General features: G+C 38.0%; 1 non-coding gene and 2 pseudogenes across 1 annotated transcript; 1 reads left to right on the top strand and 2 right to left on the bottom strand.

Annotated features, from left to right (window-relative positions):
* LOC148193816 (uncharacterized) overlaps nucleotides 1-1766 on the bottom strand; it is a 23130-nt pseudogene extending 21364 nt beyond the window's left edge.
* A 26006-nt stretch (nucleotides 1767-27772) lies between these two features.
* On the bottom strand, nucleotides 27773-58829 carry LOC124845073 (uncharacterized; annotated as a pseudogene).
* Nucleotides 58111-58218, top strand: LOC148193815 (small nucleolar RNA R71). The gene has a single exon (XR_015782478.1). It is a non-coding gene; the product is annotated as a small nucleolar RNA R71 (small nucleolar RNA).
* Nucleotides 58830-72089: the final 13260 nt, after the last annotated feature.

Here is a 72089-nt window from a genome sequence, read left to right as displayed (position 1 = left end):
ACCATTGTATTGATTGGTAGAAGATTGAGTTACATTTTGTTTGCTTGAGGACAAGCAAAGTTCTAAGTTTGGAGTTGTGATAACAGTTGAAAAACTGTTATTTTTGTGCTTAAAATTGATACTAAAAGCAACCTTTAACACTTAGAAACTAGCTTGGAATCATGTTTTTGTTCATATTTTTAGAAATAAGAGAGCTGGACAGGTTTATGCTTGATTTCAGTGTTTTTGTGCAGGTTTTAAGGTGAATTTGGTGAAAGAAGTGAAGGAGGACAGAGATGGAATCAGAAAAGACATCAAAAAGTGCAAAAGGAGAAGCCGCAACTGCCGCTCAGCGGTAGTTTATCGCTGAGCGGCACTCAGGCAGTCACGTTGGATCCACTGACGGGTGATTTGGCCGCTGAGGGGAAGAAAACAACTCACGCACTTACCGCTAAGCGGCACTATTTTGGGCTTGGGCCTAATTTTCTGTAATTTTAGAATAATATATAAGCTTTAGGACGTCCTAGGGTTTGTATCTTTAGCAGAGACGAAGAAAACACTCTCTTTTCCACCCCTTGAAGGAAGATCTTGGATGCTCAGGCTACCTTCTCCTCTTTCTAGGGTTGTATCTTTCATTCTTTCATTATTGTTCATCTAGTTTCACCATGAATATGGTGAACTAAACCTTGTATTGTTGTTGGGGAATCAATGTAGTCTTGTGAAACTCTCATATATGGAATTTGTTTTAATGTCTTATATTAAGATATATGCTTTCTTTCATCTTTAGCTAGGGTTTTTCCTCTTTGCTTATTGCTTGCTTTGTTTAACTCATTCATTGCCATGATTATTGATTTTGTCGATACGGGAACGTACGGGGAAGTCTAGATCCGGGGAATTTCTCCAAATAGCATATTGGTTGCCTTTAAGCTCCTGCACTTTAAGAACTAATTACTAGGAATGCTAGGAATTGTATGAACACGTAATTAAGGATAGGCCTTCTTGCAAGGTGATTTAGAGAGTGGCATTAGCATTGATGATAAGAATGATGAATTCCTAAAAGTATATGAGAGTGGATAAGATGAAATTGATAACCCCAACAACATACTCATCCATCTAATTCATTGAAGTGTTTGTATTCTGTTTTTCTCCATTGATCAAATTCATGCATACATATTTAATTACTGTCTCTTGCATTTAAACCTACAATCAATTTGTTCTTAAGTCTTAAATAATCAACAAATAATATAGCTAAACTAGGCCGTGAGTCCTTTGGGAGAACGATACTTGGTCTTACCGAGTTTTATTACTTGAAACGATTCGGTCACACTTGCCGATTGTTAAACAAGTTTGTGGCGCCGTTTTTCGGTGTTCATAAATTTGTCATCAAGCAACATACTACTTTCAAATGACGCCTTAATCTTGTTGTGTTGTACGATAATGACGTTATGAATATTATCCCAACAAGAACACAAATCACCCATACTATTGCCCAGAACTTTCTTCAGGCTCCAATGAGCAGATTCAGCCCTGAAATAAAAAAAAACCTTCAACAAGTACAAATAAATATTTATCTACAAAACAAATAAATAAAATAACATTACAACATACCTATTTGTGGTTGTGTTCCCTAAATGCATTACTTTGTTCGTCCAGAACTTTACAAAGTATGTGCTGTACGGAATAATCCAAGTCTGATTCACATATTCAAAGAACAAAGGCCATGAACTGCTTGCGTATTGAAAACCATTCACATACTCAGCAAACAAGCTTTCATCAGCACAATCCATCACATTTTCCTATGCATCCATCAACACTTCCCAAACCTCAGTAGAATGAACTAACATTTTGCATTTAGCTTTAACATTTTTAAGGATGTGGAACCGACATAGCATCTGATATGACTCAGGGAATACATTTGCTATGGCATTCATCAAAGCCAAGTCTCGGTCAGTGACAATGACTTTAGGACCACCGTCAGATGTTAAAAATAAACCTTTCAGCTTTTCCAAAGCCCATGTGAAATTACTCTGCCTTTCAGTAGACAAGAAAGCAAATGCTGCTGAGAAGGTTAACCCTGTAGACGTTATACCCACAATCTCAAGCAACGGAAGTCTATATCTATTTGTTTTATATTTGGAATCCATCATAAATACAACATTAAATGAGTTTAACAATTTGACCGCATCAGGATGTGTCCAAAACAAGTTAGAAACAACCTCTGAGTCATCAGCACACCTACGCCAGTGAATGTACTTATCCCGATCCAACAACATCATAAGTTGTTGTAGTTCAGTTCTGGACCCTCTTAATGATCGTTTATACGCATGCCTTGCGTTGTAGATTTGTTTAATCATTGTGACATTTCGATCATTATTTTGTTTCAGTGTTAATAAAATATTTGCAGGTGTAACTTTACTCTTTGTCATATCAACCAGTAATGAATTCTCACTCGTATTTAACCTGCCAGCATAAGAGTGACCAACTAAAGTTTTAGCCAACTCATGGTTGTGATGTCTACATATCACCTTCAACACCTATCCGGCCCCATCTGAACATGGTTTACCCTTTAATCTAAACGGACATTCACATTTACGAGTGCCGTATACACTAACCACTGCATCAACTTTGTATTTCCTATATTTTCCCCCTTTTTCACATCCAAGTATGATGAAGTTGCTCCAACGAGAATGATAGATTGGATGCAGCGGGAAGTAGAATCCAGAGATGGCAGCGGAGATGCAGAGTGAAAAGGCAGTAGCGTAAGTGATGGTTGAGGAGCTATTTGGGAGGTGGAGAACTAGCTCAGGCGGCCTTCCACTGGAAGGAAGCTAGATGGAGAAGGGAAGCTCATTGGGATGACTTTTGGGCAGAGTTTTAGGTGCTGGAAAATGCATCAGCAGATTAAAATTCAATATTCTCAAAAGTATCTTTACAAGGGTGGCTACCATGAATTTATATGTGATCCATGGAGCTGCAACGAGTAAGAAGGGGAATGACCCATGTGTAAAATGTGAAAGATTTATGAAAAATGTGCTTAAAACTAAAGCAGCACGTGAGCTAATGGTGTTGAGGGGCGGAGGTGCTGCTGTGGTGTGCTTAGCAAAGAGTGGTGGTGCAGCTAGCAATTTTGACCATCAACTGGACAATTTTACCCCTTCTCTTGGTGTCTCCAAATTCCACTTAAATTGAAGGAAAAGAACGTGTCCTGTTGTGTCCATATCTTCAAGCTCTTGAATTCTTCTAGCCATACTTCTAGTGATGGGTCCATGCCCTAAGTCATCATCTCCTTCCCCTTGAAGAGGATTTGTCCTCAAATCTAAATCATCATCTGTATCAACTCCTGTAAAAGGACGAAGATCAGTAACATTAAAAGTAGAATGGACACCATATTCTGATGGAAGGTCTAATTGATAAGCATTATTGTTGACCTTCTTAAGGACTTTAAAAGGACCATCTCCTCGAGGACTTAATTTGGACTTCCTTTGAATAGGAAATCTTTCCTTTCGAAGGTGAAGCTGATAACAGTTGAAAAACTGTTATTTTCATGATTAAATTGACACTAAAAGCAACCTTTACACTTAGAAACTAGCTTGAAATCATGCTTTTCCTCATGTTTTTAGAAATAAAAGAGCTGGACAGGTTTATGCTTGATTTCAGTGTTTTTGTGCAGGTTTTAAGGTGAATTTGGTGAAAGAAGTGAAGAAGGAGAGAGATGAAATCAGAAAAGACAATAAAAAGTGCAAAAGGAGAAGCCGAAGTCACCGCTCAGCGGCAGTTTACTGCTGAGCGGCACTCAGGAGCTTGCGGGAGGTCCGCTGAGGGGCAAAATGGCCGCTGAAGGGAGCAAACAAGTCACACACTCACCGCTGAGCGGTATTTTACCGCTGAGCGGCACTTTAATGGGCTTGGACTTGACTTTTTGTAATTTACGAATGATATATAAGCTTTAGGGTTTCCTAGGGTTAGGTATCTTTGGCTGGAACGAAGCAAACACTCTCTCTTCCACCCCTTTGAAGGAGGATCTTGGATGCTGAGGCTTCCTCTTCACCTTTTTAGGGTTTATTCTTTCATTCTTTCATTGTAATTCATCTAGGTTCACCATGAATATGGTGAACTAAACTCTGTATGTTTGTTGGGGAATCAATGTAATCTTGTAAAACTCTCATATATGGAATCTGTTTTTACATCTTTTAATTAAGACTTATGCTTTCTTTTCATCATTAGTTAGGGTTTTTCCTCTTTGCTTAATGCTTGCATTGTTTAACTCATTCGATACATGATTATTGGTTTTGTCGATACGGGCACGTACGGGGAAGTCTAGATCCGGGGAATTTCTCCCAATTTTATATTGGTTGTCATTAAGCTCCTGCACTTATGAACTGATCATTAGGAATGCTAGGAATTGTATGAACTCGTGATTAGGGAGAAGCCTTCTGGAAAGGTACATTAGAGAGTGGCATTAACAATGATGATTTGACTGTTGAATTCCTAAAAATATATGAGAGTGGATAAGATGAAATTGACCCCCAACAACATATTCATATCTATATTTCATTGAAAGTGTTTATCTTTTGCTTTTTGCCATTGATCAAAATTCATGCATACATGTTTATTTTCTGTCTTGCATTTTAAACCCCAAATATTTCGTTTGTAAGTCTTAGTTAATCAAGAAACCACATAACTAAACTAGGTCGTGAGTCCTTTGGGAAGAACGATACTTGGTCTAACCAAGTTTATTACCTTAACGATTCGGTCATACTTGCCGATTGAAAACAAGTTTGTGACATCATAATTTGGTGTTCATAAATTTGTCCATCAGAAGCCAAACTAAGTCACCTTCATTGAAAATGACTTCCTTTTTACCCTTATTATGATACTTAGCATATCTCTCACTTTGTAGTTGTATTTGATTACTAATCCTCTCATGAAAAGTTTTAATGAATTTGGATTTAGATATTCCCTCTTGATGAACAAACTCATGTGAAGAAGGTAAGGAAATCAAATCCAGAAGTGTGAGAGGATTAAAACCGTATACAGCCTCAAAAGGAGATATTTTGGTAGTTCGATGAACTACCCTATTATAGGCAAACTCCACATGTGGAAGATACTCATCCCAAGATTTGTGGTTACCCTTGAGGACTACTCTTAATAGAGTGGATAGAGATCTATTTACTACTTCAGTTTGACCATATGTTTGAGGATGGCAAGTAGTAGAGAAAGACAGCTTAGTCCCTAATCGAGACCATAAGGTTCTCCAAAAGTGACTAAGAAATTTTGAATCTCTATCAGAAATGATGACCCTAGGTAGTCCATGAAGTCTAACCACATCTCAAAAGAATAACATAGCCACATTACTTGCATCATCTATCTTGTGGCATGGTATAAAATGAGCCATTTTGCTAAAACGATCCACAACCACAAAAATAGAATCAAAACCCCTTGATGTTTTGGGTAGTCCTAAGACAAAATCCATGCTAATATCTTCCCAAGGAGTTGAAGCAATGGGTAAGGGAGTGTAAAGACCATGAGGCATTGCTCTAGATTTGGATGTTAAACAAGTAATGCACTTGAAACAATGCCTTTGGACTTCTCTCCTCATGTGGGGCCAAAAGAATTTCTCTTTTAGCATGCTTAAGGTTTTATCAACCCCAAAATGCCCCATCAACCCTCCCTCATGCATTTCTTTGACAAGGAGTTTTCTTTGTGAGCCTTGGGATATACAAATTTTGCCCTCTTTGAAAAGATACCCATCTCTCACATAGAATCCTCCTTGTGGCTTTTGCAAACATTCCTCATATAAGGTGGCAAAGTCACTATCTTGAGTATACAATTCTTTTATGTTATCAAACCCAAGAATTTGAGCTCCTAAAGTGGCTAGTAAGATATTTCTTCTTGACAAAGCATCTGCCACTATATTAGCCTTTCCTTTCTTGTATTTGATAACATAAGTGAACTGTTCAATGAATTCCAACCACCTAGCATGTCTCTTTTGCAACTTGTGTTGGCTCTTCAGATATTTTAGTGATTCATGATCACTATGAATAATAAACTCCTTGGAAACAAGATAATGTTCCCAAGTTTGAAGAGCCCTCACAAGAGCATAGAGCTCTTTGTCATAGGTGGGGTAATTACAAGAAGCACCATGAAGTTTTTCACTAAAATAAGCAATTGGGTGTCCTTCTTGTAATAACACAACACCTATTCCGTGTCCAGAAGCATCACATTCTAACTCAAAAGTTTTGGCAAAATTTGGAAGAGCTAGAATGGGAGCTTGAGTGAGCTTCTCTTTAAGTAGCTCAAAAGCCTTTTGTTGTTTGTCTCCCCAAATGAATGTAACATCCTTTTTCACCAACTCATTGAGAGGTGAAGCTAGACTAGAGAAGTTAGGCACAAATCTTCTATAAAAGCTTGCCAATCCATGAAAACTCCTAACTTCTCCTACATTCTTTGGAGTTGGCCATTCTTGGATGGCCTTTATTTTCTCAGGATCAACATGGACCCCACTTTTATTGACTACAAAACCGAGAAAGATGACACTATCAACACAAAAGGTGCATTTGTCAAGATTTGCAAACAATTTATTGGTTCTAAGAATTATTAGAACAGCTCTCAAATGTTTTTCATGATTCTGCAAATCTTGACTGTATACCAATATGTCATCAAAATAAACAACTACAAACTTCCCAATGCAATCCCTTAAAACATGATTCATAAGTCTCATGAATGTACTTGGGGCATTTGTAAGACCAAAAGGCATTACTAGCCACTCATATAACCCAAACTTAGTCTTAAAAGCAGTTTTCCACTAGTCACCTTCTTTGATTCGAATTTGGTGATATCCGCTCTTAAGATCTATTTTTGAGAAAATTTGAGCACCATGTAATTCATCTAACATATCATCAAGTCTAGGGATGGGATGTCTATACGTTATTGTGATGTTGTTGATAGCCCTACAATCACAACACATGTGCCACTTCCCATCCTTTTTGGGCACCAACAACACAGGTACAGCACAGGGGCTGAGGCTCTTTTGAACTAAACCCTTATCTAGTAATTCTTGGACTTGTGACTCAATCTCTTTGGTTTCTTGGGGATTAGTCCTATAGGCAGGCCTATTAGGAAGAGTTGCCCCTGGCATGAAGTCAATTTGATGTTCTATTCCTCTTAATGGTGGAAGCCCATTTGGAATTTCTTTGGGAAATAGATCATCAAATTCCTTCAAAAGTTTTTGTATTGAAAGAGAAAGAGTAGTAGTCTGAGTTTCACTAGATGTGCAGGTGAGTGTTCCTTGGTAAAGAAGAAGGTATGAAGGTTGCTCAACTTGAAGTGTATTGTTTAAAGTCTTTTTATTTAAAATAACTTCATGTTGAGTGACCTTGTGGGAAGGAACACGGGACTCTATCACCTCTCTTTCTTCCCTAATGACTACTCCGCTCTTTTGTTTTGGAATTTTTTTCTTTTTTTGTTTCTTTTCCTGATCCCTAGCGGACTTCATTTGTGCTTGATCTTGTGCCACTTGAGTAGGTGTCAAAGGTTGAAGCACAAATTTCTTGTCTTGTTTGTGCACAGTTATGGTATTGGTAAGACCATGATGTATAGTGTTATGATCAAATTGCCATGGTCTTCCCAATAGCACATGGCAAGCTTCCATAGGAACTACATCACAAACAACTTCATCTTTGAAGTTCCCTATGGATAGAGCCACTTTAACTTGATTCTTGACTGTAATGTCCCCATCTTCATTTAGCCAATGAAGTCTATAAGGTTTGGGATGGGGTATTACAGCAAGATTCAGCTTTTCAACTAGTCTGGTACTACAACAATTACAGCAAGAACCACTATCAATAATGAGAGAACAATAGTTTTCTTGAATTTTACACCTTGTATGAAAGATGTTCTCTCTTTGTGATAGTTGTTCCAGACTTGGTTGACTGCTAAGCACCCTTCTCACCATGAGAAGTTGACAATCATCCGCAAACACTTCCTCTTCTTTTTCCGTTTCACTCTCACTATCACTGGTGGGGGATTCACTTTCACTGCTATAGATGTCCTTTCCCTTTAAAAGAATGGTTCTTTTAGTAGGACATTCAGCAACTATATGACCCCTACGTAAACACTTGAAACACTTTATATCACTTGTGCGAGTGTGTGAAGATGACTCTTTGTTTGGTTTTTCAACTATTTTGGCTAGAGGTTTGAGGGGTTCTTTTGCTTTAGTAAATTTCGGCTCAAAGGGAGACTGAAATCTTTTGGCAGAAATTTTCTGCTGATTTTGTTGTTCTACCTTTATAAACATTTGAACAAGTTCATTCAAATCTCTATAAGGTAGAAGTTCAACTTTATCCCTTATGTCCAAATTTAACCCACTCAAAAATCTAGCTAAAGTAGTTTCCTCTGCCTCTGTGATCCCTGCTCTCATTATATATAGCTCAATTTGTTGTCTATAGCCTTCAACAGACATAGACTTTTGTTGCAACCTTTGGAGCTTATCCATAAGTTCCCTTTTATAGTAAGAGGGAATGTGCCTTTTCTTGAGAGCAGCTGTGAGTTCATTCCAATATTTAATGGGAGGAAGTTGTTGTCTCAGTCTCTCTTTGACTAGAGCAGTCCACCAATACATTGCATACCCTTGAAAAGTAAGGGTAGCTAGAGAGACTTTCCTTTCCTCCGACACTTGTTGACAGGCAAATATTTGCTCTACTTTCATTTCCCAGTCAAGGTAAGCCTCAATGTTATCTTTCCCATGAAAATGAGGCAATATCACATTAACTTCCTTAGGAGGAGGAGGAGGATTTTCATAGTCACGCCTATGCCTTCTTGATGAAGAAGGATAGTAATCTCCTACTCTTAAGTTTTCTTGCTCACTTTGGGATTCTCCACTCATGCTTCTCTCCCTATATTGAACTTGTTCATCTCTTAGCATTTTCAACTCATTAGTAACCATGGCATTGTGCAATTCTCTTTGAATCTTTTCTTGCCCTATTTTCCTTTCAATTTCTTTGAGTTGATTGACAAGAGTTTGAAAACAAAATTGATCTTTAGGTTCCTCATTAATTCTAGGGGAATGTCTTCCAGACATTTTATGAACTTAAAAATTTTCTTGAAGTAAAGACTAAGAGAGTTCACTTGAGGGCAATATTCCAGGTAAGAGAGGTGGACCTTGTAGGTCACTTAAGTACCAAGTCTTGCCTTGCCAAATATGTCTTTAGTTACTTTCTAAAAGTCTTTAAATCAAAATCACTTCTAAATTCACTAAATATATGGAGACACAAACAAGCACAAAGAAAGAAAACCTTAGACTCTAAGGACGGACTCTAAGACTTCCTATGCGAAACTTGCAAAATTAAAACGAAATTAAAGGTGAGGTCTCCTAGGTGAGGCTTAGACGTTTTAGATCTAAGACACACTTACCGTCTACCAATTTTAAAATGATGAGACTTTAAGTCAAGTTAGCAAATGAGGGAAGAACACTTATGAGCTCTTCCACTTCACTTGCTTGAAATGGCCAACTTACAAGAATGGAAAAGAAAATAAAAAAAAACAATACAATGGAAACAACAAAAAAATTTGGAAGAACACAAGGTAGTTTAATGTGGCAGCTTTGGTTGCTCTCAAACAAGAAATGAATCAGAAGTGATTCATGCAAATCTTTCAACTGCAGAGTGAAAATATGCTACTGTTTGCAGCCACCAGAATTTATGCAGACCAGTGAAAAACGTGGTCCTGCTGCACCAAAAATCAACTCCAAAGTTGATCTTTCCTTGCTTCAATCCACTGCCTGAGATGCTACCAGTGTTGTAGGACCACCTGAGATACTTATGCACCCAACAAAGAGATCAAAAGAACCACCATCAATCAGTTTCGAGTGTAGAAAAGAAACAACTCTGCTGCTGCCAAAAATTTGCAGAACTAGAATGCACAACTGTGATTTGATCAAACAGCTTATGTGCAGAATTTTCAAACAATTCAAATCAAGCAATTAAAGGTTAGCAATAACGGGTGGCACTCAAAATGATCTTAGGAAAGGCTCTAGAGTGCATTTAAAAAGCAAATAAACGAATACAAGTTGCATATACAGCTAAATCGAGCTCAGTTTCCAAATAGGCAAAATTGTTCGATGAAATGCCTAAGAGAAATTCTGATACTGGTACATAATTGGTAATTCAGAATTGACACTTGTTTTGATCAGCTTTTTAAGAGTGCTTGTTCTCCTTTTCTTTCTTTACATTTGAGATTTCTTTTAAGGCAAATTGATCAAGCTTTTGCTACCAATTCTCACTCAATTATAGATGTACCAAACCAGCAAACATTTATGCAGAAAAGAGCAACTTGTTTTCAGAAAAATGTTGAAAATTTGGTGGTTTGGCTAACAATTTTGCACAAACAAGCTTGAACACTTAATTTTATGACTTGAGCAACTTTGTTTTATCAAATGGAACTTGTATAAGCTGCCAGCCGAGGATAAACACTTGTAACTCAAAAATTCACTGTATGAGTTGCTCTTTAACACCAAAATTGGTCCAATTCAACAACCAAATTTTCACAGAAGATTCAAATTGAGCTGAAAACAACTTTTATGACTCTAGGACAGTGATTGAAAGTTGAACAATACGCTAGGAATGACTGAAAAGATGTCCAACGGGGATTTCTAAATTGGACAGATTCAAAAACAAAAAAATTCAGAAGCAACAATCAAAGAGAGGAGCAGTTCGGTCAAGCTGCTTGAATGAGTTATGGACTCTGCAGAATGGTGCAACCAGATTGATTGTCTTGGACAATTCATTGTTCATATGGTATGCACACATCACATTACAGCAACTCAAACATCGCCAATTTTAATTTCACACGGTGCATTTCAGAAAACAAATTTTAAATCAAATTCAAAACAGATTTGAATTCTGCGTTAATTGGAACTGCATTGTGATGGAATTGAAGATGCACTAAGCTCATTCATCATTGCTCTTGTGATGTGCATCTATTGAAAAACCATTCCAGATATGCAGATTCACCCAGGCACCAAACTTACTCAGAATTTTGACAAAATTACAGCAAATGCACATGACTGGACATGACTGAATAAGATTGCAAAATTAAAATACTCAAGACAAAGATTGAACCGATTAAAATGATGAAATAAATCAAGTAAAAGCTGGAACAAAGAAACGATGTAAAAGAAACGATTATATATTGGAATGCATTTGAGGTTAAAGTAGCTTACTCATTTAGTTTCATTCAGTTTATTATACTGTGCATGCGTTTCTTTTTAGCTTTTCCGTTATGAATAACATTTCATTTCTTTAGTTTAAGTGTTCCAATTGAATAACATGCTAAGTGTTTCTTTATTATCTGTTGAATTTTAATTAGTTCACACGTCTTGTTTTAGGACCGTTCATTTTACTGTTTTCGTTCACTATGCTATCTATTATGTTCAACTTCTCTATCTTCCTGCGTTTCCAATTTAGTCAATTGCTTTAGAGACCATTTGGTCACAATGTAGAATCGTTTGGTCTTCATGCTTTGTTCATTTATTTCAATGTTTCCAATTATGTTTGGCTGTATTTAATTTCCAATTTTAATTTAGTTCATTTCTAATCACAAAAACACTTTCAAGACCCCCCCCCCATGTGTTTGTACTAAGACTAGAACCACATTTGGTCCTTGAGAGACGACTTAGGAGTCACTTCCTAGCACTATACTGCATTCTTTTATGCACATCAAATTTGATGGGCCGCGACAGCCCGCATCAATTACCGATAACAGTATTTTCAACCGTTAACAATGCCTCAGCTGGAGGTAATATTAAATGTAAGACTCTAGAGGAAGCTTTTGAATTGATTGACAACATGGCTACTAATGATAACGAGATTCATAGTGAAAGAGGAGCTCCACCTTAATAGAAGGGAGTTCTACAATTACAATCTCAAGATGCCTTGCTTGCACAAAATAAAATTATAACTCAACAGTTGGAGAATTTGACGAAGACACTCGCTCAGTTGCCAAAGGAGCTGAAGAACGTTTCACAGGTTCAACAACAACTCTGTGAATTATGTGGTGGTGATCATAGGAATGGTCAATGTGATTTTCCAGTGAAGGCTCAAGAAGATGTCAATTATATGGGCAATCAATTCCAATACCGCCAAGGAAACTTCAACCAAGGGTGGAAACCTCACCCAAGCATGGGTCAAGGTCAAAATGGACAAGCTGGACAAGCAGGACAATTTAATAGACCACAACAACAACCATCACTATGGAAACAAGTATCTACGCTAAATGAGAGATCAACAAAGCTAGAAGACACTCTTCAACAATTTATGCAGGTAACTATCTCCAATAACAAGAGCACTAAAGCTGCTATAAGAAATTTGGAGATGCAGGTCGGTCAACTGGCCAATAAGATGGAAGACAAAGCGGAAAAGCAATTTGGGGATAACACTAAGGTTAGCCCTAAGGAAAAGTGTAAAGTTTTTGCGAGCATAGATGATGAGAGGGTGGAAGAGAGCAAAGAAAGAATTGAGTTAGAAAAGAGAGAAGAAAGAGAAGAGAGAATATGTGAGGTAGAGACGAAAGAGAAAGAAAGGAAGAGGGGAGAGAAAAATTTTGAGAAAATTGAAAAAGTTCTTCCTTATCCTAAGGGGCGTGAAAAAATAGATAAAGAGAGACTGATGGACAAATTTGTAAGCACCAAAATATGATGTCACAAACTTGTTTCACAATCGGCAAGTATGACCGAATCGTTCAAGTAATAAAACTTGGTAAGACCAAGTATCGTTCTTCCCAAAGGACTCACGGCCTAGTTTAGTTATATGATTTCTTGATTAGCTAAGACTTAAGAAAACAATAATTGAAATTTTAATATGCAAAACGAAAATAAACATGTATGCATGAATTGATCAATGGCAAAGACATAAGATAAACACTTTCAATGGATTAAATGAATGAATATGTTGTTGGGGGTCAATTTCATCTCATCCACTCTCATATATTTTAGGAATTCCTCTTTCAAATCATCATTGTTAATGCCACTCTCTAATGTACCATTCTAGATGGCTTCTCCCTAATCAAATAGTTCATACAATTCCTAGCATTCCTAATGATTAGTTCATGAGTGCAGGAGCTTAAGGCAACCAATATAATGTTGTCAGTAAAATATTGGGAGAAATTCCCCGGATCTAGATTTCCCCGTACGTGTCCGTATCAACAAAACCAATAATCATGCATTAGAATGAGTTAAACAATGCAAGCATTGAGCAAAGAGGAAAAACCCTAACTAATGATGAAAAGAAAGCATATGTCTTAATTCAAAGATGTATTCAACAAATCCATATATGAGAGCTTCAAGAGATTACATTGATTCCCCAACAAACATACAAGGTTTAGTTCACCATATTCATGGTGAACCTAGATGAATAACAATGAAAGTATGAAAGAATAAACCCAATAAAGGTGAAGAGGTAGCCTGAGCATCCAAGATCCTCCTTCAAAGGGGTGAAAGAGAGAGTGTTTTCCTCGTTTCTGCCAAAGATACCTAACTATAGGACGTGCAAGCCCTTATATACTAATCTAGAGTTACAAAAGATTACAAAAGCCCAAGTCCAAAAAGTGCCGCTCAGCGCCATTTACCGCTCAGCGGTGGTTACGCGTCTTCTTTCTTCCCCTCAGCGGCCATTTGCCCCTCAGCGGTTCCAACGCCACCTCTTAAGTGCCGCTCAGCGGTAGTTTGCCGCTGAGCGGTGCCTTCGACTTCTCCTTTTTGCACTCTTTCTTGTCTTTTCTAATGTCCTCTCTCTCATTCTTCACTTCTTTCACCAAATTCACCTCAAAACCTGCACAAAAACACTCAAATCAAGCATAAACCTGTCCAGCTCTCTTATTTCTGAAAATATAAACAAAATGCATGATTTCAAGCTAGTTTCTAAGTCTAAAGGTTGCTTTTAGTATCACTTTTAAGCATGAAAATAACAGTTTTTCAACTGTTATCACAACCCCAAACTTAGAACTTTGCTTGTCCTCAAGCAAACAAAATGTAACTCCATCTCCAACCAATTCATATGATGGTTCACTCATTCAAAATCCTATTTTCAAGATAAGTAATAACTTCACTCAAACTTATGACCAAGAGTTAATTCAAGATGTGCACATGCTTTAGTGTTCACAAAGTCATTTAAGTTCCAACAAATGCTATTTTTCATGAATGATCAATCAATTAAGCATGGATGTTCATGTGCTTATGGAATCTTTCCTCACTAGGTAAAGTGTTTCACTCAACACACAAGTGTATAAGAGGTAAAGTGTTTCACTCATTCACTCCACTATCACAATGTCACATGAATCAACTTTGCCTTTCATTTAACCATAATCAAATACATTCACAAGCATGCATCATCACAAGGACTTTTCAATGGCTTATAATGTGGCTGGGCTAACAAGAAAATTGGTTTTTCTGGATCACAAAATCCTTGAGTTAAGAGAATCATAACAACACAATCTTCTTATTCATTCCCAACTTTCTTTTGCCTTTGCTTTTGCATTTGCATTGAGCTTTGCTTCTTTTTCTTTTCTTTTCTTTGCATATTCTTACTTTTTAGCTCTTAGCTCAATGCTTTTTCCTTTTTCATGTTTCCCCAATAACCCCAAACTTGAACATTTAACAATACCACACAAGATCTTCTACTTAACTCAAGGTAAAGATTTTCAATCAAGGGTGTTCAGTGTATATTTAAGGCTAAGGGTTCAAAGGATAGAACACAACGTGTTCTCTTTTAGAAGGCTAACTTTATGAATTTGGCCAATAAAAAGGGTTTCAAAAACACGGCCTTTGATCATATGATGCAAAACAAGCAATTGATTCAATCATAGAAAACCTGGGCAAAGTCATTCATGCTTTCAAAGTAATAGCATTCAACAATAATAACTCTGGAGCTCAAAACCTCACATATAAGCTCATTCACATTTGACATGCATATCCTGCTTAATTTCACAATCACAATCATGATATTATGCATTTGTTCACAAAGCTTGTGAATCACCTGTATAAGCATTTTAATGTGCACATCATCTCAACATCAATCAATCAATAAGCATCATCAAGCATTACTTATCACACAATCACAGTTAATAGCAAACCATCATAACAAACCAGGTGTTCAATAGAGTACATCAAACCCTAATCTAAAAACAAAAACAAATAAGTTCAGAAAACTTAAACCACAAAAGCATAATCATATGATAGCATTCATCAGTAAATGCTATCTCAGCTCCTCATCAGTCCGAGCTCTCTGTATCTTCCTCTTCCTCTTCATCATCATCTTCATCAAATGCATCCTCCTCCTCTGCTTCATCTTCCTCCATATCTCTGGCTGAAGCTTCAGCTGCTCCAGCTCCTCCATATACTGGTTCTTCTGGCCAAGCTACCACATTATGGAATTCATCCATAGTCCACCTGTGTGCTGGAGGGGTATCATACATCCCCACTATCATCTCAGCCGTGGCCACCTGCCCTCTGTGGATGGACTGCAACTGAGCACCTATAAGAGACATATACATGTCCCTCATCTGGAATGGTTCTGCCTCATGAGTATCAGCAGAAGTCCTGCCCTGTGCTGGCCTTCTCTCTCTACGAGCCTGGCGTGGTGGAACTGGCTGGGCTGCCTCCTCACCTCCACAGTACTGTCTGTAATAGGCCTCATCTATAGCTTTTCTTGGCCTCTCAAATGGTGGAACAGAAGTGTCCACCCCAGCTAGCTTGCAAAGGTGAGTGATCAAAGAAGGATGTCCCAGTGGTGCTTTGTTGTTTGAGGTGTTAGCACACACACTAATCTCATCAGCTATCACCTGCCCAATATTAACATTCAAGTTTCTGATAACACAGTAGATGAAGAGTGCCCTGCTGAGAGTAATATCTGACACATGTGAACATGGCTGAATGTTGGCATGAGAAAATGCCATCCAATACTTTGCAAGAGGAGTCAAATCTGTCCTCCTAATGTTAACCACTGAGCCAGATCTATTCCTTTGGAAGTGTCCTCCAGGTATACACAATACTCTCTCCACATCCTCATAATCAGCACCTTCCTCCATGCTAAGAGCAAACTGGCATTGCTCACCAGCCCACACAGTATCCAGAAAGTTATTTATGGAGTCAGGATCATACCTGATAGCATGGCCTCTAACATAGCCCAAATAATTCTCAGCTGGATAATCACCAATCTTCTTTGCATTGGTGTAAAATTCTTTCACCACAGCTATGTTGGCAGGTGATGGATAAGTGGCTAGCTTTCCCCAATCATTCCCTAACACTTGCTCTCCAAATTGAGGAGCAAAGTTAGGTATCATTCCAACCTTTCTCTCCATTAGAAGTCTCCTGTCCTGAACCACCCTAAAGTGCTTCTCATGTTTCCTAGAGAGGAACCTGCCATTATGGGGCTGCTCTGGTTCCTTTTCCTTTCTCTTGGTTGCCATGGTTTTCAATCTCTTTCCTGAAGAGGATGCCATTCCTGCATTCAAACATAAATCCAAAACCACAGAACATGATGTTAATCATTAGTAAACACAAAACAAAACTCCTTTTGAGGCTAAACCATCGCTGAGGGCCAGAATTTCCCCTCAGCGCCACCAGCGCCACATTCCAACACGCAAAAATCAGAAAAAAAACCAAATCTGGCAGAGTGCCGCTCAGCGGTAATTTACCCCTCAGCGGTAACTCTGCAGATTTTTGAAAAATCAGTTTTAAAGCTTCCCTAACTCCACCCAAAAGCAATTTTCAGTTTTCCAGTTCATAATCATGCAGTTTAATCGGTTCAAACATCAAATATATCATCAAATCATGCATAGAAATCAAAACCCCTAAATATTCATGCTTTGACAATCACATTCAAATTCAAGAACCCTAGAATGAACAAAATGCATTTTACTTACTTGGGTGGAGATACTAGATGCAATGAGAATGCCTTCAAACTAGAATGCTCTCTTCCAACCCCAAACTTTGATGGCACACTAGTGAAAAAGTGAATAGAAGAGAGATTTTCTTAATAGGGAAGAGTGAAAAGATGTGGAAAACCTAGGAGAAGGTGTGTGGAAGTGTTTGTGCAGAGAGAAGTCTGGAAATAAACCCTAAAACGCAGCTTGGGGTATAAAAATACCCTAATGGGCTCGGGTCCCGCTAAGGGGAACTTAAGCCCTTCTGCGATAGTACCGCTCAGCGGTAATTGCCGCTCAGCGGCACTTTCGTGAAGTGCTCCCCTCCTTCTTTTCTTGACCTACGTGCCTTCCCTACATGTCTCTCATAGGTTCCTGCAATTCAATGTTAAAAATGCTTATGCAAATCCTAACTAAAAATAAACAAACAAAAACAATCAATCAACTGGGTTGCCTCCCAGGTAGCGCTTGTTTAACGTCACGAGCCTGACCCAAAATCCACCAACACCCATCAGTAGGTGTTTCAAACTTACCAGCACCCATCAGTAGGTGTTACTAACTTAGTATCCTTCAGTAGATACTTAACCACCTAGCATCCTTCAGTAGATGCTAAATCCAAAAATAATTACAGAATAATATTCACAAATTATAAATTACAAAACCAAATCAAAAGTTTGTAAATCCACTGGGTTGCCTCCCAGCAAGCGCTTCTTTAACGTCACTAGCTTGACCCTGTTAAAGCTCACATTCCATCTTCTTTATAATTGATGTAGTCCTTCCACCAACCTTTCAACTGCTTCCTTTGGACTGTTTTGGACTCTCTAGAATATGGAGACTCTATCTCTATCATCTCCTTCTCTTTAAAGCCTTTAATGACCCACAACTTGTTCTTGAGTCTTACAGGTGTGCCAAGTTGGAGTCTTAATTTTTTCCAGTCTCTAGGAACTTCTTCTCCTATTCCAATCTCTTCTACCTTGGGTGCCTGAAAATACAAACAATGGTTATCAGAAACCTTAAGATTTTTATTTTTACCTCTAGTTATGGGTGCATCTCGAAATGCAGCTTTATAACTGGCTTCTTCCTCCTTTGCTTGTATCTCATCTTTGAACACATCCACCACCACTCTCTCCTCTCTGTCTTGGAGAACCACTATACCTTCATTCACATCAATGATAGCCCTAGCCGTTTTCATAAACGGCCTTCCAAGTATGAAAGGTATTTTCTCAGTTTCCATCTTCATCACCACAAAGTCTGCCAAGAACTGAAGTTTGCCAACACAAACTACAATGTCTTCTGCAATCCCACATGGCTCCTTTGAAGATCCATCAGCCATTACAAGATTAACCTTTACAGGTTTTATTTCAACATGGCCAATTTGCTCCAATAGAGAATAAGGCATCAAGTTAACACTTGAGCCTAAATCAAGGAGAGCTTTCTTTACCTTTTTCTTCCCTATAATGCAAGGAATAGAAAAACTGCCTGGATCTGCTGCTTTTGGTGGGAATGATTCTTTCTTAACAGTTATACACTTTTCTTCCTCATCCTCTATACGTCTTCTTTTTATAGAGGTTCCTTCATCTGATTTGGTGTAAACTGCTATTTTCTGTAGAATTTGTTCCCAAGGAGCTTCATTATCAACCATTTTGAATAAATCTGTGAAATTCATTGGTTTCTCCTGATTTGTTAGAAAAGGAAAAGTGTCCTTTCTTTCTTCTTCTCTTCTCTCTTCTGTTTCATCTTCTTCCAACTCAATGATCTCTTCATTTACACTCTTGACCACTTTGCACTCTTCTCTGGGGTTAACCTCAGTATTAGCCCCAAAGTTTCTGTTGGGTCTTTCTTCCAATTGCTTGGTGATCTGACCCATCTGAATCTCCAGATTCTTTATAGCAGCTTCAGTGCTCTTTTGAGAAGATTCAGTTTTCTGGATGAATTGCTGAAGAGTTTCTTCCAACTTTGTTGATCTGTCATTAAGCATAGATAATTGTTGCCACAAAGTTGGTTGCTGCTGCTGCTTATTAAACTGATTAGCCTGCCCAGCTTGTCCTTGGCCAATGCTTGGATGTGGTTTCCAACCCTGATTATAATTCCCTTGACGGTATGGAAACTGATTAGCCATGAAGTTAACATCCTCCAAGGCCTCCACTAGAAAAGCACACTGGCCATTTATGTGATCACCTCCACATAGTTCGCACAACTGGGTTTGTACCTGTGCAGCAGATTTTAACTCTTTAGGTAGTGAAGCAAGAGTTTTGGTCAGAGTTTCCAGCTGTTGAGTTAGAATCTTATTCTGTGCTAGCAGAGCATCATGGGTTTGTAATTGAAGAACCCCTTTCTGTTGCATAGGGGCGTCTCTTTCATTGTGAAGCTCATTATCACTTGTAGCCATATTTTCAATAATTTCAGTTGCTTCCTCTGGAGTCTTCCATTTGATATTGCCTCCAGCTGAGGCATCTAGCATCATCTTGGTTTGTGAACCAAGCCCTCCAAGGAAAGTTAGGACTACTTCTTGATCTTCAAAGCCATGCGTGGGAGTTTTACGTAGCAAACTTTTATACCTGTCCCATGCATGTCCCAGTGATTCCTCCATGCCCTACTTGAATGAAGATATCTCTTGCTTTCCTTTAGTCACTTTAGATTGTGGGAAGTATTTGCTTAGAAACTTTGTAACCACTGCTTCCCACTCCGTGAAACTTTCTTCTGGAAAAGAATTCAACCAAAGCTTAGCATTGCCCCCCAATGAGAAAGGAAACAAGCTAAGTTTGATAGCTTCGTCTGGCACCCCATTGATCTTGACCGTGTTGCAGATCTCATTAAATGTTGTAAGGTGCTTATATGGGCTTTCATGTGATAACCCATTAAATTGATTACTCTTTACCAGTTGAATTAATGCTGGTTTGACCTCCATGTTGGCTGCATTGACTCTAGGCCGAGCTATGCTATTGAAGTGCTGAGGTCCAGCAAGATTAGTGTAATCTGCAAGAGTTCTTCTAGCATTATTATTGTTCTCCATACTCCCTGTGCTGTGAACAGAACCTTGTGGTGATGATTGTAGGAGAGTTTCAGGAGAAGGGAAAAGTTCTCTGGACGTTCTGATTCTTCTCCTCCTTCTACTCTCGTCTAGCCCTTCAAGTAGTGGTTCTGTTGTTTTCTTACTTCTAGTTCGAATTGCCTTCTGCATGCACAAGAAAACAAAACCCTAGAAAAGATTTGTTAGCACAAAAAGATATAGAAGAAAATAAAAATTGAAAAAATATAAGAAGATAAAAGATTTAGAAGATAGAATCAAATAAGATAGAATAAAACCTAATCTAAAAAATAAAATCTAATCTAAAAGATAAAATAAAATAAAATCTAACCTAACCTAAAAGATAGAATAAGAATAAAATAAAATCTAACCTAAAAAGATAAAAAAAATAAAATCTAATAAAATAAAATAAAATCTAATCTAAAAAGATAAAATAAAATCAAATAAAAACCGAAAAATAAAAAACAGAAAACAGAGAAAAAAAAAAAAAAAAAAACAGAAAACAGAAAAATAAAATAAAAATTCGAAAATAAAATAAAATCTAATCTAAAAAGATAAAAATAAAATCTAACCTAAAAGATAAAAATCAAATCTAAAAAAAAAAAAAAAAAAAAAAAAAATCTAAAATAAAATAAAAACAGAAAAAATAAAAACAGAAATTCAAAATTAAAGTCAAAGGTAATCAATAATCACACAAATTAACCAGTTAAACCATGAATCCCCGGCAACGGCGCCAAAAACTTGATGGACAAATTTGTAAGCACCAAAATATGATGTCACAAACTTGTTTCACAATCGGCAAGTATGACCGAATCGTTCAAGTAATAAAACTTGGTAAGACCAAGTATCGTTCTTCCCAAAGGACTCATGGCCTAGTTTAGTTATATGATTTCTTGATTAGCTAAGACTTAAGAAAACAATAATTGAAATTTTAATATGCAAAACGAAAATAAACATGTATGCATGAATTGATCAATGGCAAAGACATAAGATAAACACTTTCAATGGATTAAATGAATGAATATGTTGTTGGGGGTCAATTTCATCTCATCCACTCTCATATATTTTAGGAATTCCTCTTTCAAATCATCATTGTTAATGCCACTCTCTAATGTACCATTCTAGATGGCTTCTCCCTAATCAAATAGTTCATACAATTCCTAGCATTCCTAATGATTAGTTCATGAGTGCAGGAGCTTAAGGCAACCAATATAATGTTGTCAGTAAAATATTGGGAGAAATTCCCCGGATCTAGATTTCCCCGTACGTGTCCGTATCAACAAAACCAATAATCATGCATTAGAATGAGTTAAACAATGCAAGCATTGAGCAAAGAGGAAAAACCCTAACTAATGATGAAAAGAAAGCATATGTCTTAATTCAAAGATGTATTCAACAAATCCATATATGAGAGCTTCAAGAGATTACATTGATTCCCCAACAAACATACAAGGTTTAGTTCACCATATTCATGGTGAACCTAGATGAATAACAATGAAAGTATGAAAGAATAAACCCAATAAAGGTGAAGAGGTAGCCTGAGCATCCAAGATCCTCCTTCAAAGGGGTGAAAGAGAGAGTGTTTTCCTCGTTTCTGCCAAAGATACCTAACTATAGGACGTGCAAGCCCTTATATACTAATCTAGAGTTACAAAAGATTACAAAAGCCCAAGTCCAAAAAGTGCCGCTCAGCGCCATTTACCGCTCAGCGGTGGTTACGCGTCTTCTTTCTTCCCCTCAGCGGCCATTTGCCCCTCAGCGGTTCCAACGCCACCTCTTAAGTGCCGCTCAGCGGTAGTTTGCCGCTGAGCGGTGCCTTCGACTTCTCCTTTTTGCACTCTTTCTTGTCTTTTCTAATGTCCTCTCTCTCATTCTTCACTTCTTTCACCAAATTCACCTCAAAACCTGCACAAAAACACTCAAATCAAGCATAAACCTGTCCAGCTCTCTTATTTCTGAAAATATAAACAAAATGCATGATTTCAAGCTAGTTTCTAAGTCTAAAGGTTGCTTTTAGTATCACTTTTAAGCATGAAAATAACAGTTTTTCAACTGTTATCAGAGACCATATGAGCATTTTAAAGAGATCTTCAGGCAATTGGAGATTACTATACCTTTGACCGAAGCACTGTAGCAAATTCTTGCTTATGCTAAGCACATGAAGCAATTCCTCACAAAAAAGAGATATTTAGATGAGGAGACTATGGATGAAGAGGGAGATTGCGCTGTTATTTTGGAGAAACCACTTCCTCCAAAAGTGAAAGATCCAAAAAGTTTTACTATTCCTTGCGTCATTGGGAAGGTGAATATAAGGAAAGCCTTAATTGATTTAGGGTCAAGCATTAATTTGATGCCCTTATATATGCTTGAAAGGATTGGTGATCTTGAAGTCAAGCCAACAAAGGTGACTTTGCTTATGACAGATGAATCTTCCAAGAAACCCTATGGTGTAGCAGAAGATGTTGTGGTTTGTATAGAGAAGCTTAAATTCCTGGTGGATTTTGTGGTGATGGAGATGGAGGAAGATGAGAAGATCCCAATTATTCTTGGAAGACAATTTATGAAAACGACAAAGGTAATCATTAATGTGGATGATGGGATGATAGTGCTTTAAGACCGAGAGAAAAAGGTGATCTTTAATGTCTTCAAAGCTGATTAGCAGATTCAAGAGAAGAAGATAAATCATAAAGCTGCATGTAAGGATGCACCAGTGATTAGCCTTAAAGCTGCCAAGCCGGTCATCAAAGGTAAAAATTGTTTCTTGTCACAGGTTAGGAAAGAAGAAAAAGATGACAAAGGAAGGATGGTTCGTGATGACTTGGTGGATGCACAATTCAAACTTGGCACACCTGTAAGATTCAAGAACAAGTGGTGGGTTGTGAAAGATTTTAAAGAGAACGAAGTGATAGAGATTGAAGCTCCATATTCAAGACGAGTCAAGAAGGTGGACCGGAAGCAATTGATGAGTTGGTGTGATGAAAGCAAGAAGAACACCAACATTAAAGATGGAACTTGAGATTTATTGGGTCAAGCTAATGACGTTAAAAGAGCGCTTACTGGGAGGCACCCCAGTGATTTAAAAACATTAATTTCTTTGAGTTAGTGTTTATTTTGGTGATGTAATTTAAAAATTTGGAACATTGTTTTATTTTGTTATGAGACTGCTATGGCATAACATCTATTGATGGATGCTAGGTGACAGAGTATCTACTGAAGGATACTATGCTTATACACGCCTACTGATGGGTGTTGGTGAGAAAGATATGCGTCTATTGAAGGATGCTGGAGGATTCATGGGTCAGGCTTGTGATGTTAAACAAGCGCTACCTTGGAGGCAACCCAGTTTTCTAAACTTATCTTTGGTTTGTGAACTTTAGTTTGCTTCTGTTTTTAGAATAGGTGTTGATGTACTCAGTTTGAGACTTATATCTGATGCGATGGTTTGATATTGATTTGCGTATGATGAGTATTGCTTGATGATGCTTTGATATTGATTGATGTTGAGATATTGCACAAAATGCTGATATACAGGTGGTTGTTCACAAACTATGTGAATAGATACATGATGTTATGATTGTGATTATGATGCTAAACAAGATGTGTATTTGGTGTATGTGGAACATTGAATTAGCTTATAAGTGAGGTTTTGAACTCTAGAGTATTTGTTGTGAATGATTGTTATTCTTTTGAAAGTATGAATGATTTTGCCTGGGTTTCTATGATTGAACTACTTTCTTTCTTGTGTCATATGATCAAGGCCATTTTTGATTACCCCTTTTCTTAGCCAATGTATGATTTTAGCCCAAATGAAAGAGAGCATGAAGTATTTTACCCTTTTTGAACCTTAAGCCTTAAACAAATTATAAAATCCTTTGTGAAAATCTTTACCTTGAGTTAAGTTGAGAATAATGGTGTGGTATTGATAAAGGTTCAAGTTTGGGTTGATTAAGAGAATTGAAAAAGAAAGTAATGAAGAACATTGAGCTAAGTATTGAGCTTGTATGAAAAAGAGAAAAGAAAATAGAATGCAAAGAAAGAAAAGCTCAATGCAAAACGGGAAAAGTTGGGAATGAGTGAGATTGATTTGTCTAAAGAGGGATTGTATTTGAATGATAAATTTATGAATGACTCTGTTAACTCAAGGATTTTGTGATCTTGAAAAAAAAAATTTCTTCTTAGCCCAGCCACGTTACAAGCCATAGAAAGCCCCTGTGATGATACTTGTATGTGAGTATGTTTGATTGTGGTAAATGAAAGGAAATTTTGTTCTATGTGACATTGAGATAAGTAGAGTGAAGGAGTGACCTCTTTTTACACCTGTGTGATGGAGTGAAACACTTTGTATGGTGAGGAATAGTTCCATGAATACATGATTACATCTATGCTTAGTTAATTGATCATTCATGAGACTAGCATCAGTTGGATAATATGTGATTATGTGAACACCATGATGAGTGATTTTAATCAAGGCATGTGTACATCTTGACTGAGTTCTGTCTGATGAGCTGATTTGAGTAATTACATGTCTTGGAAGAAAGAGTTTTTCAATGTGTTGAACCATTGTATTGATTGGTGGAAGACTGAGTTATATCTTGTTTGCTTGAGGACAAGCAAAGTTCTAAGTTTGGGGTTGTGATAACGGTTGAAATACCGTTATTTTTATACTTAATTTTGATATTAAAAACACCCTTTATGACTTAGAAACTAGCTTGAAATCATGCTTTTGTTTAAGTTGTGAGAATAAGAGAGTTGAAGGTGGTATTATTGGTTTTATACTTTGTTTTCCTTGTTTTGACAGGAATTAAGGTGAATTGGATGAACAAGTTGAAGTAGCAATGAGTTGGAGTCAGGAAAGGCAGGAAAAGTAACACATAGAAGAATCGCAGATAGCGTTGAGCGTCATTTTGGGGCGCTGAGTGTTAACACTTCGGGAAGTGTACCGAATCGTATCAAGTAATAATAAATGGTAAGACCAAGTATCGTTTCCCAAAAGATTCACGACAATAAACAACTATGTAATCGCTTAACCAATTAAGACTTAAGAAATTTTTTTGAGGTTTTTGAATGCAAATGAAATAAAAATAAACATGAATGCAAATTTGATCAATTGAGGCTAAACACAAGGGTGAATGGATGATATTGAAAATATGAGATAATATGTTGTTGGGGTTTAGGTTTCACCTAATCACTCTCATGCATATAAGAATTCATCTTCTTCATTAATGTTAATGTCACTTTCTAATTTACCTTAAACCCGATGTCTTGGTGAAGAAAACCTACTCCTAATTACTATATCACAATGTCTTGTATCCCTAGAAATTAATCATGCATTACATTCGCACAGAAGCTTAAAGGCAACCAACCCTCCTATCCCTATGTCTAGGTAATATTGCTTTTGGGAGAATTTCCCTAGTTCTAGATTTCCCCATATGTGTCCATATCGATAAAATCAATAATCATGCAATTGAATGAGTTAAACAAAGCATGCATAAAGCGTAGAGGAAAAACCCTAACAATTAATGAAGTAAAGCATTTATAATATAAATCAATTCAATACATGAGAGTTTAAGAGGTTACATCTTTCCCAACAACAAATAAGATTTAGTTCCCCATTATCATGGAGAAACTATATGAACAATGGAATGAAAGAATGAAAGAGATAGAAAAACCCTAGAAAGAGAAGAGGAGAGCTATCACATCCCCAAACCTACCCCAAAGGGGTGAAAAATGTGTTTTTGTGCTCAAGCCATCAAAAGATACATTTCATAGGACGTCCAACTCCTTAAATAGACTAGAAAAATAACAGAAAACAAGTCCAAGTCCACTTCACTGGCGCTCAACGCCCCTGGAAGGGCGCCCAACGGTAGCTGCGACACTAAACTAACGCTCAACGGTGGCGCTTAGGCGTGAGACAAAAGAAATTGGTGCTCAGCGCCCTTTTTCTCCGCTCAGTGCCCTTTTTCTGCACTCTTGTTGACTTTTCTGCACTCTAGTTGACTTTTCTACATTCTGGCTAACTTTTCTGCATTCCAACTATTTGGTACTTCAACTCTTCTTTCAAATCATTCCAATAGCCTGCAAAATCAAGGGAATTTAGTAATAAAATCATCAAGTATAACCTCAACTCTCTTATTCACAAAACTAAAGCAAAAACATGAGTTCAAGCTAGTTTGAAATCATAAAGGGTGTTTTTAATATCAAAATTAAGTATAAAAATAACGGTATTTCAACCGTTATCATTGAGCACCAATTTAGAGGTGTAACCACTATTTCACGCCTGAGCGCCACTGTTGAGCGTTAGTCTGGTGCTGCAACCACTGTTTCACGCCTGAGCATCACCGCTGAGCGTCAGTCTGGTGGTGCAACCATTCTTTCACACTTGAGCGCCACCACTAAGTGTCATTTGAGTGTCGCAACCACCGTTTGGCGCCCTTTTGGGGCGCGGAGCGCCGACGACGTGGGCTTGGACTTGTTTTATGTTATTTTTATGAAATATTTAAGGTTTTGGACGACCTAGGGTTCATATCTTTTGACAGAAAGAGGCGCAGAAACACTCATTTCATCATTCGGAGGCGGATTTTGGATGCGAAAGCTCCAATCTTTAACTTTAAGGGTTTTATCTTTCATTCTTTTCCACATTTTCATCTAGTTTCACCATGTCTATGGTGAACTAAACCTCCATTTTTGTTGGGGAAACAATGTAATCCTTTGAAACTCTCACGTATTGAATTGATTTATATTATAAATGCTTTACTTGATTAATTGTTAGGTTTTTTCCTCTCTGCTCTATGCATTCTTTGTTTAACTCATTCAATTGCATAATTATTGATTTTGTCGATATTGACGCATATGGGAAAATCTAGAACTGGGGAAATTCTCCCAAAAGCAATATTACCTAGACATAGGGATAGGAGGGATGGTTGCCTTTAAGCTTCTGTGCGAATGTAATGCATAATTAATTGTTGGGGATACAAGACATTGTGATATAGTAATTAAGAGTAGGCTTTCTTCACCGAGACATCAGGTTTAAGGTAAATTAGAAAGTGGCATTAACATTAATGAAGAAGATGAATTCAAAAGCTTAAGACAACCATAGCTCATACCCCCATTCTTGAGCAATACTGCTTCTGGGAATAATTCTCCAGATCATGAATATTAAGATACCTTCCGTTACTCATGCAAATCATACATCATGCTAAAGAATGAGTTAAACAAAACAAGCATTACGCGAAGAAGAATTACCCTAACAATTAATGAAAGAAGCATATATAATAAAGAATCAATTCAATACATGAGAGTTTACAAAGGTTACGTCATTCCCCAACAACAAATAGACTTTGGTTCACCATTGACATGGTGAAACTAGATGAATAATGGAAAAAAAATGAAAGATATAACCCTAGAAATTTAAGATAGGAGCTGCCACATCCAAATCTGCCTCCGCGGGATCAAAGAGTGTGTTTCTGTGCCTATTCCGTCCAAAGATGTGAACCCTAGGACGTCCAAGTCCTTAAGTAGAACATAAAAATAACAGAAAACATGTCCAAGCCGACGAGACTGGCGCTCAGCGCCCCACTTAGGGCGCCCAAGCGGTGTGCGGGTCAGAACTGGCGCTCAGGGTCAGGTTAGAGGGCAAGCAGGCGTGGTACGACTTGAGGAAGTTGCCCTCAGCGCCCCTGAAAAGGGCGCCCAGGCATGACCCAGGGGTATCCTACGCTGAGGGCTCCAGAAAAGGGCAACCAAACGTGAGACAATGTACTCTGGCGCTGAGGGCTCCTAAAGTGGCAACTTGGAAGGAAATTGATGCTTCATACTATACCCAGTACTGCATGTTTGATGAAGCTGAAATACTTATGCCAGCACCTCAACCTCCAAGGGTTCACAGGAGAGTGCCATAGCCGAATCAGTAGGGCCAGGCTCAAGATGCTGCACCATTCCAGATGAGAGACATGTACATATCTCTAATGGAGTCTAGGATGAAGGTGTTGTATAAAGGCGAGCATACTATAATGATGAACCTTGAGCTTAAAGTTGAATGGGAAAAACCCTTTTTGAAATCCTTACCTTAAGTTAAGTAGAGTATGCTTTTATCGTAATGCAGAATGGTTCAAGTTTGGGGTAGTGAGAAACCGAAAAGAACGTTTTGAAATTCATTAAAGAGCATTGGGCAAAAGAAAGAGAAAGAAAAAGAAAAGAGAAGAAAAGAAAGAAGAGAAAAGGTTAAGCTCAATGCAAGTAAAGTTTGGAATAAGTTCAAGATTGGTTTCTCACATAAAAGAAGAAAGAGAGTTGATTGTTAATGTGAATAAATGAATTTTTCACTCTCTTAACTCAAGAATTTTGTTGTCTTGAAAAACCAATTTTTTTCTTAGCTTGGCCTCAATACAAGCCTTAAAAGGTCCTTGTGATGATAACTTGCTTGTAAGTGTGTTTGATATGTGGTTAAATGAAATGCAAAGTTGATTCATGTGACATTATGATGGTAGAGTGTAAGAGTGTCACCTTACTATACACCTTTGAGTGTGAGTGAAACACTTTTGAGTGCTTGAGTGAAACACTATCTTTGGTGAGGAATAGTTCCATGCATATAGGGTAACATTCTTTCTTGGTTGTTGATTAATCATGAGGTTTGCAATCATGATGCGGGCTATCGCAACCCATCAAATTTGATGTGCATTAAAGAAATGCAGTATAGCTAGGAATTGACTCCTAGGTCGTCTCTCAAGGACCAATTTTGCGGTTCGAAAATCGAGTCTACCACAAAAAAAGGGGGGGGGGGTTTGAAAAGGTTTTGCAAAAATTAAAGAACTCAATAAAGACACAGATGCAAACAAACTAATTTAAGCTAGCATGGTAATTAAACTAGCACTATTAAAAGCCTTAGACAACATTCAAACATCAAACACTGTTACAAAATGATTAACAAATACAGTTAAAAATAATTAAATGCAACACTAACTCAAACACATAAACTCAACCTATTAATTAAATTAATTAAAAACCAAAGAAACCAACAAGCCTAATTTAATCCTAGCAAATTACTTGTCATAATGGAAATTAACAAATGAATTTAAAAGTCCAATTGGCCAAAGAAAAAGCACATGACCGTGAGTCACCATGCACCCAAGTCAAACTTCAATTTCACCTTAAATAAGCCACAAAATGTGTTGACTTCTTCTCCCATGTGCACCAATTTTCAAGAAATTAAGCATGTGCCTTCCATACTCTCCATGACCGTCCCCTCTCTCCTTCCATGCAGCAAAGAAATGATTTTATACACCAAAGCACACAATTTACGTGAACCACCAAGTGGAAATGCCAAAGAATGCTTCAAAGACCAATGTGCAAATGGAAGATACCATGGGTACTCCTACCAATGTGCCAAGTAAGCTAAATCAAATGAAAATAAACTCCAAAAACCTCCATGTCTCATTGTAATTCACGGCTGGAACAAGCAAAGGCCAAATCTCAAAGTGGAAACATTCCTTGGGTCAAAACAAGCATCTTTTGTGTTGGTCCAAAAGTGGTAAAAATTAAATGAAGCAATTTCCTCTCTCCTACAAACTCCAAACGGTTTTTCTTCAAGAATTATGCATCCAAAAGCTTTCTTCCACTCTTCAATACAGAGAACAACTTCAAGAAACCAAAGTTAAAGTTGCAAATGAACACAAGAACAATAAACCCAAACTTCTACTAATCAACCCATCTTCAACACTACCATTTCTTCAAGTTTCTTTGCAAAAACGAAAATAATACTTAGACCATCAATTCCAGTTCTGTCCAGCCTCCATAACATCACCCAGATCTGATCCCAACCTAGTCTCAAGCATCAAAACTGAACAATGCGAGAAAAGAGTTAAACCCACAACACCCACACATCATCTTAAGCTCTCTTCAACCTAAAACTACATAGAACTTCATTTTTTATCATCCAACCATATAGAATGAGATAAAAACCAAGAGGAACAGCAGCAAAGGGAGAGGAAAACGAAATATAAAGTTACTCAAACCCAACATCCACCATGGAAATGAAAAGGTCCAAAACTCAAACTCCAAGCATCAAGAACAAGCAAATGGAAGTGGAAATGAATAGTTTTTCACCACCAATAAGCTAAGACAACCAAGGGTAAATTAAGAGAAGAAGAAAATATGCATCTTGCTCATTGAAATGGCCAAAAACGAGACACCCAAGTCAAGCTCTCCATAAAAGTGTTCATACAAGAAACCATAAGAGAGAAAAGCTTAAAACATGAAAAAATGAAGTGTGTAAGAGTCTTCTTTATGTGGCTGGCTAAGGCTCTCTAAAATGTCGAGATTTCTCTTCCAAATGGGGTCCATAATCAATTAAAAACCCTAACCAAAAAGGCACATGTCTTACAAATGGGTCTTTTTACAAAATTGCCCCTAAAAGGGTCCAAAACACCTAATTCTAATTAAGGGCTTCTAGAAAACGAAATTACAACTTTAATTAGAATCTAAATGACTAAATGTTGAGCCTTTGAGTGTGTCACTCCATATCCCAATGCTCCAGATGATGTTTCCACAACTTCCCTGCAACCAGAAATGCACTTAATCAGCTCAGAAAACCCAAATTAGCACAATTATGAATTTCCGACCAAATTAAGCAGAATTCGGAAAACGGGGAAATAACAGACAATTAAACACAATTCCCTGGTTTATTTAAGTGCAATAACCTAAATATAGTTCAAGAAATAACAACTCATCAAAATAGACCACACTTAGTCTTTTGCACTCCTGGGCAAAACCAAGACGAAAACCAGGGAACTACTCAAACATTAGGGAGGTGACACAAACTCGACAGACAGACAACAATGACTCCAAAATAGAAACACAGTTGCATAATTCTCACAAAATATGGACAGTAAAAGGTATAGGCAGAATCCCACACAGAGTCAATGAAAGCAAATACTCAGAGTCATCCAAACAGTTCAGTACAAGGAAAACAGTCAATAAGTTCAAGAGATGAATCAAAAGCAACAGAGCCTCACATATGCACACAATCAGTGTTTCTCTCAAGTGTTTAAGGTAAATCAATGTCACTCAATGCACTCAAGGAAGCAAACACAAATAGACTTGGCAAGCCTCTAATATCAACACTCAAGCACATACGCATGTTCAAATCAAAAGGTCTTTTCATAGTTGTAATGGGGCCAAGGACAAGGGAGGATATATCTGGATAAGAAGCTACAAACCATAAGGAACAGAGGAGCAATGTGGAACAAGTGTAAACACATTCAAACACACCCACAACCTCTAATTCCATCCTCTTTTTGACTCCATTATTCACAATTTTATTTTTCACTATTTTTCTACTCTCTTTTTTTCTTCATCCTATCTCTTTTCTTTACTCTATTCAGCACACAATTTCAAGAGACAAGATACACCACATATTTACAAAAACATGATAAGAAGAGGATTCACTAGCCAATTCATCTGAAACTCCCAGGAGACCACATTTATTCCCAAAACAATTCCAAAGCTCCAAAATTCCCTAAGGCTAAGGTAATAATGGTTTTTCACTTAGGGCTGGTGTATGAGCTTCAAAACAAAGAAATGGGGAAAAGCATAGGCTCAAAAGGGTTATAAATGGATCAAAATAGGGTAGGCTCATATGGCTCTAGAGGCTCAACAACAAAATGCCTTTATCACTTTCAAACATGCGTATCAATCAAGAATCATCAAAAAGAGTCAAGCCAAGTCATATGTGCAAGCAATCAAGAGACATATCACACACAAGAAAGATCATCAAATGGCTCAAATCTCACACAGGTAATATGGTCACCATCAATTCAACTCTCAAACATCATGATCATCTTCCAAGCAAAGAAAAGCAAGGAATCCAACAAATCTGAGTATCAATGAAGTGAAGGAAAACTGACAACCTAATCACAATCCAGAATACACGAAAAGCATGCAAAACTGTACACAAGACACAACAAACTACATAAAAACCGAAACATGAACAAAGAAACAACCTCCCCTAATAGACCACACTTAAACGACACAATGTCCTCAGTGTGTCACAATCAGCAGATCAAACAATCAGAACAGTCATCAGATATCGACAAAGTGCAATAAAAGTGAGGAGGGAAGGAGAAAAAGAAAGTCCCTGAGTCAGATGGGAGGGTAGGTGGGGTGGACCAAAGACGTCTCCTCCACCACTACATCCAACAAAGAAGGATTGCTGAGGAAAGGCTTCAATCTATGCCCGTTCACCTTGAAGCTTTTAGCTAGAGATGGACCTTGGATCTCTACTGCACCATAAGGATAAACATTAGTCACAACAAAAGGTCCAGTCCACTTTGATCTCAACTTACCACCCATGAGGCCGAGTCTAGAGTTATACAACAAAACCTGTTGGCCAACCTCGAAGTCCTTCCTAACAATGGAGCTATCATGGAACTTCTTTGTCCTTTCCTAGTAGAACTTCGAGTTCTCATAGGCCTCCAATCGGATCTCATCCAATTCATTCAATTGCAACTTTCTTTCCTCTCCAGCTTGGTCCATGGAGAAGTTGCAAGTCTTCACAGCCCAATATGCCCGATGCTCAATCTCAACTGGTAAATGACATGCCTTTCCAAAGACAACCCGATAAGGAGACATCCCAATGGGTGCGTTGTAGGCAGTCCTGTGGGCCCAAAGAGCATCGTCCAACCTATTACTCCAATCTTTCCTGTTGGGCTGGACAATCTTCTCCAAAATCCTCTTAATCTCCCTGTTGGAGATCTCAACCTGCCATTTGTTTAGGGGTGGTAAGGTGTAGAAACTCTGTCCGTCACCCCATATTTCTTGAGCAAAACTTGCATGGATCTGTTGCAAAAATGGGTTCCCTGATCACTAACAATAGCTCTAGGCACTCCAAACCTGCAAAAGAGGTGGCACCTAACAAAATCTACAACAACCCGAGCATCATTAGTCCTGGTGGCTCTAGCTTCCACCCATTTTGAAACATAATCCACAACAAGGAGAATATAAGAGAAACCAAAAGAAACAGGAAAAGGACCCATGAAATCTATACCCCAGACATCAAACACCTCACATAATAGCATAGGCTGTTGAGGCATCTCTTGTCTCTGTGAAATTGATCCTCCTGCTCTCTGACAAGGCTCACAGGTGCTGCAAATCCTCTCCGCATCTTTAAAGATGGAAGGCCAATAGAAACCATAGTCAAGCACCCTACGAGCTGTTCTCTGTATCCCCAGATGACTGATAACAGTTGAAAAACTGTTATTTTCATGCTTAAAATTGATACTAAAAGCAACCTTTAACACTTAGAAACTAGCTTGAAATCATGCTTTTGGTTATATTTTTAGAAATAAGAGAGCTAGACAGGTTTATGCTTGATTTCAGTGTTTTGTGCAGGTTTTAAGGTGAATTTAGTAAAAGAAGTGAAGAAGGATAGAAATGGAATCAGAAAAGAGATCAAAAAGTGCAAAAGGAGAAGTCGAAGTTACCGCTCAGCGGCAGTTTACCGCTAAGTGGCACTCAGGAACCCATGTTGGCTCCGCTGAGGGGTGAAAAGGCCGCTGAGGGGAGAAAAACAACTCACGCACTTACCGCTTAGCGGTAGTTTACCGCTGAGCGGCACTATTTTGGGCTTGGGCCTAATTTTCTGTATTTTTAGAATAGTATATAAGCTTTAGGACATCCTAGGGTTTGTATCTTTGGCAGAGACGAAGCAAACACTCTCTTGGATGCTCAGGCTACCTCCTCCTCTTTCTAGGGTTCTATCTTTCATTCTTTCATTATTGTTCATCTAGGTTCACCATGAATATGGTGAACTAAACCTTGTATTGTTGTTGGGGAATCAATGTAGTCTTGTGAAACTCTCATATATGGAATTTGTTTTAACATCTTATTTTAAGACTTATGCTTTCTTTCATCTTTAGCTAGGGTTTTTCCTCTTTGCTTAAAGCTTGCTTTGTTTAACTCATTCGTTGCCATGATTATTGATTTTGTCGATATGGGAACATACGGGGAAATCTAGATCCGGGGAATTTCTCCCAATAGCATATTGGTTGCCTTTAAGCTCCTGCACTTCAGAACTAATTACTAGGAATGCTAGGAATTGTATGAACTCGTAATTAAGGATAGGCCTTCTTGCAAGGTGATTTAGAGAGTGGCATTAGCAATTGATGAAAAGAATGATTAATTCCTAAAAGTATATGAGAGTGGATAAGATGAAATTGATAACCCCAACAACATACTCATCCATCTAATTCATTAAAGTGTTTGTATTCCTCTTTTCCATTGATCAACTACATGCATACATGTTTAATTATTGTCTTTTGCATTTAAACCCTACAATCAATTGTTAATAAGTCTTAAATAATCAACAAATCATATAGCTAACTAGGCCGTGAGTCCTTTGGGAAAACGATACATGGTCTTACCTAGTTTTATTACTTGATACGATTCGGTCACACTCGCCGATTGTTAAACAAGTTTGTGACGCCGTTTTTCGGTGTTCATAAATTTGTCATCAAGCTTTTGGCGCCGTTGCCGGGGACTCTTGGTTTAACTAGTTCATTTGTGTGATTATTGATTATCTTTGACTTGAATTTTGAATTTTGAATTTTGAATTTCTGTTTTTATTTTTTCTTTTTTTATTTTTATTTTATTTTATTTTATTTTATTTTATTTTCTGTTTTTATTTTATTTTATTTTATTTTCTATTTTTATTTATTTTCTGTTTTTATTTTATCTTTTTATCTCTTATCTTATATCTTCTTTTATATCTTTTGTGCTAACCAATTTTTCTAGGGTTTTGTTTTCTTGTGTATGCAGGAAGCAATCTGAACTAGGAGCAAGAAAACTGCAGAACCTCTTCTTGAAGGTTTAGACGAGAGTAGACGGAGGAGAAGAATCCGTACATCTAGAGAACTTTTTCCTCCTCCGGAAACTCTGTTACAACCATCACCACAAGGTTCTGAACATAGCACTGAAAATATGGAGAATAATAATGCCAGAACAAATCTTGCAGATTACACAAATATAGCTGGACCTCAACACTTTAACAGCATAGCAAGACCAAGGGTCAATGCAGTCAACATGGAGGTTAAGCCAACATTAATTCAACTGGTGAAGAGTAATCAATTTAATGGGTTGTCTCACGAAAGCCCATATGAGCACCTCACAACTTTTAATGAGATTTGCAACAGGGTGAAAATAGATGGGGTGCCAGATGAAGCAATCAAACTTAGCTTGTTTCCATTCTCACTAGGAGGCAATGCTAAGCTTTGGTTAAATTCTTTTCCAGAAGAAAGCTTTACAGAGTGGGAAGCAGTGGTGACCAAGTTCCTAAACAAATACTTTCCACAATCAAAAGTAAATAAAGGAAAGCAAGAGATTTCATCATTCAGGCAAGGCATGAAGGAATCACTGGGGCATGCATGGGACAGGTATAAAAGCTTATTAAGAAAGACACCCACGCAAGGCTTTGATGATGTGCAAGTAGTCCTAATCTTCCTTGGAGGTCTTGGTTCACAAACCAAGATGATGCTTGACGCCTCAACAGGAGGAAATATCAAATGGAAAACTCCAGAGGAAGCTACAGAAATCATTGACAATATGGCTACTAGTGACAATGAACTCAACAGTGAAAGAGGAGCTCCTATACAACAAAAAGGAGTTCTACAGTTACAAACTGATGGACAAATTTATGAACACCAAATTATGATGTCATAAACTTGTTTTCAATCGGCAAGTATGACCGAATCGTTCAAGTAATAAACTTGGTTAGACCAAGTATCGTTCTTCCCAAAGGACTCACGGCCTAGTTTAGTTATGTGGTTTCTTGATTAACTAAGACTTACAAACGAAATATTTGGGGTTTAATATGCAAGACAGAAAATAAACATGTATGCATGAATTTTGATCAATGGCAAAAAGCAAAAGATAAACACTTTCAATGATATTAATGTATGAATATGTTGTTGGGGGTCAATTTCATCTTATCCACTCTCATATATTTTAGGAATTCAACATTCAAATCATCATTGTTAATGCCACTCTCTAAAGTACCTTTCTAGAAGGCTTCTCCCTAATCACGAGTTCATACAATTCCTAGCATTCCTAATGATCAGTTCATAAGTGCAGGAGCTTAATGACAACCAATATCATATTGGGAGAAATTCCCCGGATCTAGACTTCCCCGTACGTGCCCGTATCGACAAAACCAATAATCATGCATCGAATGAGTTAAACAATGCAAGCATTAAGCAAAGAGGAAAAACCCTAACTAATGATGAAAAGAAAGCATAAGTCTTAATTAAAAGATGTAAAAACAGATTCCATATATGAGAGCTTCAAAAGATTACATTGATTCCCCAACAAACATACAGAGTTTAGTTCACCATATTCATGGTGAACCTAGATGAACAATAATGAAAGAATGAAAGAGATAGAAAAACCCGTGAAAGAGAAGAGGAGAGCTGTCACCATCTCCCAATCTACCCCAAGGGGTGGAAGAGAGAGTGTTTGCTTCGTTTCTGCCAAAGATGCCTAACCCTAGGAAACCCTAAAGCTTATATATCATTCGTAAATTACAAAAAATCAAATCCAAGCCCATTAAAATGCCGCTCAGCGGTAAAATACCGCTCAGCAGTGAGTGCGTGACTTGTTTTCTCCCCTCAGCGGCCATTTTGCCCCTCAGCGGACCTCCCGCAAGCTCCTGAGTGCCGCTCAGCGGTAAACTGCCGCTGAGCGGTGACTTCGGCTTCTCCTTTTTGCACTTTTTGTTGTCTTTTCTGATTTCAACTCTCTCCTTCTTCACTTCTTTCACCAAATTCACCTTAAAACCTGCACAAAAACACTGAAATCAAGCATAAACCTGTCCAACTCTCTTATTTCCAAAAATATAAAGAAAAGCATGATTTCAAGCTAGTTTCTAAGTGTAAAGGTTGCTTTTAGTGTCAATTTTAATCATAAAAATAACAGTTTTTCAACTGTTATCACAACCCCAAACTTAAAACTTTGCTTGTCCTCAAGCAAATAAGATGTAACTCAATCTTCAACCAATTCATATGATGGTTCACTCATTCAAAAATCCTCTTTTTCAAGATAAGTAACAACTTCACTCAAACTTATGACCAAGAGTTTAATCAAGATGTGCACATGCTTTAGTATTCACAAAGTCATTTAAATTCCAACAAATGCTATTCTCATGAATGATCAATCAATTAAGCATGGGTGTTCATGTGTTCATGTAATATTTCCTCACTAAGTCAAGTGTTTCACTCACACTCAAGTGTATAAGAGATGATCACTCATTCACTCTACTATCACAATGTTACATGAATCAAATTTGCCTTTCATTTTACCACAATCAAAAACATTCACAAGCATGCATCATCACAAGGACTTTTCTATGGCTTATAATGTGGCTGGGCTAACAAGAAAATTGGTTTTTCTGGATCACAAAATCCTTGAGTTAAGAGAATCATACAACACAATCATCTTATTCATTCCCAACTTTCTTTTGCCTTTGCATTGAGCTTTGCTTCTTTTTCTTTTCTTTTCTTTTTCTTTGCATATTCTTACTTTTTAGCTCTTAGCTCAATGCTTTTCATGTTTTCCCAACAACCCCAAACTTGAACATTTAACAATACCACACAAGATCTTCTACTTAACTCAAGGTAAAGATTTTCAATCAAGGGTTTTCAGTGTCTATTCAAGGCTAAGGGTTCAAAGGATAGAACACACAGTGTTCTCTTTTAGTGGCTAATTTTATGAATTTGGCCAATAAAAAGGTTTTCAATAAATGGCCTTGATCATGTGATGCAAAACAAGCAATTGATTCAATCATAGAAAACCTGGGCAAAATCATTCATGCTTTCAAAATAATAGCATTCAACAATAACAACTCTGGAGCTCAAAATCTCACATATAAGCTCATTCACATTTGACATACACATCCTGCTTAATTTCACAATCACAATCATGATATCATGCATTTGTTCACAAAACTTGTGAATCACTTGTATAAGCATTTTAATGTGCACATCATCTCAACATCAATCAATCATAAGCATCATTCAGCATTACTTATCACACAATCACAGTTAATAGCAAACCATCACAAGAAACCAGGTTTTAAATAGAGTACATCAAACCCTAATCTAAAAACAGATAATACTTACAAAATACTGGGTTGCCTCCCAGTGAGCGCTTGTGGAAAATTGTTGCACCTCTCCCCCTAGATAAGGTTTGAGACGTTGACCATTCACCACCCAACTTCTCTGTGGATCAGCAGCAACTGGATTAAATATTTCAATTGCTCCATGAGGATGCACTTCTTTTATCACATATGGTCCTGACCATTTTGACTTCAGCTTCCCAGGAAATATCTTCAATCTTGAATTGAACAATAGTACCTGTTGTCCTGGATTGAAAACTCTATTCACCAACTTTCTGTCATGATAAAATTTAATTTTGTCTTTGTAAGCCTTTGATGAATCATATGCATGTAATCGCATTTCTTCAAGCTCCAAAATCTGTCGTCTGCGTGTGCATTGAGTTTCATAAGGATCAAAATTCAAGAATTTCAAAGCCCATAATGCTTTATGCTCCAATTCTACTGGCAAATGGCATGCTTTCCCATAAACTAATTGAAATGGTGATAATCCCATAGACATCTTCATTGCTGTCCTATAAGCCCAAAGAGCATCATCCAATTTAAGAGACCAATCCTTTCTTGATGAAGTCACTGTTTTTTCCAGGATCCTTTTTATCTCCCTGTTAGATACCTCAGCTTGTCCATTGGTTTGTGGATGATAAGGTGCAGCTACCTTATGTTTTACTCCATAGTGTTTGAGTACTTTCTCTAGCTAATAATTGCAAAAATGAGATCCTCCATCACTGATCAACACTCTTGGAGTGCCAAAACGTGAGAATATCTGCCTCTTCAGGAATTTAATTACCGTGCTAGCATCATTTTTAGGACAAGCTAATGCTTCCACCCATTTACTCACATAATCCACTGCTACCAGAATATATTCATTGTTGAAAGATGGAGGGAAGGGTCCAACAAAGTCAATACCCCAACAATCAAAAACCTCAACCTCTAAAATACCTTGTAAAGGCATCTCATGACGTTTAGTGATTGTCCCTGCTCTTTGACATTTGTCACAATTTCTAGCATGATTATGAGCATCTTTAAACAAAGTTGGCCAATAAAATCCTGATTGAAGGACTTTTGCTGCTGTTCTTTCTCCATTAAAATGTCCTCCATAAGGTGAATCATGACAATGCCAGAGAATTCCTTCTGCTTCTTCATTTGTAACACATCTCCTCAGAAGGTTATCTGCTCCAATTTTGAACAAATAAGGATCATCCCAAACAAACTGCTTGGCATCATGCAAAAATTTCTTTCTTTGTTGCCAAGTTAAGTCTTCCGGCATGACCCTTGCAGCTTTGAAATTAGCCATATCAGCAAACCAAGGTCTCTGCTGAATATACATGAGTGATTCATCTGAAAAAGATTCCCAGATTTCAGACTCCTTGCTAGTGACTTCATTGTTGACTAACCGTGACAAATGATCAGCAATTAAGTTTTCACTTCCTTTCTTATCACGAATGTCTACATCAAATTCTTGCAATAGTAATACCCATCTAATCAGACGTGGCTTAGAATCTGGTTTTGTCAACAAATATTTGATAGCTGCATGATCTGTATAGACAGTTACCTTGGACCCAATAAGATAAGGTCTAAATTTCTCTAGAGCATACACAATAGCAAGAAACTCTTTCTCGGTTGTAGCATAATTCAATTGAGCATCATTCAGGACCTTGCTAGCATAATAAATTGGATGAAACTTTTGTTCTTTCCGCTGGCCAAGGACAACTCCTATTGCATAATCACTTGCATCACACATTAATTCAAAGTTTTGATTCCAATCTGGCGCTACAATTACTGGAGCTGACACTAACTTTTTCTTCAATGTGTCAAAAGCTTTCAAACAATCTTCATTCATCACAAAAGGTGCATCCTTCATCAAAAGATTACTCAGTGGTTTAGCAATTTTTGAGAAATCCTTGATGAATCTTCTATAAAACCCAGCATGACCAAGAAAACTTCTAATCCCCTTTACATTTGTTGGTGGAGGTAGTTTCTCAATGACTTCTACTTTAGCTTTGTCTACCTCAATTCCTTTAGCAGAGATTTTATGCCCCAATACAATTCCTTCAGTTACCATGAAATGACATTTTTCCCAATTCAAAACAAGATTTGTCTGAACACATCTTTTGAGGACAGTGTTCAAATTAGCCAAACATCTTTGAAAAGAATTTCCAAAAACTGAGAAATCATCCATGAATACTTCAATGCATTTTTCTAAAAGATCCGCAAAGATTGCCTGCATACACCTCTGAAACGTAGCTGGAGCATTACATAATCCAAAAGGCATCTTTCTATACGCAAAGATACCAAAAGGACAAGTAAAAGCCGTCTTCTCCTGGTCTTTTGGATCCACCACAATTTTATTATATCCAGAATATCCGTCTAGAAAAGAATAGAAAGCCTGCCCTGATAACCTTTCTAGCATCTGGTCCATGAAAGGAAGAGGAAAATGATCTTTCCTAGTAGCTTTATTCAGCTTCCTGTAATCAATGCACATACGCCAACCAGTAACTGTCCGAGTAGGAATAAGTTCATTCTTATCATTATAAATTACTGTCATCCCACCTTTCTTTGGAACCACCTGTACTGGACTCACCCATTCACTGTCAGAGATTGGATAGATGATACCAGCTTCTAACAGTTTCAACACTTCTTTTCTGACAACCTCCTTCATAACAGGATTTAACCTTCTCTGTGGTTGAGCACTTGGTTTATAATCTTCTTCCATAAAAATTTTGTGCATGTAGTAAGTTGGGCTAATACCTTTGAGATCTGATATTGACCACCCAATTGCTTCTTTGTTGGCTTTCAGAATTTCTATCAATTGCTCTTCTTCTTGTAGAGATAAAGAGTTATTGATGATGACTGGCTTCGTTTCATCTTCTTCTAGAAACACATATTTCAGATGTGATGGCAATCTTTTTAATTCTGGTGTCTGTGTTTTGACTGTTTCTTCCTTATCAATTATTTCAAATATTGGATCTTCCTCTGGACTCTTTTTCAATGTTTCCAAGTCCATCAGACATTCATCAATCAATTTCTCTTCTTCTTCATCTAAATCTTCACATGCATCAATGAGAGTTTTTTCCAATGGAGAAATATTTCGCACCATCCTCTCTTGCACCATACAAACTTCGTCAAGTTCATCAAATTGAAAACATGCTTTGTCATCATTTGGATATGTCATGGCCTTGGATACGTCAAAAGTGACTTCTTCATCATCAACTCTCAATTTAAGCTTACCATTCTCTACATCAATCAAAACTCTAGCAGTCTTCATAAAAGGTCTCCCAAGAATAAGAGGAACATCACTAGTTCCTTCCATCTCCATCACAATAAAATCCACTGGGAATACAAATTTGTCAACCTTCACTAGAACATCTTCAACCACTCCATATGGATACTTAAGAGACCTGTCCGCCAATTGAAGAGCCATTCTGGTTGGTTTAATTTCCAGCCCCTGAATTGTTCTGCACATGGATAGCGGCATTAGATTAATGCTAGCTCCCAAATCAATCAATGCTCTTCCAACTTTCACATCTCCTATGGTGCATGGAATAGTGAAGCTTCCTGGATCTTTAAGTTTAGGAGGTAGTTTCTGTATGATTGCACTGCAGTTGCCCTGTATATTGATAGTTTCCTTCTCAATGTACTTGTGTTTCTTTGTGAGGAGTTCCTTCAAAAATTTCGCATATGCTGGCATCTGTTGCAATGCTTCAGAGAATGGTATAGTGATCTCCAACTTCTTAAACAATTCCATGAATCTTTCCAACTGCTTTTCTTTCTCCTTCCTTGAATAACTCTTTGGATAAGGAAGTGGCTTTTCATACTCTTTTTCTTTCTGTCTCTCCTCTCTCTCTTCTCTCTCTTTTTTTTCTCTCCTCTCCTCTTCTTCTTTTTTCTTTTTCTCTCTCTCAACTCTTTCTTTCCACTCACATGTTTCTTTTTCACTCTCACTCTCATTTTATTTCTCCTCTCTTTCTTTTTGTCTCTCCTCTAACACTCTACCACTTCTCGTCACAACAGTTTTACACTCCTTTTCGAGATTATCATGTTTCATCTCGTCAACTATTCTCTCAACATAAACCTCCATATTTTTAAATGCAACATCCACATTATGACAATAAGACACATTCGTCTTCAAGAATCTTTGGAAAGTCTCTTCAAGCTTTGTTGTTTTCTCAACTGGAGTAAATTGCATCTGCCATTTTTGTTGTTGCACTTGAACCATTGAGACCTGTTGTATTTCCTGTGGGATTTGAGAAAGTTTCATAGTTACTTCTTCAAGCTGTTGAGAGATAATTCTATTTTGAATAAGCAAAGCCTCATTTGATTGTAACAACTCCTTCTGACTAAAATCTCCTTTTTCAATGTTGAGTTCGTTGTCACTAGTAGCCATATTTTCAATAATTTCAGTTGCTTCCTCTGGAGTTTTCCATTTAATGTTTCCTCCTGCTGAGGCATGAAGCATCATCTTAGTTTGTGAACCAAGACCTCCAAGGAAAGTTAAGACTACTTCCTGTTCTTCAAAGCCATGCGTGGGTGTTTTTCTTAGCAGACTTTTGTATCTATCCCATGCATGCCCCAGTGATTCTTCCATGCCCTGCTTAAATGAAGATATCTCTTGCTAGCCTTTTGTCACCTTTGATTGTGGAAAGTACTTGTTCAAAAACTTTGTTACCACTGCTTCCCACTCTGTGAAACTTCCTTCTGGAAAAGAGTTCAACCAAAGCTTAGCATTGCCTCCCAATGAGAAAGGAAACAAACTAAGTTTGATTGCTTCGTCTGGCACCCCATTGATTTTCACTGTGTTGCAAATTTCATTAAATGTAGTAAGGTGCTCATATGGGCTTTCATGAGATAACCCATTAAATTGATTGCTCTTCACCAGTTGGATCAGTGCTGGTTTGACCTCCATATTGGCTGCATTGACTCTAGGTCTAGCTATGCTGTTAAAGTGTTAAGGTCCAGCTATATTGGTGTAATCAGCAAGAGTTCTTCTGATATTATTATTCTCCATATTTTCTGTGCTATTGTCAGAACCTTGTGGTGATGGTTGCAACAAAGTTTCCGGAGGAGGGAAAAGTTCTCTAGATGTTCTGATTCTTCTCCTCCGTCTATTGTCTTCTAATCCTTCAAGCAGAGGTTCTGTTGTTTTCTTGCTCCTAGTTCGAATTGCCTCCTGCATACACAAGAACACAAAACCCTAGAAAAGATTTGGTTAGCACAAAAAGATATAAGAGAAGATATAATATTCAGAAAATAAAAATAAAAAACAGAAAAATAAAATAAAAATTCGAAATTTAAAAATAAAATAAAAAAATAAGTCAAAGATAATCAATAATCACACAAATTAACCAGTTAAACCACGATTCCCCGGCAGCGGCGCCAAAAACTTGATGGACAAATTTATGAACACCAAATTATGATGTCATAAACTTGTTTTCAATCGGCAAGTATGACCGAATCGTTCAAGTAATAAACTTGGTTAGACCAAGTATCGTTCTTCCCAAAGGACTCACGGCCTAGTTTAGTTATGTGGTTTCTTGATTAACTAAGACTTACAAACGAAATATTTGGGGTTTAATATGCAAGACAGAAAATAAACATGTATGCATGAATTTTGATCAATGGCAAAAAGCAAAAGATAAACACTTTCAATGATATTAATGTATGAATATGTTGTTGGGGGTCAATTTCATCTTATCCACTCTCATATATTTTAGGAATTCAACATTCAAATCATCATTGTTAATGCCACTCTCTAAAGTACCTTTCTAGAAGGCTTCTCCCTAATCACGAGTTCATACAATTCCTAGCATTCCTAATGATCAGTTCATAAGTGCAGGAGCTTAACGACAACCAATATCATATTGGGAGAAATTCCCCGGATCTAGACTTCCCCGTACGTGCCCGTATCGACAAAACCAATAATCATGCATCGAATGAGTTAAACAATGCAAGCATTAAGCAAAGAGGAAAAACCCTAACTAATGATGAAAAGAAAGCATAAGTCTTAATTAAAAGATGTAAAAACAGATTCCATATATGAGAGCTTCAAAAGATTACATTGATTCCCCAACAAACATACAGAGTTTAGTTCACCATATTCATGGTGAACCTAGATGAACAATAATGAAAGAATGAAAGAGATAGAAAAACCCGTGAAAGAGAAGAGGAGAGTTGTCACCATCTCCCAATCTACCCCAAGGGGTGGAAGAGAGAGTGTTTGCTTCGTTTCTGCCAAAGATGCCTAACCCTAGGAAACCCTAAAGCTTATATATCATTCGTAAATTACAAAAAATCAAATCCAAGCCCATTAAAGTGCCGCTCAGCGGTAAAATACCGCTCAGCGGTGAGTGCGTGACTTGTTTTCTCCCCTCAGCGGCCATTTTTCCCCTCAGCGGACCTCCCGCAAGTTCCTGAGTGTCGCTCAGCGGTAAACTGCCGCTGAGCGGTGACTTCGGCTTCTCCTTTTTGCACTTTTTGTTGTCTTTTCTGATTTCAACTCTCTCCTTCTTCACTTCTTTCACCAAATTCACCTTAAAACCTGCACAAAAACACTGAAATCAAGCATAAACCTGTCCAGCTCTCTTATTTCCAAAAATATAAAGAAAAGCATGATTTCAAGCTAGTTTCTAAGTGTAAAGGTTGCTTTTAGTGTCAATTTTAATCATAAAAATAATAGTTTTTCAACTGTTATCACAAACCCATGATGCCTTGCTAGCACAAAATAAGATACTAACTCAACAATTGGAGACTCTTACGAAAACACTTGCACAACTGCCAAAAGAGTTAAAGACTGTTGCACAGGCTCAATCACAGTTGTGTGAATTATGTGGAGGTGACCATATCAATGGTCAATGCGCTTTTCCAGTAGAAGCATTAGAGGATGTAAACTTCATGGCCAATCAATACCGTCAGGGGAATTTTAATCAAGGGTGGAAACCACACCCAAGCATTGGTCACGGACAAACTGGGCAAGCTGGACAAACTGGGCAATTCAATAAGCAACAGCAACAACCATCCTTATGGCAACAGATTGCTATACTAAATAAAAGGTCAATAAGGATGGAAGAAACTCTTCATCAGTTCATACAGAAAACTGAGTCTACTCAAAAGAGCACTGAGGCTTCTATTAAGAATTGGGAGACTCAAATGGGTTAGATTACCAAGCAGTTGGAAGAGAGGCCAAACAAAAATTTTGGGGCTAATACTGAGGTTAACCCCAGGGACGAATGCAAAGTGGTGGAGAGTACAGATGATGAGAGAGTTGAGTTAGAAGAAGGAGAGCAAGAAAAAGAAGAGAGAGAAAAGAGAGAAAGAGAAAAAGAAAAAGAGAGAAAAGAGAAAGGAAAGAGAAGAGAGATAGAGAGTAATGATATTTTTCCTTTTCCAATAAATCAAGAGAAGCAATTTGATTTTACAGAATTATTCAGGATGGTGGACAATGATGTACCTTGGAATCAGATATTACAACAAATTGCAGTTTATACTAAACCTGAAGAAGAAGTCTCTACAAGAAAAAGACGTAGAGATGATAATACAAAAAAGTATAAAGCTGTTAAAAAGGAGCCATTCCCTCTAAAGGCAAAAGATCCAGGAGGTTTCTCCATTCCGTGCACAATAGGGAAGAAGAGAATAAACAAAGCCTTACTCGATTTAGGATCAAGTGTTAACTTGATACCTTATTCTTTACTGGAGCAGATCGGTGATGTTGATGTGAAGCCTGTAAAGGTTAACTTAGTAATGGCAGATGGATCTTCAAAGGAACCCTGTGGAATAGTAGAAGATATTATAGTTTGTGTGGGCAAACTCCAGTTCTTGGTAGACTTTGTGGTGATGGAGATGGAGACTGAAAAGATACCCATTATTCTTGGAAGACCGTTTATGAAAACGGCCAAAGCTATCATTGATGTGAACGAAGGTATAGTGGTGCTCCAAGACAGAGAAGAGAGAGTTGTTGTAGATGTTTTCAAGGAAGAGAGGCAGATGCAGGATGAAGAAGCTAGTCATAAAGCTACATTTCAAGATGTACTCATGACTAGCTCTCAAGATGAAAAACCCAAGGTTAAAGGTAAACATTGTTTATTGTTTCAGGTACCGAAAAAAGAAAAGATTGGAAGAGGAAGGAAAGTTCCTGATGACTAAATGAAAGAACAACTCCAACTGGGTACACCTGTGAGAGTCAAAAACAAGTTGTGGGTTGTGAAAGGCTATAAAGAAAAGGAGATGATAGAGATAGAGTCTCCATATTCTAGAAGAGTCAAAACAGTACACTGGAAGCAGTTGAGGAGTTGGTGGAATATGGACATCAACCAAAAAGAAGGAACTTGAACTTTATTGGGTCAAGCTAGTGACGTTAAAAGAGCGCTTGCTGGGAGGCAACCCAGTGATTTAAGAACTTTTAATTTTTGTTTTGGTGATGTAATTTTGAACTTTTGGGTATTTTTGTTTTAAGTTTGTTACAGGGTTTACATCTACTGATGGATGTTAGGCAGAAGAGTATCTACTTAAGGATACTATGTTTGTATACACCTATTGATGGGTGTTGGTAAGGAAGATTTGCATCTACTGAAGGGTGTTGGGGGATTTTGGGTCAGGCTCGTGACGTTAAACAAGCGCTACTTGGGAGGCAACCCAGTTGATTGATTTTATCTGTATTGTTTGTTTTGATTCTGCTTTAGTTGCATGATAGGTGATAACAGTTGAAAAACTGTTATTTTCATGCTTAAAATTGATACTAAAAGCAACCTTTATACTTAGAAACTAGCTTCAAATCATGCTTTTCTTCATATTTTCAGAAATAAGAGAGCTGGACAGGTTTATGCTTGATTTCAGTGTTTTTGTGCAGGTTTTAAGGTGAATTTGGTGAAAGAAGTGAAGAAGGAGAGATATGGAATCAGAAAAGACATCAAAAAGTGCAAAAGGAGACGTCGAAGTCACCGCTCAGCAGCAGTTTACCGCTGAGCGGCACTCAGGAGCTCACGGGAGGACCGCTGAGGGGCAAAATGGCCGCTGAGGGGAAGAAACGTGACACGCACTTACCGCTGAGCGGCACTTTAATGGGCTTGGACCTAATTTTCTGTAATTTACGAATAATATATAAGCTTTAGGGTTTCCTAGGGTTGGTATCTTTGGCAGGAACGAAGCAAACACTCTCTCTTCCACCCCTTTGAAGGAGGATCTTGGATGCTCAGGCTTCCTCTTCACCTTTTTAGGGTTTTATCTTTCATTGTAATTCATCTAGGTTCACCATGAATATGGTGAACTAAACTCTGTATGTTTGTTGGGGGAATCAACGTAATCTTTTGAAGCTCTCATATATGGAATCTGTTTTTACATCTTTTAATTAAGACTTATGCTTTCTTTCATCATTAGTTAGAGTTTTTCCTCTTTGCGTAATGCTTGCATTGTTTAACTCATTCGATGCATGATTATTGGTTTTGTCGATACGGGCGCATACGGGGAAGTCTAGATCCGGGGAATTTCTCCCAATATGATATTGGTTGTCGTTAAGCTCCTGCACTTATGAACTGATCATTAGGAATGCTAGGAATTGTATGAACTCGTGATTAGGGAGAAGCCTTCTTGAAAGGTACTTTAGAGAGTGGCATTAACAATGATGATTTGAATGTTGAATTCCTAAAATATATGAGAGTGGATAAGATGAAATTGACCCCCAACAACATATTCATACATAAATTTCATTGAAAGTGTTTATCTTTTGCTTTTTGCCATTGATCAAAACTTCATGCATACATATTTAATTTTCGTCTTTTGCATATAAAATCCAAATATTTCGTCTTTAAGTCTTAGCTAATCAAGAAACCACACAACTAAACTAGGCCGTGAGTCCTTTGGGAAGAACGATACTTGGTCTTACCAAGTTTATTACTTGAACGATTCGGTCACACTTGCCGATTGAAAAACAAGTTTGTGACATCATATTTTGGTGTTCATCAATTTGTCCATCAAGTTTTTGGCGCCGTTGCCGGGGACTTGTGGTTTAACTGGTTAATTTGTGTGATTATTGATTATCTTTGACTTTAATTTTGAATTTCTGTTTTTATTTTTTCGGTTTTTTATTTTATTTTATTTTATTTTCTGTTTTTATTTTCTGAATTTTATATTTTCTCTTATATCTTTTTGTGCTAACCAAATCTTTTCTAGGGTTTTGTGTTCTTGTGTATGCAAGAGGCAATTCGAACTAGGAGCAAGAAAACAACAGAACCTCTGCTTGAAGGATTAGAAGATAGTAGATGGAGGAGAAGAATCCAAACATCTAGAGAACTTTTTCCTCCTCCGGAAACTCTGTTGCAACCATCACCACAAGGTTCTGACAATAGCACAGAAAATATGGAGAACAACAATAATGTTAGAAGAACTCTTGCTGATTACACCAATATAGCTGGACCTCAACACTTTAACAGCATAGCTAGACCAAGAGTCAATGCAGCCAATATGGAGGTCAAACCAGCACTGATCCAACTGGTGAAAAGCAATCAATTTAATGGGTTATCTCATGAAAGCCCATATGAGCACCTTACTACATTCAATGAAATTTGCAACACAGTCAAAATTAATGGGGTGCCAGATGAAGCGATCAAACTTAGTTTGTTTCCTTTCTCATTGGGAGGCAATGCTAAGCTTTGGTTGAATTCTTTCCCAGAAGGAAGTTTCACAGAGTGGGAAGCAGTGGTAACAAAGTTTTTGAACAAGTACTTTCCACAATCAAAGGTGACAAAAGGCAAGCAAGAGATATCTTCATTTAAGCAGGGCATGGAAGAATCACTAGGGCATGCATGGGATAGATACAAAAGCCTGTTACGAAAAACTCCTATGCATGGTTTCAAAGAAGAAGAAGTAGTCCTAACTTTCCTTGGAGGTCTTGATTCACAAACTAAGATGATGCTTCATGCCTCAGCAGGAGGAAACATTAAATGGAAAACTCCAGAGGAAGCAACTGAAATTATTGAAAATATGGCTACTAGTGACAACGAATTCAACATTGAAAAAGGAGATCTTAGTCAGAAGGAGTTGTTACAATCAAATGAGGCTTTGCTTATTTAGAATAGAATTATCTCTCAACAGCTTGAAGAGGTAACTATGAAACTTTCTCAAATACCACAGGAAATACAACAGGTATCAATGGTTCAAGTGCAACAACAAAAATGGCAGATGCAATTTACTCCAGTTGAGAAAACAACAAAGCTTGAAGAGACTTTTCAAAGATTCTTGAAGACGAATGCGTCTTATTGTCATAATATGGATGTTGCATTTAAAAATATGGAGGTTTATGTTGAGAGAATAGTTGACGAGATGAAACATGAAAATCTCAGAAAGGATTGTAAAACTGTTGTGACCAGAAGTGGTAGAGTGTTAGAGGAGAGACAAAAAGAAAGAGAGGAGAAAGAAAATGAGAGTGAGAGTGAAAAAGAAACATGTGAGTGGAAAGAAAGAGTTGAGAGAGAGAAAAAGAAAAAAGAAGAAGAGGAGAGGAGAGAAAAAAAAGAGAGAGAAGAGAGAGAGGAGAAACAGAAAGAAAAAGAGTATGAAAAGCCACTTCCTTATCCAAAGAGTTATTCAAGAAAGGAGAAAGAAAAGCAGTTGGAAAGATTCATGGAACTGTTTAAGAAGTTGGAGATCACTATACCATTCTCTGAAGCATTGCAACAGATGCCAGCATATGCAAAGTTTTTGAAGGAACTCCTCACAAAGAAACACAAGTACATTGAGAAGGAAACTATCAATATACAGGGTAACTGCAGTGCAATCATACAGAAACTACCTCCTAAACTTAAAGATCCAGGAAGCTTCACTATTTCATGCACCATAGGAGATATGAAAGTAGGAAGAGCATTGATTGATTTGGGAGCTAGCATTAATCTAATGCCGCTATCCATGTGCAAAACAATTCAAGGGTTGGAAATTAAACCAACCAGAATAGCTCTTCAATTGGCGGACAGGTCTCTTAAATATCCATATGGAGTGGTTGAAGATGTTCTAGTGAAGGTTGACAAATTTGTATTCCCAGTGGATTTATTTGTGATGGAGATGGAAGGAAATAGTGATGTGGATGATGAAGAAGTCACTTTTGACGTATCCAAGGCTATGACATATCCAAATGATGACAAAGCATGTTTTCAATTTGATGAACTTGATGAAGTTTGTATGGTGCAAGAAAGGATGGTGCGAAATATCTCTCCATTGGAAAAAACTCTCATTGATGCATGTGAAGATTTAGATGAAGAAGAAGAGAAATTGATTGATGAATGTCTGATGGACTTGGAAACATTGAAAAAGAGTCCAGAGGAAGATCCAATATTCGAAATAATTGATAAGGAAGAAGCAGTCAAAGCACAGACACCAGAATTAAAAAGATTACTGTCACATCTGAAATATGTTTTTCTAGAAGAAGATGGAACAAAGCCAGTCATCATCAATAACTCTTTATCTCTACAAGAAGAAGAGCAATTGATAGAAATTCTGAAAGCCAACAAAGAAGCAATTGGGTGGTCAATATCAGATCTTAAAGGTATTAGCCCAACTTATTGCACGCATAAAATTTTTATGGAAGAAGATTATAAACCAAGTGCTCAACCACAGAGAAGATTAAATCCTGTTATGAAGGAAGTGGTCAGAAAAGAAGTGTTGAAACTGTTAGAAGCTGGTATCATTTATCCAATCTCTGACAGTGAATGGGTGAGTCCAGTATAGGTGGTTCCAAAGAAAGGTGGGATGACAGTAATTTATAATGATAAGAATGAACTTATTCCTACTCAGACAGTCACTGGTTGGCGTATGTGCATTGATTACAGGAAGCTGAATAAAGCTACTAGGAAAGATCATTTTCCTCTTCCTTTCATGGATAAGATGTTAGAAAGGTTATCAGGGCAGGCTTTCTATTGTTTTCTAGATGGATATTCTGGATACAATCAAATTGTGGTAGATCCAAAAGACCAGGAGAAGACGGCTTTTACTTGTCCTTTTGGTATCTTTGCATATAGAAAGATGCCTTTTGGATTATGTAATGCTCCAGCTACGTTTCAAAGGTATATGCAGGCAATTTTTGCAGATCTCTTAGAAAAATGTATTGAGGTATTCATGGATGATTTCTCAGTTTTTGGAAATTCTTTCCAAAGATGTTTGGCTAATTTGAACACTGTCCTCAAAAGATGTTCAGACAAATCTTGTTCTTAATTGGGAGAAATGTCATTTCATGGTAACTGAAGGAATTGTATTGGGGCATAAAATCTCTGCTAAAGGAATTGAGGTAGACAAAGCTAAAGTAGAAGTCATTGAGAAACTACCTCCACCAACAAATGTAAAGGGAATTAGAAGTTTTCTTGGTCATGCTGGGTTTTATAGAAGATTTATCAAAGATTTCTCAAAAATTGCTAAACCATTGAGTAATCTTTTGATGAAGGATGTTCCTTTTGTGATGAATGAAGACTGTCTGAAAGCTTTTGACATATTGAAGAAGAAGTTAGTGTCAACTCCAGTAATTGTAGCACTAGATTGGAATCAAAATTTTGAATTAATGTGTGATGCAAGTGATTATGCAATAGGAGTTGTCCTTGGCCAGCGGAAAGAACAAAAGTTTCATCCAATTTATTATGCTAGCAAGGTTCTGAACAATGCTCAATTGAATTATGCTACCATAGAGAAAGAATTTCTTGCCATTGTGTATGCTCTAGAGAAATTTAGACCTTATCTTATTGGGTCTAAGGTGATTGTCTATACAGATCATGCAGCTATCAAATATTTGTTGACAAAACCAGATTCTAAGCCACGTTTGATTAGATGGGTACTACTATTGCAAGAATTTGATGTAGAAATCCGTGACAAGAAAGGAAGTGAGAACTTAATTGCTGATCATTTGTCACGGTTAGTCAACAATGAGGTCACTAGCAAGGAGTCTGAAATCTGGGAATCTTTTTCAGATGAATCACTCATGTATATTCAGCAGAGGCCCTGGTTTGCTGATATGGCGAATTTCAAAGCTGCAAGAGTCATGCCGGAAGACTTAACTTGGCAACAAAGAAAGAAATTTCTGCATGATGCCAAGCAGTTTGTTTGGGATGATCCTTATTTGTTCAAAATTGGAGCAGATAATCTTCTAAGGAGATGTGTTACAAATGAAGAAGCAGAAGGAATTCTCTGGCATTGTCATGATTCACCTTATGGAGGACATTTTAATGGAGAAAGAACAGCAGCAAAAGTCCTTCAATCTGGGTTTTATTGGCCAACTTTATTTAAAGATGCCCATAATCATGCTAGAAATTGTGATAAATGTCAAAGAGCAGGGACAATCACTAAACGTCATGAGATGCCTTTACAGGGTATTTTAGAGGTTGAGATTTTTGATTGTTGGGGTATTGATTTTGTTGGACCTTTCCCTCCATCTTTCAACAATGAATATATTCTGGTAGCAATGGATTATGTGAGTAAATGGGTGGAAGCATTAGCTTGTCCTAAAAATGATGCTAGCACGGTAATTAAATTCCTGAAGAGGCAGATATTTTCACGCTTTGGCACTCCAAGAGTGTTGATGAGTGATGGAGGATCTCATTTTTGCAATTATCAGCTAGAGAAAGTACTTAAACACTATGGAGTAAAACATAAGGTAGCTGCACCTTATCATCCACAAACCAATGGACAAGCTGAGGTGTCTAACAGGGAAATAAAAAGGATCTTGGAAAAAACAGTGACTTCATCAAGAAAGGATTGGTCTCTCAAATTGGATGATGCTCTGTGGGCTTATAGGACAGCAATGAAGACGTCTATGGGATTGTCACCGTTTCAATTAGTCTATGGGAAAGCATGCCATTTGCCAGTAGAATTGGAGCATAAAGCATTATGGGCTTTAAAATTTTTGAATTTTGATCCTTATGAAACTCAATGCACACGCAGAAGGCAGATTTTGGAACTTGAAGAAATGCGATTACATGCATATGATTCATCAAAGGCGTACAAAGACAAAATTAAATTTTATCATGACAGGAAGTTGGTGAATAGAGTTTTCAATCCAGGACAACAGGTATTATTGTTTAATTCAAGATTGAAGATATTTCCTGGGAAGCTAAAGTCAAAATGGTCAGGACCATTTGTGATAAAAGAAGTGCATCCGCATGGAGCAATTGAAATATTTAATCCAGCTGCTGATGATCCAAAGAGAAGTTGGGTGGTGAATGGTCAACGTCTCAAACCCTATCTAGGGGGAGAGGTGCAACAATTTTCCACAATGATGTTGTTGGTTGATCCTTGAACACCAAAATATGATGTCAAAAACTTGTTTTTCAATCGGCAAGTCTGACCGAATCGTTCAAGTAATGAACTTGGTAAGACCAAGTATCGTTCTTCCCAAAGGACTCACGACCTAGTTTAGTTGTGTGGTTTATTGATTAGCTAAGAGTTAAAGACGAAATATTTGGATTTTATATGCAAAAGACGAAAATTAAATATGTATGCATGAAGTTTTGATCAATGGCGAAAAGCAAAAGATAAACACTTTCAATGAAATATATGTATGAATATGTTGTTGGGGGTCAATTTCATCTTATCCACTCTCATATATTTTAGGAATTCAACATTCAAAACATCATTGTTAATGCCACTCTCTAAAGTACCTTTCAAGAAGGCTTCTTCCTAATCACGAGTTCATACAATTCCTAGCATTCCTAATGATTAGTTCATAAGTGCAGGAGCTTAACGACAACCAATATTTGGCAGAGACGAAGCAAACACTCTCTTCTCCACCCCTTGAAGGAAGATCTTGGATGCTCAGGCTACCTCCTCCTCTTTCTAGGGTTCTATCTTTCATTCTTTCATTATTGTTCATCTAGGTTCACCATGAACATGGTGAACTAAACCTTTTATTGTTGTTGGGGAATCAATGTAGTCTTGTGAAACTCTCATATATGGAATTTGTTTTAACATCTTATTTTCAGACTTATGCTTTCTTTCATCATTAGTTAGGGTTTTTCCTGTTTGCTTAAAGCTTGCTTTGTTTAACTCATTCGTTGCCATGACTACTGATTTTGTCGATATGGGAACGTACGGGGAAATCTAGATCCGGGGAATTTCTCCCAATAGCATATTGGTTGCCTTTAAGCTCCTACACTTTAGAACTAATTACTAGGAATGCTAGGAATTGTATGAACTCGTAATTAAGGATAGGCCTTCTTGCAAGGTGATTTAGAGAGTGGCATTAGCAATTGATGAAAAGAATGATGATTTCCTAAAAGTATATGAGAGTGGATAAGATGAAATTGATAACCCCAACAACATACTCATCCATCTAATTCATTAAAGTGTTTGTATTCCTCTTTTCCATTGATCAACTACATGCATACATGTTTAATTATTGTCTTTTGCATTTAAACCCTACAATCAATTGTTAATAAGTCTTAAATAATCAACAAATCATATAGCTAACTAGGCCGTGAGTCCTTTGGGAAAACGATACTTGGTTTTACCTAGTTTTATTACTTGATACGATTCGGTCACACTTGCCGATTGTTAAACAAGTTTGTGGCGCCATTTTTCGGTGATCAATCTAGGCTTTGACTCAGCCTTTTTCGACAGAAACTTTAGAGCTGCATGGTCAGTATACACAATAATAGGTGATCCAAGCAAATATGACCTAAACTTATCAAGGGCAAAAACAATTGCCAACAACTCTTTTTCAGTGGTCGTATAATTTGCTTGGGCAGCATCCAAAGTGCGTGAAGCATAGTAGATCACTCTCGTCAGCTTGTCAATTTTCTGTGTCAAGACAACCCCCAATGCATAATTAGACGCATCACACATTAGCTCAAATGGGGCTGTCCAATCTGGTGCCTGAATGATAGGTGTGGTGGTCAAAGCTTCCTTCAGGCAATCAAACGCCTGGTTGCATCTGTCATCAAAAGCAAAGTCAATATCCTTCTGCAGCAGTCTGGACAAGGGGAGCGCCTTCTTGCTGAAATATTTGATGAAGCGCCTGTAGAAACCTGCATGTCCAAGAAAAGATCGCACCTCTCGCACGCAAGAGGGGTAAGGGAACTGCGAAATCACAGATATCTTAGCAGGGTCTACCTCTATTCCCTTTTCAGAAATGATATGCCCTAGAACCAAACCTTGTTCAACCATGAAGTGACATTTCTCAAAATTGAGAACAAGGTTTGTTTTTATGCATCTTTTCAAAACTTTTTCCAGACTGTCTAAACATGCATCAAAAGAGGATCCATACACCGTAAAATCATCCATAAACACCTCTATGCAACTCTCAAGAAAGTCGCTAAAAATACTAAGCATGCACCGTTGGAAGGTACCAGGGGCGTTGCATAGACCAAAGGGCATCCTCCTATAGGCAAAAGTGCCAAAGGGGCAGGTGAATGTGGTTTTCTCTTGATCCTCAGGCGCAATATTTATTTGAAAGTAACCAAAAAAACCATCAAGAAAACAATAATGAGATTTACCTGCCAGGCGCTCCAGCATCTGATCAATGAATGGCAGGGGGAAATGATCTTTCCTGGTTGCTTGGTTGAGCCTCCTATAGTCAATGCAGACTCTCCAGCTGTTCTGCACTCTAGCTGGGATAAGTTCATCCCTCTCATTCTTCACCACAGTGAGGCCAGTTTTCTTGGGCACAACATGGATGGGGCTCACCCATTGACTGTCTGAAATAGGGTAGATGATCCCAGCTTGCAAAAGCTTGGTCACCTCCTTCTTGATGACGTCCATGATCACGGGGTTTTGCCTTCTTTGTGGCTGTCTCACTGGCTTTGCCCCATCTTCAAAAAGAATTCTATGCATGCATGTGGATGGGCTAATACTAGGTATGTCAGCCAAACTCCAACCAATGGCCTTCTTGTGCTTTCTCAGCACACCAAGCAACTTCTCCTCTTGAACAGAATCAAGGGAGGTAGAAATGATCGCCGATTTCTTCTCATCATCCTCCAAGTACATGTACTTGAGGTTATCTGGAAGTTGTTTCAACTCTAGAGTAGGTGCCTGCAAGTCAGATTCATTTGTACTTCCTACAAAATGGTTAGTGCATTCTGACTCCAAGGAATTCACAGGTAAAGGCGGAACACCTATCTCATCAGGCTCCAAATCCATATCCATGACAATTACATTATCAACATCATCAATATAAAGAACATCATCAACATCATTCACAAATTCAGATTCAATGCATGTATGTAGAGAAGATAGAAAAGAATGCTCTTTCTCATGCAAGGAATCAAACTCATCAACAACATAATTATCAATAATGTCATCCAACAAGTCAATCTTAAAAACAGAATGGTCCTCAGCTGGGAACTTCATTGCATCGAGAATATTAAAGTGAACCATAATATCAGCAAATTCAATGGATAAAGTTCCAACATACACATCAATCTTGGTTCGGGCAGTTTTCAAAAAGGGTCTGCCTAAGATTATGGGAGCGGATCCATGAGAGAATCCCTCCTCCATTTCCAAAACATAAAAGTCGGCAGGAAAAATCAGCTCACCAACCCTAACCAAGACATCCTCTATGTAACCTGTTGGGTGGGTAACACTCATGTTTGCCAACTGAATGACCACACCCGTAGGTTGTAAAGGGCCAAGAGACAGAGATTTAAAAATTGAAAGAGGCATGACATTTATGGAAGCACCCAAATCAAGCATGGCATTTTCAAATTTACTATTTCAAATCATACAAGGAATGCAAAACGTACCTGGGTCCTTGCACTTTTCAGGAACGTGCGGGACCGACTTACCAATGAGTGCGGATACATTCCTGCCCATGTTGATTCTTTCATCTCCTTTCATTTTCCTCTTATGCGTGCATAGGTCCTTCAGGAATTTTGCATATCTAGGAATCTGCTTTATGGCATCAAGTAGAGGTATGTTCACCTCTACCTTCCTGAAGGTCTCCAATATTTCTTTGTCCACCTCTTCCATCTTTTTGCTAGGCATCGCCTTTGGAGGGAATGAAAGAGAAATCTGGTGGGGCAAGGTAGGAGATGCGCTGGTGGTGGTAGAAGAAGAAGAACCACCGGAAGTAGAAGGTCTACCTGCCTCAAATGTCTTGCTTGGACCAACCTGGTCCTCTTTTATGTGGGAAGTAGCAGGTTTAAGTTTAGGAGGTTCAGGTGCCGGAGATGGCATGGTGGTCACAACAATTTGCTTCCCAGATCTGAGGGTGATGGCACTAACATTCTTAGGATTCTGCACAGTCTGGGATGGCAATTTATCAGAATTCTGAGACTGTGCCTGATTCAGCTGTGTAGCCATCTGCCCCATCTGATTCGTCAAGCTCTGGATGGACGCTTTTGTCTCCTGCTGAAATTGCATGTTTTGAATAGTCATCTGCTTCACCAACTCCTCCAAGGTAAGCTCAGAAGAAGAAATGGAAGGTTGGGAAGATGGTTGGGTAGGGATCTCTTGTTGCTGCTGTTGATGTTGCCTCTGGTGTTGTTGCATAGGTGGAGGCGCATATCTTTTAGGTGCTCCAGCATTCTGGAAAGGTGGCGCCTGCTGCTGATGCTGTGGCACATTGTTCCATCTAAGATTGGGGTGATTCCTCCACCCTGGGTTGTACCTGTTGCTGGACAAGTCATGTTTTTGTTGTTGTGGCTGCCTGTTAGTGTAGATGTTCATAGCATAAGCCTGAGGCGCATCAGAAGCAGCAGGATGCTGCAAAGAAGGACATGTATCTGTATAGTGGTCACTGGAAGGACAAATAGCACATAGTCGTGCAACAGATGCAGATGGAGCTGCAGATCTCTGGTTGGTAGTCAATTGTGTCACCAACTTCGTAAGAGAGTCAATCTTGCCTTCCAACTTGCTTTCAACAGCTGATAAAGACTGGGCAACAACATCATGTACGCCCCTCACCACAATGGCATCATTCCTGGTGCTAAACTGCTGGGAGTTGGAGGTCATCTTCTCAATCAATTGCCTGGCCTCAGCAGGTGTGGTGTCCCCAAGAGCTCCACCACTGGCAGCATCAATCATACCCCGATCCATGTTGTTCAAACCCTCATAGAAATACTGGATAAGGAGTTGTTCAGGTATCTGATGGTGGGGACAACTAGCACAAAGTGTCTTGAATCTCTCCCAATACTCATACAAGCTCTCTCCACCAAGCTGCCTAATCCTAGTTATGTCTTTTCTGATAGCTGTGGTCCGGGATGCTGGGAAAAATTTCTCCAAGAACAGCCTCTTCAGATCATCCCAGCTAGTGACGAATCTAGGCGCCAAACCATACAACCAATCCTTAGCAACATTTTCCAATGAATGAGGAAATGCCTTCAAGAAGATGTGCGCTTCAGGAACATCATGCGGTTTCATAGTGGAACAGACAATGTGGAATTCCTTCAAATGCTTATGTGGACTCTCACCTGCACGACCATGAAACTTGGGCAACAAATGGATCAGTCCAGTCTTGAGAACAAATGGAACGTCCTCATCAGGATATTGGATGCACAAGCTTTCAATATCGAAATCAGGTGCAGCCATCTCCCTAAAAGTCCTCTCACGAGGTGGAGGTTGTGCCATATTTTTCTCAGTGTGAAAAACAACAGAATCAGAATCAGAATCAAGTGCAGATGCAATAGATGCAGTAGATGCAGTATGCACAAAGTACTCAGCAGTGGGATGCACAATATTTAATGGAACAGACTCAAAAACAGACTCTAAAGATAAATTTCTAGCATGCCTAGCTAACCTATGAAAAGTTCTATCAATCTCAGGATCAAAGGGTGGTATAGGCCCAGGATTTCCCCTAGTCATGCACTAAGTCACAACACCCTAAAATCATGAAACGATAGCACAAAAATTTGGAACACACAAAACAACCTAAGCAAACAAATCACACATACTCAAACATACAAGACAAAACACAACACACACTAACACAACAAAAGACCTAAGACCGAACTGTTGGTCCCTGGAAACGGCGCCATTTTGATGAGAGGGTCACACCTCACACAAAAATTGATTGCATAAAAGAATGCAGTACAGTGCTAGGTAGTAGGTCGTCTCTCAAGGACCAAATGTGGTTCAGTTTCAGGTCAACACGAAGTGGGGGAGGGGGGGGGGGGTTGGGAAAGTGTTTTTGACAGTAATTGAACTTAGATTAAAATGGAAATTAAACACAACTAAACATGATTGACGGTATTCCAGTGCATGAAAACATTAAACTGAACGTTGCGAGAGATACATATCCAAACACAATTCACCACCAAGGAGAAGAAAATCAATTCAACCTATAATGTAAACCATTCTTAGGCAAAAGAAATAAAAGAAAATAAATTTTTCTCTACCATTAACCGTAACTCATGTGCTTCATTCTCCAAGAAAACCAAGTCAGCCAAACTAATTTCCTCCCCTGCCGTGACAACACACATTACTTCTTAATTGAATTGCTTCTCCTATTAAATCACTTCTTCATTTCTCAAAGAAAATAAACCTGCAAGTATTAATTCCAAAAATGAAAGTGGGGTAGCCTTTCTCATCCAGCAGCACTTTCAAATCAACTTTCTCCTCTTCCCAAAATCATTTACTCCCTTGCCTTTATCCACGTCCCTGTGCACACTACCTACTCCCATCAAATCAGCTTCTCATTTCATAAATCAAAAACAAATCTCTTCTCTTCCAGCAGCGTTTCTTTCCAACATCCATCTCCGCTTCGTTCTCCAACGCTGCTTCGCTTCTCTTCCAACAACCCGTGTAGCACCTCTGGATGTGACTTCTCCGCGCACAACACCACTTCCAAAACAAGTGGCGGCTAGAGCTTAAATCCAAAGACTCCTTATGTGCTGTTGCTGGACTCCAAATAAAATCAACTTCTACTTTCTAAAAGCAAAAACTAAAGTCTCCATAAATTGAATCAACTCCTTCTCTCCAAAGATGTGACACCACTGCCCTTCTTTGAATCTCGTGCTTCGCCATTTCAGCACCCGCACCTCTCCACCACTTGGGCACTCCATCTACTGGACCTGGTAATGATGACCGAAACTTCCTCGGCTCAAGCGTTCTAACACGTGCCCATCATTCCAGCCCCTATACCGTGTGTTGTCCAAAAGAGTGTTGGATGTGGCAACAGCAGCTTGAAGACTCCCGTAACATGTGCTTCCTTCCAGCAAAGTGAATCAACACCTCACCGTTTCACGCGTTCCAGCACAGCGTGTAAGGCTTCCCAAATTAAATCATCATTTCTCCAAACTAAGAAAGTGAATATGCATTGTGTGTGGCAGAATAAAACAAAAGGGAACATTCAAAGCCAACAAAACCGTGACAGCGTTTTCTCCACTCCCTCTTTGCTTCCAACCGTGATGTGGTGTGTGCTTCCAGCTACCATTCTCCCAAGCAAGCCATCATATCATCTCAACTCATTCCAGCAAAATCAAAAAGTCCGTGTGCTTCCAAACGAAAAATGAAAAATAGGATATGTGCTCTTCATTCAAAACCGTGTTTCCAGCCCAAAGAAGCAATGAAAGACTTCAATCAAAGTGCATAGAAAATAAACAAAATGAAAAGGTAAGAGTGTTCTTCTTTCATTCTACAAATCGTAACAGCGTGAATACACTCCCCAGTTCTTACATTCCCAAAAACGTCCAAAGCAAAAGCCAAAAAAACAAAACCGAGAGACTGGAAGTGGCAAGTGGCGGCCCTAGCTTCCAAGGCCGTGAGTCTCTTATAATGAGGGTGGGGTCCACACAATAAAACCCTAGGTGCCAAGTCATCCACCCTCATTTTTTTATCTAGTTCATTTTGCCAAAAATTGGCTACATCTACTAAAGTTAATCCAAAAACATTCTACACTACTAAATTACAATTTAATTAATTCTAAATGTCTATGTGGAGAGTCTTGAATTTATTTGCATTCTTCCTGATGTTCCAAAATGTATCTCCAAAATTTTCCTGTAATAAAAAATGCACTTAATCAGCTCAGAAAACCCAAATTAGCACAATTACAAATTTCTGACCAAATTAAGCAAAATTCGGAAAATGGGGAAATAACATACAATTAAACACAATTCCCTGGTTTATTTAAGTGCAATAAACTAAATATAATTCAAGAAATAACGACTCATCAGTAACACATTTTCACAAACACCTTGCATGCACCAGATCTGCCATCAACTTCTCCCATTCCGCTGCTACTTTCTGGTTCGAGGAGCTGCTCATTCTTGAAGATTGGAGTTGCTTCTATCATTTGGCATCAAGAGTCAGCACGTCCGCGCCTTGCTTCAAGAGCTAACCCACTCTTCTTTTCATTTTCTTCACTTTCGTGTTGTACTGTTCCATTGCCAAATTGGATTTCCAGCCACTTCTCTCGAGTTCATTGCCTTGTGCCATTTTAGCAGACTCATTCTCTAGCTTCCTTCGCTCTTGGAAGGCTTCCTGAGTTAGATCCACTGCATACACACTTCCAACCCACACCAGACATTTTCACAAACACCTTGCATGCACCAGATCAGCCATCAACTTCTTCCATTCCGTTGCCACCTTCTGCTTCGAGGAGCGGTCCAGTCTTGAAGATTGGAGTTGCCAATGTATTTGATTTTTTTTCCACTTCTGTTTCGTCTAAATTCGTGTTTGAGTGGATATTTGTTTTCGTTCACTATTCCTTAGGTGTTTCTTCATCATTTTAATCGATGCATATCACTTGTTTTGAGTCAATTCAACCTACATTTCATTTTCCAGTATTGTCACAGTCATGTGCAAATGCTTTTTGCAGTTTTACTTTTGTCACAGTCGTTGATTCTGTTCTAGCTTCGATTTTTTTGTCTTTGATGGAGTTCCAGTGCATGTGTAGCCATAAATGAATCATATAAGGCAGTGACACAATGTCTAGCCTTGATTATATATGCTAAATCAGTGAACACATGTTTCTGTTTTCACAAATCTGCATCAAAATTGTTTTCTGGTTTCCTATTGTGCAATCTTTTTCTGTCCAGATTTATTGATATTAATGCTTTAGACAGGTTTATTTGATGAATTTATACATGTTTCAAGTGCTAGAAATCCGAATTCACCACTGAATTCCAAAAAGAGTAGTTGAGTTGCTGAAAATTCTGGTTTTCTGCAACTATTACTTTTTTTATCAAAGTGTTGCACCGTGCTTGTTGTCCTAGCTTGGTTTTAGGCTTTCAAAATCTCCTAGCTATAATTCTGAGGCTAGATCTAGTGTTTAGGACCTTTCTTAAACATTTGTCGACCCATTCAGCATAGTTTCCATTAAATTTTTCAATTCTGATGCAGTTTGCTTCACTTTTCTGCACTTTTTAAGCAACTACTATTGTGATTTTGAGATTCTGAGTGCTCTTGTGCTATTTGAACGTTTGTGCAAGTATAATTGACCATTTCAAACTTGTTGTTACTGTTCAAATGGTCATTTTACAGCTATTGTGCAAAATCACAATTGAAACCAGCACATTTTGTTGAATTTTAGAAGTGAACCAGTGAAATTCTGATATGGCCTTTGCCTTTGCTGTTTAAGTGTTTGCACACATTCCATATGATGATATAAACGTGTTTGAAGTGTCATTTGAACATCTGAAAAACTGCCATTCATTTTAACCACTATAGTTTCCATTTTTGCCACATTTCTCATTCTGGTGTAGTTTTTAATGCATTTATTCTGCATAATTAACAATTGCCACTGTCAATTGTTGCATCCAGTTGCTTTTGTGTATTATGAACATTTGGACAAGTTTATTTTACCATTTAAAACTTGTGCACACTGTTCATTTGGTCATTTTCCAGCCAATGTGCCAAATCACCATTTAAACCATCAATTTTGCTTAAAATTGGAAGTGGATCATTCATTTTCGGATGCAGAATGTTTCATTGCTGTTTCAGTGTTCAAACATGTTCCACTTGATGATATAAAGTTGCTTGAAGGGTCACTTAAACTGTTCAAACACGAATATTCATTTTCTCAGTTTGCAAGCACCACTTTAGGTGTCATTTTCTGGTGTAGATTGCCTTCACTACTGTTTGCATATTATCAAAATTTAGATTTTCAATTTGGATTAGCAAGAGCTGGGGATTATGTTTCCAAATACTTTTAAATGCTTATACAAGTATAAACCAAACATAAAAAAGCAAGTAAACCCCTACAATCTAGTTTTGGAAGTCAAAAACCAGAAAACTGCATCTATTTGTGGCATTTCATCAAACAGTTTTGTATTTCCATCAAATAGTTTCATTCCACACGGTTTTCTCACTGTTTTTTGAGTTTTTCTTGCTTGTGTGATATGTTCTAGACCCTCTCTTAGGTTCCTTTTGCGTGCCACTTTTTCTTCCAGCCCAAAAATCAATAGAATTCAAAATTTGGTGCAGTGCAAGTTTTTTGTGCTAATTGTTTGTTGTTGGTGTATGGTTGTGTGACGTATTGGTGCAACTTCTCTACTTCAGATTCCTTGCTCCAAGGGGGTAGCATCTTAGGAAGTGGAGGAGGTGTTAAAAGGGATACAAGCTTGCCACTCAAAGTACAGAGTTTATTGTTGGTCCAGCAACATTTTTACAGCAAACACAACACACTTGCTCACCTTTTTGGACCTGCACAATCCAGAAACAGCAGCCTCCATTTTGATTTGTTCTTTTCTAAACACATTTTCATGTATTGTTGATTCATAGTATCACGAAACCTTTGTAATTTCATTAAATTTTGTCTCTCATTTCCAACTTAAAGTGACTTGGGAGAATGCTTTTCAAGCAATTCCAAGAGCACCATTTAACATTGTAATAGTCTAGTCTACGCATTTTAGTGTGAAAGTGTGTCAAGGGGCTCAAGTGTCACTTGCACTTTCACTTAGGGTCGTCTCTCATTCATTTCCATTTGCTTTACTTTACTTTGCTTGTTTGACTTTTATGTTTTAAGTCTCTGTGGTACTTAGGAGCGCGTTTCATTTAGATAAACCTTCGTTTGGTTTTTAGGAGCATCTCATTTTTGCATGAAAAAGCTTTTGAAAGATTTCTACCTAGAAACTAGGGTAAAACACGACCAGAGAAACTCTGGCTAAGGACAAGGTTCTTGAGCCTGTCCTTTGTGACTTACCTCTCCTTCCTGGGACTAATTCGGTTTCTTTTACTGCTAGACTCTTTCTAGAAATCTTTCACCAAAAATCTAAACAAAGTCTTTGAAAAGTTTTTGACTCTATACTTGTGCAAGCCTTTCAAAACTCTTATGAAGACCTTTTCTCTACTTCACAAGTATGAGTCACTCTAGTGTTCAAGGTACCATTCATAATGATTAGGGAAATTTACAATTGAGAGAAGAACTTAGTAGAACTCAAGCTCAACTTAACAAGACTGAATCTGAGCTCAATCGAACTAGAGCTGAGTTCAATGAACTCCGACAGATGGTTACTAACCTCACTCTCAATCAGAGAGGTCAAAACCATGATGACCACTCCCATAGGCAAAACCATGATCACGGTGAACCTTCCCACCATAGTGATCAACATAGTATTCATCCTTATGATCACTATCAGCATCCACCTAGGAGACACCACAATCCTAGAGACCATCATGTGGAACCAAAGCTTGACCTTCCTCCCTTTTATGGTACAGACAATGTAGAGGAATATTTTGAATGGGAAATGAAGGTTGAACAGATTTTCGAGTGGTACCTGATGGACAAATTTATGATCACCAAAATATGATGTCACAAACTTGTTGAACAATCGGCAAGTATGACCGAATCGTTTCAAGTAATAAACTCGGTAAGACCAAGTATCGTTCTCCCAAAGGACTCACGGCCTAGTTTAGTTATGTGATTTGTTGATTAGCTAAGACTTAAGAACAAAATAATTGGATTTTACTATGCAAAAGACGAAAATAAACATGTATGCATGAGGTTGATCAATGGCTAAAACAAAAGACAAGCACTTTCAATGAAATATATGGATGAATATGTTGTTGGGGTTTATCAAATTCATCTTATCCATTCTCGTATATTTTAGGAATTCAACATTCAATTCATCATTGTTAATGCCACTCTCTAAATTACCTTTCAAGAAGGCTTCTCCCTAATTACGAGTTCATACGATTCCTAGCATTCCTAATAATTAGTTTATTTAGCACAGGAGCTTAACGACAACCAATATAATATTGGGAGTAATTCCCCGGATCTAGACTTCCCCGTACGTTCCCGTATCGACAAAATCAATAATCATGCATTGAATGAGTTAAACAAAGCAAGCATTAAGCAAAGAGGAAAAACCCTAACTAATGATGAAAGAAAGCATAAATCTTAGATTAAGATGCAAGCACAAATTCCATATATGAGAGCTTCAAAAGATTACATTGATTCCCCAACAAACATACAAGGTTTAGTTCACCATATTCATGGTGAACCTAGATGAACAATAATGAAAGAATGAAGGATAAAACCCTAGAAAGGTGAAGAGGTAGCCTGAGCATCCAAGATCCTCCTTCAAAGGGGTGGAAGAGAGAGTGTTTGCTTCGTCTTTGCCAAAGATACAAACCCTAGGAAACCCTAAAGCTTATATACTATTCGTAAATTACAGAAAATTAGGCCCAAGGCCAAAAATAGTGTTGTTCAGCGGTAAACTACCGCTCAGCGGTAAGTGCGTAAGTCGTTTCTTCCCCTCAGCAGCCATTTTGCCCCTCAGCGGTCCTCCCGTGAACTCCTGAGTGCCGCTCAGTGGTAAACTGCCGCTGAGCAGTACTTGCGGCTTCTCCTTTTGCACTTTTTGATGTCTTTTCTGATTCCATCTCTCTCCTTCTTCACTTCTTTCACTAAATTCACCTTAAAACCTGCACAAAAACACTGAAATCAAGCATAAACCTGTCCAGCTCTCTTATTTATGAAAATATGAAGAAAAGCTTGATTTCAAGCTAGTTTCTAAGTATAAAGGTTGCTTTTAGTATCAATTTTAAGCATGAAAATAACAGTTTTTCAACTGTTATCAGTACCACATAGATGATAGGAGGAGAGTGACCCTGACCACCTTGACCTTTCAAAGTGCAGCTCTCTATTGGTGGACCTCTATCATTAGAGATCAAAAGATGCATGGCGATTACACCATCCAATACTTGAATGAGTTAAAGGTAGCCTTGCATCGCAAACATGTTCCATCATACAATGCAATGGAGGTCATGGACAAGCTCCATCGACTTCAACAAAGAAACATGAGCGTCGATGAATATCGACAAAAGTTGGAATTACTCATGTTAAGAGCTGGAATCAAAGAAGAAGAGAGATTCACCATAGCTAGGTTCCAAAGCGGCCTTAACTATGAGATCAGAGATAAGGTAGAGCTTTCACCTTATTTAGATCTCAATGATTTTGTTCAGCTATGTGTGCGAGAGGAAGAGCAAATTAGACGACAAGCTTCAACTAGAAAGACTTCCCCTACCACCTCCATGCATAAGAAAGATCCTAAGAGGGAGGGTAGTCCAGCGAGGTATTTAGAATCTCGTGACAAAGTAAAAGAAAAAGAGAAAGAGAGAGTGAGAGGAAAAGAAAAAGAAAAAGAGCGAGACAGATATACCTCTCACAAAGAATCTTCAAAAGAAACAAGGGGTAGAGAGACCAAATGCTTTAAGTGTGGAGAGAGAGGACATTATTCTTCTTAGTGTCCTCACAAAAGGTCTACTTATCTCTTAGACCATCAAAGTGAAAATGAAGATTCTTCTAGTGATTCAGATACTTCTATATCTGAGGAAGAAGCGTTACCTTGTGAAGAGGAGTTATTATTGGTAAGACGCCTTCTTGGTAGTTAATCCAAAGAACATGAACAATCACAAAGGGAAAACCTATTCAGAACAAGATGCAAAATCTTTGAAAACACTTGTTCATTAATTGTGGATAGTGGTTCCTCTTGCAATTGTTGTAGTTCTAGAGTGGTGAACAAATTGGCCTTACCTACTATTCTTCATCCCAAGCCTTATAAGATTCAGTGGATAACAGAGGATGAAGAAATAGTAGTCAACACCCAGGTAATCATACCAATATCCATTGGCAATTACGAAGAAAACGTTTTATGTGATGTTGTTCCAATGGATGTTGGACATGTATTACTTGGTAGGCCATGGAAATATAATCATAACTCCACTCATGATGGCTATACCAACAAAATAACTTTCCTCCATAAAGGAAATAAAATCACATTGATTCCTCTTACACCTGAACAAGTGAAAGAGGATGAAATAAAAATAAAAATAATAATTGAAAAAGAAAGAAACGAAGAAAATAGGTTGGAATAGCAACCTTCTCAAGAAAAGAAGAAGGAGACAAATGTATGCACGTTCTTAACTTCTTCATCAACAGGTAAATACCTTGATTCGTCTTCCCAAAAGCATCACTTTGTGTCTTCATTTTATCATGGGGAATGTTCAAAACAAAGTGAACCCAAAAATATATTAAAGACCAAGACTTCTTCTCATAAAACTTTTGTCAAAAGGCCTTCATTTTATCTTCTTATCTTTGCATATATCTCTTTAATCATACTAATTTTTGCTATCTTTTGTAGATATATTTTTGATCCAGGAGGAAAACAAAAACCAAAGTTGTGGTTCTATCTTTCTTCCCAATTTGAGGACAAATTGTTTTTAAAGAGGGAGGGTATGATGACAACTCCTTTAAGGATTTCCCGTGCAAAGAAGTATCAACTTACATTAAAAGACTAAGAAAGGAAAGACTTTCAACAAAAGTACTTTCCTTATCTAAGTCTTAGATAGATATACTTTGCTAAATAACATTTGTATTGTTTTGTAGGTCACCAATAAAGGTGGGAACCCATGCATATACATCTTAGAAGGTTTTCCAAGTAAAGGAGAGAAAAGGAAGCAAGTAGGAATACATTTTCAGCCAAGCTTTCTCATCATCTATAAAAGACAGCTCCAATCCTTTGTAAACTTCAACTTGAATTGATATAGTGAAATGCTGTTGAATTGTGCCACTTAGGACACTCATCCTCTAGCTTCCTTCCCTCTTGGAAGGCTTCCTGAGTTAGAGACTTCACTTACACACTTCCAAACACCGTAACACATTTTCACAAACACCTTGCATGCACTAGATCTGCCATCAACTTCTCCCATTCTGCTGCCACTTTCTAGTTCGAGGAGCTGCTCAGTCTTGAAGATTGAAGCTTCTTCTATCATCTAGGTTTCCCCATATGTGTCCATATCACGAAAACCAATAATCATGCCATGAATGAGTTAAACATAACAAGCCTTTAACAAAGAAGAATAACCCTAACCATTAATGAAAGAAACATAAAAATATTGGAATCAATTCAAATACATGAGAGTTCACAAGGTTACATCATTCCCCGACAACAAATAGAATTTAGTTCCTCATTAACATGGAGAAACTAGATGAACAATGGAATCGAAGAGATAGAAAAACCCTAGAAATTGAAGAGGAGAGCTCCCACATCCCCAAATCTGCCTCCAAGGGGTGAAAAGTGTGTTTATGTGCTCAAGCCATCAAGAGATACCATCCCTAGGACGTCCAAGTCCTTAAATAAAACGGAAAAATAACAGAAAATGGGTCCAAGCCCACGTCGTTGGCGCTCAGCGCACTAAGTGGGGTGCCAAGGTGGTGTGCGGGAAAAAACTGACGCTCAGCCCAAGTGCCCAAGGTACAAAGTTGGCGCGCTCAGCGCCCACAATGGGGCGCCCAGGAGCCCTGCATGACCTCCTACGCTCCTTTTCCGATGCTTTAACTATCCCTCTTGAATTCCATCCCCTTTATACTTATGCTTTTCTTCCAAATCATACTAATAACTTACAAAATCAAGGGAAATTAGTGATAAAATAATCAAGTATACCCTCTACTCACTTATTCACAAAACTAAACTAAAAACATGAGTTCAAGCAAGGTTTTAAGTCCAAAAAGGGTTGATTTAATATCAAAATTGAATCATAGATAACGGTATTTTGAGCAAAGATGGGGGCATTAGGTTGGTGCTAACACCTGAGTAGAGCCTTCCCTATACCATGATTCCCTATGGTACAAGGGATATTGAAACTTCCCGGATCTTTGAATTTTGGAGGGAGAGTCTTCTGCATAATGGCACTATGATGAGTCAATATTTTCTTAACTTCACTTAGTTTATTGTGCTAGAATTAATCAGGGAATTGTGCTTAAACGTCTAGTATTTTCCCACTTTTCCTAATTGTGCTTAATTTGATCAGAAATTCTTATTTGAATTAATTTGAATTATTTAAGACTAATTATTTGCATTATTAATTGTAGGGAAATTGTTAGATATTATTTGGGACATTTGGAGGTCAAAAGAAAATGCCAAATCAATTCTATTTTAAGCTAAAAAGAGAAAGGAGGTATGGATTTATTTTTGGGAGGTGCACAATGGGCCCATGGAAGCAAGCATTGGAGGCACACGGAAAGGTCCAGCAAAGAAGTGAAGACGTGGTGCTGGAAGAAAGAAATCATTCACGGTCCAGCTTGGAAGCAAAGCCCAGCAACCTCCACATCCAACATTTGCGCGTCCAGGAAGTGGCAAAAGGAAGAAGCCTTCACGCTCACCCACGCAGCTTCCATCCAGCATGTGGCAGCAAGGAAGAGGCCCACGTGAGAGAAGGAGTGTCCAGCAACACTTCACTCCACGCACATGGTCACAGCACGTGAGCAGCAAGCCCAGCAGGGAGAAATCCAGGGTCTCGGCCTGCACTGAAAAAAACGAGCCGCCACTTGTTTTAGGAGGAGTTCCAGTAGGGTAGTGAGGGCACTGGAAAAATGGAGAATGGTTGAGCTGGATGGAATGAACTGACATCCGCCACTTGAAATTTAATCCTGAAGTGTTTTCTCTTCTTTAGATTTGTGGTGCAAGGTTACGGTTTGTTTAAAGAGCTATTCTCCTTCTTTCATTTAGTTTTATTTCATCCACTTTTGATTGAATCCTTTTATTGTTTATGCTAATGTTAATGGCTGTTTTGAGATAGATAATGAAGTATTGTTTCATGCTTGTATTTTAATGTTGTTAGAAGTGAAAAAGAAGCAAAGTAAATGGTGATTTATGGACATGTGTCACGGCTGGAATACTGCAGTAAATTTATTTTGTTTGAGAATGAAGAAGTAGATTAGGTGTGTGTTACGTAAAAGCTTTCTTCTCCTTGTAAAAATCAAACATCTTTCTTCTAAAAATCTATTAGCATTTAGTCAACATGTGGGACCTTTTCTTACATTTGAATTTGTCTCTTTTAGTATTTTTGGAAGAAGATTGTCGTGGATAGAATGGTGTGCATACAAATTAATTTGCTTTTCATTAAGAAATATTAATTGAAGTGGAAGTAATGTTTTCTTTGTAAAATCAAGTGGTATGGATGTAGGAAGGCACGGTGTTGGATGAAGGAACCTAATTCCAGTTTTTGTTTTCAATGAACATGTCACGACACATATGAAAAGTTTTAAAGAAAATTTTAATTTCTTTTACGTTTTATTTTTAGCTTTACTGTTCAAGAACTTTATTTCAGTTGTTGAATCCTTCATGAATTTCATTTTCAATTAAGTGTTTTTGTTTTTATTGTCTAATGTCTTTTACCGTTTGGTTTTACTTTCCTTAAAATTCATTTCAACGTTTTTACTTCAACGTTTTTAATTCTGTTTCATTTAATTTTCAATTTTAATTTATTTTGCATTTCAAAACAACAATCAAACCCCCCCACTACGTGTTGATCCGAGACTGAACCATATTTGGTCCTTGTGAGACGACCTAGGAGTCGATTCCTAGTCTATACTGCATTCTTATATGCACAACTTTTGTGAGAGGTGCGACCCTCTCATCAAAATGGCGCCGCTGCCGGGGACCAACGGTTCAGTCTTAGGTCTTTTTGTTGTGATAGTGTGTGTTGTGTTTTGTCTTGTGTTGTGATGTGATGTGATGTGATGTTCTGTTTTGTGTGCGTGGTGCATGTATAAATGTGTTGTGTTTTATTTGTTTCGTAATTTTTAGTATTTTTCTTTTTCCATGTCTACCTATTTTGGTTATGTGAATAGTTCTGATTCTGTGAGTGCCTCTGATTATGATTCTCCTTCTGCATCTAACTCTGAGTACAGTCCTCATGTTTATTCTGCTGATTTTTATGCTGAGAACAATATGGCTCATCCTCAAACTTCTGAGAGCTCTCTTTGGGAGCCGGTTCCACCTAATGAGGATGGTGATCATTTAGTTCTCACCACTGGACTGATGAATTTGTTGCCCAAGTTTTATGGTCTTGCAGATGAATGCCCACATGAACATTTGGATAGGTTTTATCGAATCTGCTCTTTAATGAAAGTTCCAAATGTCCCGGACGATCTAGTTTTCTTAAGGGCATTCCCGCACTCATTAGAAAGAGCAGCAAAAGATTGGAAAGACTCTCTTCCTCCAGGATCCATTACCAGATGGGAAGATCTTGAGCATAAATTTCTAAGCAAATTCTTCCATGTGCAAGATGGATACGACAACGGTCTTGGATGGAATGACCCTACCTTGGGATGGTACAATGCTCCACAACATCAATATCAAGAACCACCATTCCAGAGTACTTTCATGCCTCCACTAGTCCAGCAATATCAGAGTCAACAATATGATGATTCTACCGAAATAGCTCCTCAGCCTTCTATTTCTGAGCCTACATTGCAGGAGTTGTTGGAGCAGTTAACCATGCAGAACCTGCAGTTTCAGCAAGAGACCAGAGCGTCCATTCAGAGCTTGAATGACCAGATAGGGCAGATGGCTACTCAATTAAATCAGGAACAGTCTCAAGATTCAGAGTTACCATTTCAGACTGTTCAGATTCCAGATGATGATGATAGTGGCATCAACATAGAAGATGGGGAGAAGAGTCATGAGCTTATTGTTGCGCCACCTACTTTCCCATCGCCCTATGGCCCTACTCTTGCACCTGAGGAGACTGCTGAAGATCTTGAGGACCAGGCAGGTATAAGCAGTAATTTTGAATCAGGTAGACAATATTCATCTTCCACCACTTTTCCAATCTTTAGGGAAGTGGAGGAAAACATACCTAAAATTGATTATTTTGTTGATGAATGTGCTATTCATG

The sequence above is a fragment of the Vigna umbellata genome, chromosome 9 (assembly GCF_029865625.1).
Source record: "Vigna umbellata cultivar VRB3 chromosome 9, Vumbellata_1.0, whole genome shotgun sequence".
In the NCBI taxonomy this organism is placed as follows: domain Eukaryota; kingdom Viridiplantae; phylum Streptophyta; class Magnoliopsida; order Fabales; family Fabaceae; genus Vigna; species Vigna umbellata.
Note: the sequence above shows the minus strand (reverse complement) of the source record. Positions and strands in the feature narration are given on the sequence as shown.